This window comes from Astatotilapia calliptera, chromosome 5 (assembly GCF_964374335.1).
Source record: "Astatotilapia calliptera chromosome 5, fAstCal68.1, whole genome shotgun sequence".
Taxonomy (NCBI): Eukaryota; Metazoa; Chordata; class Actinopteri; order Cichliformes; family Cichlidae; genus Astatotilapia; species Astatotilapia calliptera.
This window is the reverse complement of record NC_137426.1, coordinates 20,702,369-20,768,073: the sequence shown is the minus strand read 5'-3', so window position 1 is coordinate 20,768,073 and position 65,705 is coordinate 20,702,369. Positions and strand designations below refer to the sequence as shown.

The window sequence follows — 65,705 nt, the reverse complement described above, 5'->3', positions numbered from 1 at the left end:
GAGTCTACAGTAGAAACTGAGCCTTGTGTTTATGATTTTTACATTGAGAAATGTCCGACAGGCTGCTGCTCCTTAGACATTATGCAGAACCTTTGAACTGGGGAGTCTGTGGGGAAATCATGATCAGCGTTTCTTCAGCGAAGTGTAGCATTTTAATGTGGATTCAAACAAGCGCCACTCATAAGAAATTTGTTAAGGATGCTAGCTGGGCTTCCACATTCACGATTATATGTAGCTTTGTGGTGGCCTGTCCGTATACTTTCACTGAAATCCATTTCACTAGATGAGATTGTGCCGCTCCAGAGACTGAAAATATATATTCTGTTTTTTAAACAGCTACCCATTAAGCAAGCTCCAACAAACACATCATGAATCACTGCTGCATGCTGTTTTATTTTCTTATGTGCAGAGAAAAGAATCTCATATAAAACTAAATCCAGTCATTGTGTTTTACCTGAAAAGTACCTGTTAAATTAAAATAGTTATGTTACAAACTCTAAGATAAACTACAGCTCTTTTTTGTGGTTATTTCTCAATTTCATATTTTTATTTTTTATTTTTTTATTTTTTTTTTTACCTCACATCATTTTAAAAATTGGTTATTAGATAATAGTAACAGTACCTCTTTCGCCTTATAATATTGTTTGGCAACAAGTGGATTTTCAAGCAGGATACCAGGAAGCAGTTTTAGGGTTTTATTGGAAACAAGTGTTTGAGAGAAAGGTGGCTGGGATGGAGTCCAGGGCTGGCTGGAGACAGGGCTTTGGAGAGACGAGGCACTGAGTTTGCCAGGGGAGAGTGGGTTGGCAGGAGAGCACCAGGTAATAGATGAGCAGGGTTGCTAGCAGGCACACACAAGTGATCCAAGCACACAGAAGGAACTGTTTAGCATGAAGGAAAGTATAAGGCAACAAACTACCAGCACAGCAGACAGAATTATTGGGTGAAGAGTGGCTGGAGAAGTTAGAGATGAGATGATGAGGTGCAGGCAGGTGAGAAAGCCAGACAAAGGAGGGGAAGGGAGGAAGCGACACCCAGAGATGCAGACAGACAACATTAAATGTGCGGGCAGACACACACACGGATACACACATGGACACACAGACACACGCAGCTTTTTGAGCTGGCAGACACCCTTGTCAGTCTACACTTGTGAAACATCCATGCCATTTAGTTCAGTTGAAATTTTATATTGCTGCAATGGAAAATTGCTTTAGCTCATTTGAAACTGTTTATTTCACTTTACCCAAAATTAAGAATCCCATGTGGAAAAATCAACAAATACTTTGTCCTTAAGTTAATATGTACTTCAAGTGTATTTCAGTGACCTGACGGCGAGCACTGGGAGGGTCATGTTTTTTTTTTTACTTTTCCAGTGCATTCAAAACCATCAGGCCGACCCTTTTGGGTGATAAGCTAACAGCAATGCAGGTGGATGCTTCTCTTGTGTCCTGGATAGCTGACTAACTGACAGGAAGACCACAATATGTGCGTTGTCAACATCTGACAAGGTGATCAGCAACACAGGGGCACCACAAGCGACCGTCCTCTCCCCTTTCCTCTTCACCCTCCACACCACAGACTTCAGCCACAGCACAAAGACCTGCCATCCTCAGGTTTATCTGATTACTCTGCGGTGGTTGGATGCATCAGTGAGGGTGATGAGATGGAGTACGGGGCTGTGGTCGACTCCTTTGTCACGTGGTGTGCACAGAATCATCTGCAGCTCAACGTAACAAAGACCAAAGATTTGATTGTGGACTTTAGGAGGACCAGGAAACCAGTGATCCCCGTTTTAATCCAAGGAGTTGGTTTGGACATTGCGGAGGACATTGCAGGGAACTGTACACATAGATAATTAACTGGACTGTGCTAAAAACACCACTGCACTCTACAGGATGGGCAAGAGTCGTCTCTATTTCCTAAGGCAGCTGAAGTCTTTTAACATCTGTTGGAAAATGCTCAAGAATGTCTATGAGTCTGTTGTAGCAAGTGCCATCCTCTATGCTGTTGTATGCTGTCGCAGATGCTAACAGACTCAATAAACTGATCCACAATCACAGTAATGTTGTGGGGATGGATGTGGAAACCCTTAAGGTGGTTTAGGAGTGGCGGATGTTGTCCAAGATAAGGACATTTCTGGACAATACCTTCTACCTACTCCATGATGTGCTGGCCACTCACAGGAGCACGTTCAGGCAGGGGCTGAGATTACCCAAATGCAACACCGAATGACACATGAAATCATTCCTGCCTGTGACTATCCCCTCCTGCATATAAAGCACAGTGCAATAGTGACATCCTTTTGCACACCCTCTACAGTGACAATAACAAATAAAAAGTTTTATAGTTTACGGTTTAGAGTAAAATGTCAAACATACATATTTAATCTCTGTAATATTCTGGATATTTATAATTGAGCCATTTGTATATATTAGAGCTATTTCTTTTATTTTTTAACTTATACATAATATACTGTATTATTTAATTTAGTTCAGTCTGTTACTGCTCTTATTGTTTTGGAGCAACTGTAACCACATAATTTCCTCAGGGATTAATAAATGATTCTGATTCTGAAGTCAAAGGTGATTGTGTCACATGACCATGTGACGTCACTCACATGGCTCTGTGCTATTATTTCACTTAAGCAGTGAACATATTTGGTTCTGGACTGATCTACACTGTCAGCTCGAGCTATCCCAGAGAGCTCAAACACAACAAATTGTTCATGGAGATTTCATGGAGAAAGAGACATGTGGACACTGCATTGTTTTGTTTGTCTTTTAGAGCTAATTTGTATTCAGATACACTTCAGGGAAAGTCTAAGGAATTTCTGTGAGTTTATATTAGGAAGGAACAGACTCAAATTTAGGAGAAATTAGAACTACAGTGTGTTTTCACAGTGATAGAAATGTTAATGAATACATTAGCAATATCACTTTTTAGGGGAATCGTTTTGCTTAATTTTGTCTGATGTTCTTTTTTTTCTCTTTAGCAACTGTTGTGTAAATAGCACTGATAACTTCAGTACTTTATTTTTTAATTTCTATTGATTTTTTTGTACATAAAACGCAGCCTTTGTTTAAAAAACACTCTATAATAAATTTGGTCCTTGAAAGGAGAATGTATCTTTGTTTCTAGCAAGCTGATTGCGACAAAATTTTGGTTTTACCTTTAAAAAAAATCTGCTTTTTTAAGCAGATTTTTTAAAGGTAAAATTTGAGCAATTTTTTAAAGTTGGTTTAGAGAAACATTTTTTTCAGTGTATATCGATAGCCCAGATACCTGAGTTTCTATAGTATTTTTTTGTAGTCTGACATGTGGTTTACAACCAGTGATTTAACACATCTTTTTCTAAATGTAACTGCAGTTTGAGTTGCATTAGTTCATGCAGTCAACATTCAAAGAATATACAATTTCATAGACATTCAACTATTGAATGAGAGGCTCAGAGTACATTTAATACCCTTATATTAATGGTCTATTTTCCGGGAAGGTTTGCTTTAGCTCAATAAAGGAATTGATGATAAATATTAAGTACTAACAACAAATAAGATTTGAGCCCAAATATCTGCAGTGAAACATTTGGTTTGGTTTATTTTATATGAAATCTCACCATTCAAAGAGAGTCATCACAACTTTACAACAATGCAATAAAATAAATAAATACACAAATAAACAACTGTAAAATCCCAGAGCTTTCATGTCCACCTATTTGCTGTCAGGGTGTAATCAGTAATATTTATTGACCTGGTTTCATGCAAGGCATGTCATGTTTTTTTTGTTTTGCTTGACTTGTAGGAGGATGCACATAAACAATACCATTTGCAGGGCCAACATGTCTGTAGATCTTTGTCTTGAAGCTACGTTTATTATGCATGCTGTATATGCACTACCCTGCTCCACTCCTGCATTTCAAAGATACAGGCATAGCTAGAAATGTCACTGAATTTGGAGGTGTTGAAATCTACTATAGCCATGCAAGTCTGCTGATTGAGTTGTTGTTGGAAATAAAATGTTTCCATTTCTAATTGAGGTCAGAACTTGTTTTTTTTTTAATAAAGAGGAATCACTAAAATAAATTTAACAATTGGCATACAGTGTAAAATATTATGTATTTGAGGCATCTCCTCTGCACTCTCATTTTTATCCAACAGACTGAAAAGCTATGAAAAATAATAAAGCCTGATGTTCTCATCTTTCCACAGAAGTGTCTTTCTTGCCAAATCTAATTTCAATCTGTTCTAGGCTCTCTCTCAACTAAAACATCTCTGATTCAGTCCCTTTCATATTCATGTACAGTGCCAAAGTACTATGGAGAAGAACTACTTACTCACTCACTCTGTGTGATTTTAGTTTACTGTAATGTGCTGTAGTGCATTGTAATTCTGTAATGACATTTGTGGGGGAAAAGAAAGACTTCATAGCACTCTGTGCAGTCATGTGAAAACAACACACATTGTGATTCGATACCTTCTATATCAAATTTCAGCAGCAATCATTTTCTGTATGACTCTGTGAGTCTCTCAGATCACTGAAGGAATTTTGACCCACTCTTTTTTACAGCAGTGCTTCAGTTAATTGAGGACAGTAGGGATTTGTTTTGTGCACAGGTATCTTAAGATCCTGGCACAGTATTTCAATCAGGGCGAGGTCTGGACTTGGTCATTGTAAATTTACTGCTCTGCTTGGGATCATTGTCCTGTCACATGACCCAAAGTGGGACAAGCTTTAGCAGTAACCTTTGTTGGACAGATGGCCACATACAGAGGTTTACAAGGTAGACTGAATGACTGCAAGTTGCCCAGGTCCTATGGCTGCAAAACAAGCCCTAACTATCATCCGTCCACCACCGTGTGCCACAGTTGATATGCTATGTTTGGTTTTTGCCAAGCATAGTGCTGTGAATTATGGCTAAAGATCTCCACTTTGGTCTGGTATGTCCAAAGGAAGTTGTTCCTGGAGTCTTGTGGTTTTTTTCTTCAGGTGCAACTTTCCAACGCTAAGTTTTGATACCATGTTCTTTTCTAGGGAGAAGAGGCTTCCTCTTGACAACCCTTCCAAACAAGCCATGCTTGTTCAGTCTTTTTTCTTATCGTATTGCTAAAGGAGGAGACCTGCAGTCTGAGACAGTTTCTCCAAGCATGGCCTGACCTTTGGCTGAATTTTCCGAGATTCCCACTCCTGAGAAGATGACATTGCATTAATACACACCTGAATGTGTCAAACCTGCAAACTGCCAAAACCTCTGCTTTTACTGAGGCACTCACAAATTTGATCAGCATCACCTGACTGCTATTTACCATCTTAACTTCTCTGAAAACAGTAAAGATGTACTTAATATTTCACAGGACTGCTTAGAGTCCTGTGAAACCTTCTTTCCTTCACATGACTGTAGGCTGAAATAAAAAATAAAAAAATCAAACCAGGTGGTGCGTTCCAGTTTTTCAGGTCTCTGCTTTGGTTAATGTAAATTAATTTTCTGACATCATCTCTTTGCGCATGACGAAAAGTACATATTGCTTATTTTACAGCTATAAAAGAATCCACATGGAAATGTTGAATGAAATTAAAACTGGCTTTATTATTAGCATGAATGTTCTATGGCTCTTTACTGGTCCTCGGATGCTTTTAACTAAAGAGCGTGACTACTTCACCATTAATCATTATGATCTAGCTAAAATGAAAACAGTGAAGGTGAAAGAAGTTATGATAATTTTGTTCTGGTGTGACTTTCACAATGAGATTATTTGTTGCTGGAGCATTTTCTGTAATTTGTGCATTAATTATAATGGAAGACGAGCCAAGCTGTGCCACGGGAGAGGCTTACGCAACTTATTTTTCAAACGTGCTGCAGCATCTGTTCTTGTTGATACCTAGCGCATTGTAGAGATAAAAGCGTTCCTATAACAGAGGAAGCAAGTGTAGATTTTTATTGCCAGTTAATTTTTCGTAGTCTTTCATTTCTAAGTAACGTGAATAATTTATGAGATCATTAGCATAATTAATTCTAGCAAACAAATGCACATTTTTTACTTTTACGGCCCTCTTTTTTTACTGGGCCTAGCTGGGATGTGTGCTGTGGTGCTCACTACATCATCAAACAAAGGAATTAAAGATTGAGTTCAACTAAATTAATATGATTTTCATTATTCTGTTACTGAATTTGGAGTCAAAAAAAGCTTTTGTTATCTATGAATATTTGACGGGGCTTTAACGCAGGAAGATCTCCAGCTGATCTTATCCCTCATACATAACCACAATTTAAATATATCCTCAAGAAATCGTTGATTTGTTAGTAAGAAGTAATTCTAATGAAAAATGTGAACACAGTTGCTTGTTTGACATGTTCTTGTTGAACAGGGTTTTCTCAGGTGGAACAAATTAAATTTTGGTTATGCTCTGTCAGTGGAAGCTGCCCGTGAAACACTCTCTGACCAAAGGACTAGAAAGTCAATTTCAACGGGAGATGCGATCATATAATTCATGCAAAAATGTGTTCCTCTCACTTAGTTAAAGAATAATCGACAAATTGCTGACTGCTTACTTAACATGTAAAGCTTATGACACTTTCTGTGCGGCAGAGTCTCCATCGCGTGGCCATTGAATGAACTACGAAATCTGGTTAACGGGCGGCATCATTTTTTAATTTTACATAAACCCCCTGCATTGCTGTTGAACTGTGAAAACAAAGATCATCCATCTGCAGTATTTGTCATCTGTCCCTCATTCATGGAGAACAGATGTGATTAGAGTTCAGGGAGCTTTTATATATAAATGGGTGACAGGAGGGTTGTGTTCTAATGTTTCTGGCATGGCAGAGGTTCACTTGTCTCTAGAAAGAACGATCACCGTCTGGTGATTCAAATCATCACTTTGATTATTTAATTACGCATTTCAATCCTGATGGGTGTGGTCTCATCCACAATCACAATGCCCCAAACCCTGGAGTATTACAGATCTTCTAACAGTCTGAGTAAATCACAAAAATTAGATAATTACATGCAATGACTTTCACAGTCACGAGAGATTTTGGACCGACATGTTTTTAAGAGTTCTCCAATGCACTCATCAAAACACCAAATGCTGGAATATGTTTTGGGAGAATGGTGTTCATACCTCCAGCAGAGTTTCAGAAACAAGCTGGCCTAACATGTTGCTAAAATACTTTTTTGTTTACTTTAATTTATCATGCTTTTGTGATGTGATGTTTGTGTAAAGTTGGTCAGAAGGTCAGAAGGTTGCTTTGTAAGTGCGCATGCGCCATTAGCGTGCTGCCTGCTGTAACCCTAATTTCCTTCGGGATTAATAAAGTATTCTGATTCTGATGATTTTGCAGAATTAATAATAATAATAATAACAATAAAACATTCTTCACTGTGCACACACGGCAATCAAAATTGTACTTGATAAAAATACCTAAGCAGTGTCTCTAAACATAATGATTTTACTTTAACATGCCGTAGTACAGTTCCATGCTGTCCATTATATACTCAGTGCCACACCATTAGTTATATCCTGTTATGACAGGGTAGGACCCCTGTTCTCCTTCAGATCTGCTTTTATTATTTGTGGTGCACATTTAACGAGGTCCTAGAAACTTTTCTCAAAGATTTTGGTTCATATTGACATGATAGCATTACAGAGTTGATGCCATCTGACATCAACAAGACATTTTTTTATCAGGTGAAGTGATGCTTACTGGATATTTTCTCCTTTTCGGCACATTCTCTGTAAACCCTATAGATGGTTGTGTGGGAAAATCCCAGCAGATCATCAGTTTCCTACTTACTCAGACCAGCTCATCTAGCACCAACAACCACACCGTGTTCAAATCTGCTTTCTCCCCTATTCTGATGCTCAGTTTGAACTTCAGCAGGTCATCTGGACTCTATATGTTTAAATGCACTGATTTGCTGCCATGTGATTGGCTGATTAGACATCTGTGCTGTAAACTTAAACAGGTGTGCCGAAAAAAACCCCATGGTTTATGCATACTGTAACATTGTGGCTCCGAATTGAATAGAAACTTCAAGCTGGAGGTCGTTTTTTTTTTTTTTTTAAATTGCTGAATAGTTTAATGTGTAACACTAGATCATATTTTCTGAGTTTTTTTGAGAAGTTGTATGTACCTCAATATTACACTTACAGTAATGTTTAGCCTTGACAAGGTTTCCCATTAAAGATGTATGGCTATTTCAAGACAGAAGACAAACATCTCTCTGATTACGTTCTTTGTTTTGTTTTGTTTTTCTTTTCAAGCATCAAAACCAGTGACTCAGAAAGTCTGGATGACAGAGCAATAATGGTTTTTATTTGGATGCAGGAGTTTTCAACATCCAGTCAGTGGCATGATGTACGTTACATCACAGGTTTCAACCCACCAGACACTCACCAACAAACAGCATCACCAGACAAACAATTAAAGAGAAAGTAAACAGCGTGACAGCAACTCACACTCCGGTCCTCCGATGAGGCCATATTCTGTTCTCATACTGGGATTTTCTTCTTGATTAATAGCTTGCTGTCTTCTCTTGTCACCAGACTATCAGTGTAACCCATTTAAGCACACATTCCAGAAAAGAAAATGGCACTGTAACATCACATGTAGGGACTGATGAGAGTGCACCAAGTGCCTTTATAACCTCTCATGTAGAGGGTCCATATGAGTCCATCTGGCAGCGATGTTTTTTTGAAAGGGAAGGAGCAAAATGGCAAGAATTAAAGGCTCAACCACAGCACAGGCAGTTCACAGGGAAACCCCCAAAAAGTAAAGGAGATGATTCTACCGAGCTCTGCCAGTAAATTACGTATACAGTAGTTCTTATAGCTCCTGATCTTCAGGTCTCACCCAAGCACAGACGAGCAGTTCAATGATTTTATACACAATATAACACTTATGTTGGCCTGACTACTGAGTAGCAAGAGAAAATAAAGATTAAAAGAAGGCAACATCAGTTTATAATAAACATGACAACTAACCACATATCACAGTTAAAAAAGTAAAAAAGTAAAAGTCCAATAAAAATTGATGTTGTGCACAAAAGGCACTCAAATCTTCTGCTCCACTTATATTCTATAAATAAAAACAAAACAAAAAATAATAATCTACCTAAATGTAATTTATTTCCCCCCTTTTAAATTGAATTGTGTGCTTTCTTCATATTTTAATAACAGAAGCGTTTTGTAACATTAACTTCATATACTGTAGATCAACTGGTGCAAAACTAATAACCAGGTTAATAAGATGTTAAAACTAGAAGGATTCATTAAACCATTGCGATGATTCTGGATCATAATGCCCATCGAGAGCAATAGCCTCCGCTTGCTTATGCAATACCAGCAGGAACCAGCAGAGGGGGTGACAGCACTGTGTACGTTTAAATGCTATATCAACTTTATTCTGGCTGTACTAGCTCTCTGTTCTTACTAATCCTTCCACCCTGTACTTTTGTATATAGGTAAATAATTTGATAGTCGAAAAGCAAACAATACACCAACAACAAGCGAGTATTTTCATTTTACATCAGGTGTCTGCATTTGACAGGGAAACTGTGATTTCCATGCGAATAATTTTTGTTAGATTCGATGCATTTTTGTTATTTTGCTTTTGTTCAATCAGGCGTTGTTAGTTCTTGTTCACTTCTGATCTAGCAACAGTTATGAGTATCTTAATTCATCACTCTCAACCCACGTAAATACTAAGGGCAGTTACTTAGTCCAATTTTTAATTAAGTTGTGCGTTTCACCAAGCCAAGGCACCACATACCGTCGAGTCCCACATTACAGCGCAAGACATGCAGAACAGAGCAGGCTCTTTGGGATGCGGATTACAGGGTCTTTAGATTACAGCTGTCAGGATGACAAGAGGTACAGTAGATATAAATACTTAAATGTTCTTCTTTAGATTTCTTCCAACTAAGAGTACGAGTCTACAATCTGAGTGTATCGGTAACCATAGACAATCTATCATGTAAAAGGCAGAAAGAAGGAGGCCGTTCTGATGACTGCACGTTAACACATCTAGTTCTCCAGCTTTTCTGGGTGAGCACAGCATTTTCAGTGTGAAAGAGGAACCATCAGAAGTTTCACTGTTTCTTTCATAATACTAAAAATCACCCAAATATGACTTGAACCTGAAAACCTTTTGCGAACTGAGAAGAGACTGAAAGATATGTCAAAAACATACTTTGTGTTGTTTCCAGCAGCAATTAGTGGTCTATAGTTCACATGAGTACCATTTGAACAGTACTATGGTGAATGATGATCTGAACTCTTTGTTTTCTTTTCTTTTTTTTCAGTCAAAATGTTTGAACTTTACCGGAAATGATAAAAAGGTGGTTCAGAATCCTTACAAGTGCCATTCATATCAACCCTTTACGACATTTCATATTAACCTGTACACAAATAACACTTACAAATTACTAGCTATATATTATGTACAAGTTTACCACAGGATTCCTACATTAGTTGGTGCATTATTCTTCTGCATTCCATACACAGCAACTAGAAAAACAAAATAAAATATGGAAACAGCCGTGTTACGTCTGTCCGCTGTTCAACCATGCGTGATGGTAGAGGCTGACTTATTTTACTCTAGTACTGATTAGTAATTTCTAAGACTTCACAGATCATCTTCATGCCAAGATGCTCCATCTTTTGCAGCGAAACCCACACGAAAAGTCAATGTATGGTGGCAAGGCATTATTATTTTTTAATATGTGGGCATCTGAATCCTGATTTTAGTTTTTCATTCTTGTGGATCAGAGTTTAAAGTCATATGGATTTCTTAGAATTAGCAAGCTTGTTCACAGATCATTTCATTGCAAGTCTCCTTTCAGTGATGCAACTTTCCCTTATTTTCCCCAATCTGTGCATGCAGGAATAAATTTCACTGTTATGTTGCTGAAGATCCAATGTATTATAATACAAACAGAAAGGATGTTTATTTCAAGTAACTTTGTATTTACAGCCATAAGGCCTTTGCCCAAAATGGACAAACGGACATATTTTTACGCCTGAACAACTGCCGACGTGAGGCGTTTTCACATAAGAGGAGGGACTGAAAGATTGGCTGGACTGGATATGTGATGGGCAGAAAACCAAATTTCACACAAGTATTGCTTTACTTGCATTCATTGCATCTCTGAAACAAGAACATGGCCACAGACTTTTGTTAAAACTGAGGTATAACTGAAATACACGTATTCCTATACACATTTAGTCTAGTTAAATCAAGTTTCAAAGAGAGCTGAGCTTTATCACACCTCTACAGCTTCTGCCACTGCTTTATTACCATGGTAACATACTTTAGAAGCTTTAGTGGCATCCTTTATATACGAATTAAGTCAAGCAAAAAACAGACAGGAGTATATCCGTATCTGGTTTGCACACATCAACATCTGTTTCCATAAGCTTTTCTCCCACTTGGAAAGCTTCACAGGCCTCTTGCCTACAAGCTTCCACCTTTGCTACATGGTACCAGACTTATCTCCGCCATCACCGGAAATATTCACATTGGAACCCGCAGATGCATTGTTACTCGGAAACATCTTCTCAGTGGGAGTCACAGCTGGACTGCCGACCCCTGAAGAGCTGGAGCTGCTTGAGCGGTGCTGCGTTGGAGGAGGTCGGACTGGTCTCATGGGCGGGGGGCGTAACTGTGCTCCAGCCAGCCGGGCAGAGAGAGCCGGTTTAAAGGTGGTCATCATCTCAGATGTTGAGCTGCTACTGCGCCGCATGGCAGCATCTGGATCACGGATCATAATGGTGTGCAGTGGACTCCCGGGCTCTGAGCTAACCGGATTCTTCATTGGCTCCAGTGTGTCCAAGACAACATCGGGAGCCTGTTTAACGGTGTTTTGGCGCTCCAGCTCCCGCAGCTCATGAAGTGCCGTATTCATAGTCTTCTCTATGTCCTGAAGAAACGAAAAAAGCAGAGAAATCAGAAATAAAAGCCAGGACTCCACTGCGTTACCTAAAAAAGTTTTGTTTAACACGGTTTACAAAAAGCTTAGTTATCATGTCGAATATATTTATATTTCCATAAAATGGCTTAAACATACCACTGTTATTGTCCTGTTTATATTCATACTGTGTAGAAAAAAAACTCAAGATGGTGGCGCGTGCATCATGCGAGGCCCAGCATCTCTTCGGATTTTGCAAATTAGCTGTGTTGTATATACGTAGCACATCTGTATATTTGTTCACAGTACATCTGTATATCTGCCCCTCTGTATAGCAATACAGATCATCTGTATATTGGTACATGTATATACATCAGCACATCTGTACATTTGCCCATAGACCCTAATACTAATCCTAACTTTATTAGTTATTCCAAACCCTTTGAAAAACTGACCCTTCCTGAATTCTAAAGCAAGCTTATTTATGCACTGGTTAGCAAATGAAGAGAACCTGGATCAAGGCCAGCAGTGTGCTCTAGCTTCGGTTTCAGAGATACAGGTCTACCTGAGTGCAACAATATCAAACATGGATGTTGGCTACAGTGATGTCATCCATTGTGAAGTATCAGTACCTATCAGGAAGTATCAAGCTTTTCCGCCGTCGCCATCTTGCTAGCAAAAACTAGATATGATGAGGATTAGTGGGTCTGACTGTGAAACCGCATGCTAGTTGGCTAACAACTTGTGATTAACAACTCCTTAGCCAATGAGCTTGTGGTTTCATACCACAAATAATCCTCCATTTGGAAAGATGGCATAATGAAGATTTTTTTCCCAACATGAGCCAAAGTGAGTGACTGAACTCGTAAATTCAGAAGAAAAGTGTTCACATAGGTTAGGACAGAAAGCCTTTTTCTTGTAGACTTCTATAATAGCAAACGTCTTTTTGCAATCTAAGCTATCGCCATCTGGTGGCTGTCAGACAGACACAGGTTTAATGCACTTTGGCATTGGCTTCATTTTTTCTAACCAGGTAGTTACGTCCATGTTTTATACTCTATACAGTCACATCTCCTGCTCTCAGACAAGCTTCCCTGTCAACTGTTCTCACTTGTACCCTATTAATGTTTGAGACAAGAGACATACTCTGTGAATTAAAATTTAAAACTGTTTATTTTAGTCTTACCTCTGCCAGAGCCTCAGTGTCTAGTGATTTGTGGTCCCCCAGGCTGCTGTGGCGAGTGGTCCCTGGCACTGGCCTTAGTGGGTGGCCCTCAGGATAGCCCTTCCTATCTGGATAGTTTATGCTTCCTGCACTGCCAAAGGTACCAAGGCGCCTTTTTTCTGGGCTCTCCATGCGGCCTTTGCTGATGGATACCTTGTGAGGGCTGCTAGGACAGGCTGCAGCCCGTGGTGGAGTGTCAGGCACTCTTGTTGGGCTCTGGGTGTCTGTTCGGCGACGTGGGATTGCTGCTCCATCAGATCGCAACCTGACCCTGCAGACATGGATCAGATCATATCAACTGTCAAGAAAATGTCTCAACATTACAAACACTTGAAAAATGAAAGGTGTTTATTTTTAAATGTACCTCCCCATGACTCCTCCAAAGTTGTAATCCGGTGATTGCTCGCATGGTGATGGGACATCGTTTTTGGATGAACCCTTATCTTCCAGCAACGGTCCACTGCTGGCTTCACTATCTGCTTTCTGGCTGAGGTTATCTGAGAACGCATCATCTCTGAAAGAGCAGATTCAGGTGCACTAAGAATAAGCTATGGATGCAGACTACAACAAATACAAAGGGCTTACAGTACTTAACACAAGATAAAGAACTACTAAAGCTCAGTCTGTTGGCACGTACAGGTCTTGTACTACGATGTACTGATGAGGGATGAGGCCATCCACGCCATTGTGACGGCCTTCCCACCAGTCTTCAGATGCTCTGTGATACAGAAGCAGGGAGGCTCCCTTCTTGAAGGACAGCTCCCTGGGACTGCGTCCCACATAGTCAAATTTGGCAATGGCCTCAATCTGTTCCACTTCTGAAAGAAACAAACAAGAAAGTAAGCATGAAAAAACGAATCAAAGTGGACACAGCATGATTAGTCATACCATGAGACAGACAGCACTGTGTAAGCTGTATCTCATAGCTCTTTTTTCTGTGGCAAATCCCTCAAACAGGCACGTTTCCTTTATATCAACTTTATTACTTGTGTATGTGGGCTGTAAAAATACAAACTGAAGCACATATTATGTTTTCTAACATTTCTTGGTTGCTTCAATAGTAATTGAACTGGAGAGTTTGATTTGATTTGAAAGGTGGATTTCAAAAGGCCAGTAGGGTCAGTCAGAGTTCACTGTGTGTTGAACAGGAATCATCTATGAGCCAGAAAACCTGCAAGTGTACTTTTATTTTGAAAACCCATTAGAGGTGTGTCTGAGTGTTACAGAAGAGAGCACAAGACAAAGTTGAAAAGCAGCTTTGTTCATGTTTTATTTCAACTATAAGGACACTGTCATTGCAGCGCGTGTAAGAACTATATTTTAATTTCTTAAATTAAACCTGACGCATTGCCACAGGAGACAAACTGCAAAAACACAGCACTTCACTCCCAATACTAAGGCCAGCAGGAGAATAACTTGCATCAGGAAACCAGCCTTTGGTCTTACCAAGTAAGAAAAGCACCAAAAGAGCCAACAACACAGATGAATGTCACAGATAGTTGTTGTCACCGAGAGGAGATATGATTCTCTGTTTTACCTGCGTTTTGGCTTACGTGCCTGCCCTGATTATGGATTCAAAGCTAAGAGTGGGAAATACTACACAAAGGAGAAAGTCTCAGGAGAGTTGCTGACTAATGCTGAACAAAGAACAAGCATGAGAGCAGGGGGTGGGGTGGCCAGACACACACATACGCACACACAAATAGATCAAAGAGGCAGTGCTGCATGCCAATACTCTTTACTCAACTTGCCTTCAGCTTCAAACATCACTTAACCTGTTGTGATCAGAAGCCGCTGCAGCTCAAGCCTCGCTCACCTCTCAGTCAAAAGCACTAATAAAAAAGGTCAGGCTATATTTAAGACTTTCTGATCCACAAACAATTCTAAAATCCCACATATATATTCTTATATGTCTTGTGTGAAATCCTTGTTATACACATGTTTAAAATGTGAATTGCTTAGCAAACGACCAGTATATCTGTTTTTAAAAATAGTTGTCTCTGGAGCAATAGAATAATAGTTAACCACAACAAGTCTAAAACTACCATCTACCACAATGTGAGAGAATGATAACGTTATGCTGAAGTTCTGAATTTAACTACAGACACAAGACCACAGTTCAGATGGCCACTAACATCAGAGCTAAATGAAAATAACAGCTCTGCCATTTATAGGTAGGTTTATACGCTGTATAGGCATAGAGGTAGCCTGACTGCTTACAGCGGTTTGCAAGTCTTCACTGGCCCTTATTTCTTTGCTTTGCTACAAAAATGGAAAAAAGGTGCAGCGATTTATTGAAAAATGCAAACATGCATGGAGATATAGTGTATAAAGCAAGAACAGAGCTTAAAGGTCAATATTTGATTTGACCACCTTTACTCTTCAGCACAGCCTGAACTCTCTTATTGTAAATTCTCTTTAGGTAATTTTCAGGAATAGTTCTCCGGGGTTCTTGATGGACATACAAAGCTCTTCTTTGGATTTTGGCTGTCTTTTGTTCTGTTCTCTGTCATGATGATCCCACAATGCTTCAATAATGTGAAGGTCCAGGCTCTGGGGAGGCCAATCTGTGACTGATGGCGTTCCACTGGTGTTTTTCTATCCAGATAGGTTTGTACTGCATTGGCAGTGTGTTTGGGATCATAACCATGCTGAAAAATTAAGCTGTTGCCAATCAGACTTTTTCCAGATGGTATTGCACGGTGGATCAAAATCTGATGGTACTTTCTAGTTTTCATAATCCCCCAACACCATCAGGTAGCCTCAAATCATGACAGAGCCTCCACCGTGTTTTACATACGGCTATAGACACTGTTGTACCTCTCTATACTGATGACAGTCTTTCTTTTTAAATGATTTTTTTGTGGATTTATCATTCCTTAAGACCCTTTGCCATTGATTTTTAGTCCAGTTCTTGTGTAATGTGGCATAGCTCAGCTTTTTCTCCGTCTTCCTTCCTTAAGAATGGCTTCTTGATAGCCTCTCTCTCACAACAATAATGCAGATGTTCAGCAGGAGGATAATTTTTTATGTTCAACACCTTAGTTTGGTATGTTGGCACACAGCAGTAAACAAAAGGCTGAAAAGGCTGATGGGTATTCTCTTAGTTATAAAGGTATTAGGTCCTAAAGCCTTTTATAGTAATTCAAGTGGTGGCCTGTTACTGTTGGTCAGTGGGAGAAAAATTATTACGAGGCCTTTAATAAAAAAAGGAAGCGACTAACCCTCATCGCTGGTGTGTGGTTCTGTCCCATTATCAGCCTCATCAATGGTTCCTGGTTCACTGTGTGGACTGTCACTAGAGAAACAAAAACAGACCAGAAAGACATTAATATGTAGATAAAAAAATATGAAAAAATCATGTTTGTACAGTGAATTTGTTAATTTACTGTCACAATTCAGCCTTAAAATCAATGCAAAACAGAGCTGAACACACTATAGTATCACATACGTATTACACTGTACCACAATACCTACCAATACTCTTCGCCCCCTGTCATGCACTTCTCATAGACTGGGCCATCCAGCTCTCGTTGACTTGGAAAGATGACTTCATTGTGGCTAATTATAGTCTTGATGACTTCGTTAACATGAGCTTGACATGCTACAGGATCCTGGCCATCTGGGATGGGCATCAGAGTTGGACCAAAGCAGATAGCTAAATTGTATGGATCCATCATGTTCTCGTCACTGTACTGTGAAAGACTGACGGACGGCACAGGACAGAAGTCACAATTTTTTGTTATGTATGCAAACTGTACATCTATTTAGCTAAAACCTTATTGATAACCAAACAACATAAATATGTGCTAATCTGATTATTAAGATTCATCAGTTCATTTAGAAACGATTCAATTTCTCTTTCTATTTTGTCTATTTTGACAGAATTTGCAGTAGCAGATACGTCTCTTAGGGCGTCACTGGCTTCACCTGATTTCAGTCCTTATGTACAGTCATCACTGCAGCTTACTTGAAAAACATTTTGATCAGTCAACCTCTCCAAGGAATCAACTTACACCGCACAGCCCACTCTTAATAACGAAGTCATCGAGTCATCAAAAGGAAATCATCAAGAGGAAGCCATAATAAATGTCTACTTGAACATTGTACTTAAGCTGAGGTTGAGCAGCATCATTGCAGTTCATATGGCTCCAACAAATTTGACAATTAAATCAGCTAAATTCAGTAAAAGGAGCACAGAAAACATCTATTATCAGAAGAAAGGTTTCTTATTCCAATATGGAAACCTATAAATAACTTCTAAAACACTGATATAGTAATAAATACCATGTCTTATTTTAAATACACTTTTGTTTTGTCTATACTTTTTTCCATATTGTATGCCTATTCTGTAATTTTCATATTAGTAAAGGTGTAAGATTCAGTGTCATATCCTGGTGCTTAAGCAACCGCCGAACTCATCTTTTTACACTGTTTTGGGAGACCCAAAGCAGTGAAATGTGTGACTCACTGGTTAAGGAAAGCAAAAAGATATCTCATGACGATTATGATGGTCCGAGGAAGAGTGACAATAATCTGCTGGATGTGGTGTGCTCTCTCAGCTTCAGACTCCAGCTCTGAAAGACAGAAACAGAGACGTTTAAAGATGCTGCACTGAAAAAAAAGAGAGACACGAACTGCAGCTACAGTGCCAAGGCAAAAAGTGGTGGAGATTCTGAAAATGGTTTTTGACAATTTAATATGCCGCCTCATGCATTTCACCAGCCCAAAGCCACAGTGAGTGATCACATTATTTGAAACAGTGGAGAAATTATCCTGTGGTGAACTTGCACGTGGCACAGTTATGTGGCCTGCACCCCAAAGCAGAAAGCACTGGTGTTACTGTTAGACTGCTTCCACGTGCAGCACGGCATGACTTTCTCTAGTCCAATAAAGCTAAACATCTACCTATCACTGTGTTTTCTCTTTTCTGTGAAGGTGAGTGAAAAACGCTTGAAGCAAGGTCTGTTAACTCACTGATAGTAGAGATGAAATCCAGGAAACGCTCCTTTGGGAAGAGCGGGTTCTCGAGTCCTCTGAAGTACAGCTTCAGGACGCCTGCCACTGAGTTTATATCATGCTCATTCTGATCATCAATCAAGGGATCCTCACCTAATTAAGAAACACACGAGTGCTTTCAGCGGCAGCATTTGTTGAACTGAAAAACGTATCAAGGTAGTTCATCCCACAGATCATGTTGAAATATTGACTAACCTCTCTCAAATGAGTTTTTAATATCATTGACCTCCACCTGCGATCCTGGCACACGAAATATGCCTTGCTGCTGCAAACCTGAAAGAAATACAACCCAGAATTTACTGAATTAGAGTTACGCTAGCTGCCATTATCTCCAAAACCACTGCCAGCTTCTTTGAAAGCCCACTGGAAACACATAACACAGAGCAGGAAATGTAATCTAGTCATAAAGGGAGATGCATATTTTTCCAGCAGAGGGCCCCTCAGTGAGTCTGCACCATATGGTTCCAGTTAGAGGGTTCTAATCAGTTTTCTGTAGTTTCATTAGGTCCAGATCCAGGGGAAAGGCCTGCAGGCTAAACCAACGAGCTGAAGACAGATGTGAAAGGTAGACAGGGAGGAGTTATGGGCGGTGGGGGTGAGTTGGCTGAACTTACTAAACAAAGACCAATGGGACTTTCAAAACTCTCAGTGTGTGACCTATTGTTATGAGCCTGCGAAATCACTGGTAAGCAGCTGAGTGCTGCGGTGGCGAGCAGAGCAAGCTTCTACCAGCATCTATTTGTGAAAATAGACTGCTGATGTCTCTTCTTGTAAGTCTAAAGAAGTTTTCAAAGGACTTTACTTTACAGTTCACTCTCGTTATTTTTGCCCCATCACGCAGAAGGGCTTGATGAAAGACTTACCATATAGATTGATGTATCTGATACAGCTTTCAACAACAAGTGGAATTGGTTGACCTGAATCCTGAAAAGAAAAGAAATAAATACATTATGAATTTTTGCTTTTATACGGATCTAATAAGTGATATCTATCTATCTATCTATCTATCTATCTATCTATCTATCTATCACATAGTATAATAACAAAAAAGCAAAACATGACAAGACAGAAGTAGTCTAATACCAAAAACTGCACAAACAGTTGTGAAGACTTATAGCATGCAGGTAGAGCAGAAGCAGCAGCAAATGAATGGCTACTATTAGTTCGGAAGTTTTAGTTTGTCATGTTCCCTCACTATGGCAGTACCTGAATGCGGGCGCGGGCATTCCTTCTTCCTCTGGGACAGAAAGCAGCAAAGCACAGAAGAAGAAGAGGAAGAAGGGTCAACAAAAAGGTTAGAAAAGCTCAACTGAGTCCTTTGCAAGTTAAAAGCAAATTACAGGGACTGGTCATAACACAGCCTTAGAAATGCAGTAAGGATTGGGTGCAGTGAGGGACAAAGCAGACATACTGCTGACTCCTGCCTCAGTCCAACAAAAAAAAAGAAAGAAAGAAAAAAAGCCAGAGATGGTAAATTGTTCTGGAAGGAAATAAAGAGACAGCTGACTGACGCTCTGTCTGTCTGCACCAGCAGAACCGTGGAAGGAAGGAAACGGATTAGAGGTTAAACAGAGGCGTTATATCATGATCAAGGGCAGCTGGAAGAGGGAGGAACAGAAGGCTAAAGAGGAAGAGAACGAGAGCGAAGGCTCTAGCTGCCTTTCCCTCCTGCTCCACAGGGACCGCTCGGTCATACACCACCACCAGAGGGTACCTTGATGAATGCCTCCATATTGCCGTTAAACAGCTTATGGTTATACACGGAGCGTGGCCTAGGCTTCCGCATTTTCTGTGGTTTAGGGGGAAGGGTGGGGGGCCTGGAAATGACGGACAAAAGGAGAAAAACAAACAAAACAAAAGACCACATTGTGTGAAACTATAGAAAAAATATGGTTCAAAAGCAGGTATTAAAAATCTGGCTCTAAAACAGAGCTTTATCATCTGTTTGTTTGTGGTAATACAAACCAAGCGGTAGAGTAAAAAAAGGGCTTGAATGCAATTTCCATTTCATTGCTAACAGTGGATTTGGAAGACCAAGACTGGAGTATAATTTTTTTTAAATGCTTAAGTGCAAGTAAGAGAGAAGTAATTAAGTTTCCACAGTTTATAGTTAATAAAAATACAGACCTAGAAAACCAAATGTGACATGTGATTATACAACCAACTGAATGCCTTTTGCATCATCTTTAATATTATGTGAACACTAATGAAAATGACACAAATTGTTTTTGATGTCATTTTATTTAAGAACATACTAGGACAAACTAAAGGAAAATCCTGAGGCCTCAATTCCCCGAAGTGGTGAGGGATCTTTTCCTCTTGTAGGGAAGGATCACTGCAAATCAGCACAAAGCTGTTTTTGTCCTGATGGTCTCTTCCGATATTAAAGTGCCCCATTCATGGGGCACGAGGGGTCACAGAAGTGTGATGAGTGTAAAAGTACAAAAGCGAGCTTCACAGTATGCAAAACCTTAACACCAATGCATCCTCTTCAAAGCACAAAATGAGGGAATATGTTTTAGCAGAGTGGTATTCTCTCTGTTGGAGTTACTGAGTGGCTGTTTAGATATTGGATTTTCCTTAAATTTCTCATCTGTCATTAAAAAAATCATCAAAATGCAAAATCTGTTATATCCATTCACATACATAACAAAATCATATATGGCCACAATATACCCACAGAAAGATGGAAACAACCTTTTGGGTAAGTTCAGCAAGATGCAAAGAAATATCCTTTTAATATTTATAACAATAAACAATATGTTTTAAAAAAAGCAACTTGTACCTTTTTTGCAAATGTTAAATACTTTCATGACTACATAATACACGCAAACATGTCATTTATTTTTCCGGTAGGAATTCTTTAAAAACATTTTCTTTTCCTTTCTTTTCTAAAGATGAATTAAATATCTTGAATTCTGAAAAGAGTGGAATAAGCAGGTGTTTTGTGGCAGAGAGTCAGAGATTAGAAGCAGCTCGCTTCAAGTGCAAGCTTACCTTGTTGTTCCGCACTCAGCTCTTTCCCCTGCGAAGGAAAAAGACACACACACACACACACACACACACGCACACACGAGGGAGATGTTATATACTGGTTTCTTTCTGGTACACATTATACAGACTCCAGTCAGTGTCCAGCCTCACTAAAGGGATTCATGACAAACAACATCGCCATTGAGGGCTGGGTGAATAAAATGGTGCTAACACCATTCACTGAAAAAGCTCCTGAGCAGTCGTAGCTAAAGCCTCAGGGGAGCCAGAGGGCCCTAAAGGGTTACAGAGCAGAGAAATGAGGGTGGCAGCTGCAGTGTTTGTATGGTGGGTAGGGAGGGGTCCTTCAGTATTGAGACTGAACAATGTCTTTGCTGGCTCACTGAGCCTTTTGTTATAGGTTTTTAACCACACATGCGTATGCTTATCCTTGCATTCTGATAAACCTAAGAACAGGAGATATCATGTAAAGAATTATTTAAAAAGAGAAGGATAACAATGGCATCAATGAGAGCATTATTTATTTATTCTATATTTACTCTGACTAACAAAGGAAGAAAGAGTGAAGGCTAACTCATTGCTAGCAGGTCTTTGGAGCATTAAAGTGAGGAACCAACAGTTAGCCTGGTATGAAATCATTCCACTGAGTGATAGACCTCGCTACCTTTGAGCAACCTTGGAATTACAGAGCAAGCATTCCTCATTCAAGCATGAGCGAGAAACTCTAAATTGATTTTTGATTCCTCTGTGACATATCTATTCTAAAAAATAAAAAAAAAGTGACAAGAACAAATCATATTTTACAGAATAAGGAAATTGGTGAGTCTTTATCTGGAAAAGAAGGGCTGGCAGATGCCCCAGCACAATCTTGTCTAGTGCCAACACTTGACATTATGTTTTTATTAATACATGCAGCAAGATGTAAACGCCATGTGGCACTCACCGGTCTCATCTCGTTCCCCTCTGTCATGCTCCCACGCAAGCGCGCGTACACAAACATACACAAACGCCCAAGTCTTGGGTGTGAAGCAACGAGCTAATGAGCACGACTCGGCCCTGATTGATCACCTGAATAATTAAACATGGGTGGTACCTGGAGGCGCCATATGCTCTGCTCATACATTCTCTCAGCTGCGACACCACGGACATTGAATGATAATGTGATTGTTTATGGGTATAAGAGTGTGCAGATGATTGCTTGCCACATGACTTGAATGTAATCACAGGAACAATCTCAGGTCCTGAAAATATAATAAATGCTTAAATAATGAATATAACCTGAATATAAGTGTGAAAATCTATGCATGGACGACTCAAGGCCTCAGCTGGCTGCACCTTGTGTCCTTTCCTATTAGTTGAACCCCTGGTGCAGGAGCAGCTGCAGATATGGGCCTCAGTTTGGTCCTGCTGATTGATTGGGCATAAACTGTTCACAGCCGAGGTGACAAGGGGACCCTTGGGGAAGAGGGGGAGCCAAGAAAACCTCTCTCTTGCAGCCTGGAAATAGAAACCCCCCCTGCGGCTACACCATACAGAGACTAACTGGATAATATTTTAACCACTGGAGATAAATAGAAGGTGGAATGAATACCTCAAAGTGGATATGGTCTGCTCTTTCGGGTGGTACTTTTCTATCTGAATATCAGCTCTTACTCCCTCTGCTATCTTTAAAAAAAGTGTCTGGTGTCTTTGTGGACTCTGATACCTCGCTTCCTGATAGCTGCACCACTATAACCCCGAAATCAACAGTTTTCTGTGGGTCATTACTCAGCAAAACACTAGTTCATGCACATGCCATTACCAGACGCCAAAGAGAAATCAAGAGAAAGGGATTCTTACCTTCCCCCAGTGTCTGCTTCAGCAAGTCATGCTTGGCCTGCAGCTTAATGATGAGGTTACTACCATTCAGGTACTCTTTGAATTTCTAGATGGAGATGTGAAGAAACATTTCAGTACCATTGAAATCAGCTTAAATGCTTTTTCCTCTGCTCAGCTGATAACTGATGGCTTTATTTTGAAAAGGTGCTCAGAGGCCATGACTTTGGACCGAGAGATGAACTCACTGAAAAGTAGAACATTTCTGTCTCCTGCTGATTCGCTCTCCTCTTGGCTATATTGAGCTTGCTCATGTACGTCTCAGAGGCCACAGATTTGATGGATTCAGTGGAACGGCTGTGTTGAAAGGCATCTGACACGTCAAAGTCCTCCACTGTCAGCATGTCCTGCAGTGTTTGCATGGTGGCATCCAAAGTCTTCCTCACCTGGAGAGATAGCAGGGTCACCCATAAAGCATTACATCGTAACCTGTGCTGCCCATGTATTTTGTTTTGCATCAGAATATGAGTTGAGAGCAGGCTACAGGTCAAGCATACATCAGGCCTAGTCATGAAAATGAGGAGTGTCTGGCACAGATACAAACTGTTCATGAAATTATTGAGAGAGGCTTTTTGTTTAGAATTGAGATTGATAAAGCCCATTTCCCCTAATGGCATTCATTATCTTCCAGAACACAATTCACTGGGAGACAGGGAAGAAACAGAGCTGTTGGCGCTTGCAATTTAAACAGTCCCTGGTTATTATCGCTTCCATTTCCACCTTTCTGTCGGCGTTTCTTAATGAGAAAGGTCTCTTTTCATCTTTTCATCATATATAACTTCATAGAAAACACAACATTGGCAGTGTGACAATCTAAATATATTCCCAGCCCCTGCAGAGAGAGGGGTCATCGGAGAGTAATTGCAATGAGAACAGATGGTGATGTGGCCATCCTGCTCCGATGGTATGATGGCCTTGGGGAAAATGAGAGAGGGCTTTTTGTTTAAGAGGGGGAGGAGAGGGCTACTGGTGCTGGACAGACACAGCTCATAGGCCCTCACCTCCTCATTTTCAATTTTTAGTGTTGCTAAGCGAGACTGCAGTTGATGGTAGCGCATCAGAAGTTCGGTCTGAACCGGCTGCTGGGCGCTCACTTGGCACACCTGAGGGTGGAGAAAAAACAGGTTAGAAAGGAATAAAAAAAAAATAATTAAACTGCAATATTTTCTAGCATCTCACCTCATCTCCCATGTGTGGCAGGTATTCAAAGCGCATTGGAGGACAGAACACCTGGTTATGCATATCCATGATCTTGTGCTTGTCACTGCGGGAGTCCAAGTTGTCCACTGCATTCTCCAGGATGTCCAGTCCCTCGTGGCGTGATGTCTCCAAGTTGTACTCCGCAGACAAATAGGTCCTTAGGGTGCGTGCCAAGCTAGCATGGTAGCCCAAGTCACAGCACTGCAGAGACACAATACTAGATTAATAACTTAGAAATAAACTGTAGTTGTTAGCAAAATGGTAAAAACAAAAAATTTGTGGAAAAAAGGAACCACTGCATGTGGTCTGTAACTACAACTGAGTTTTCACAGTAATGCTAAGTGAAAAGTTCCCGTCTGAAATTGGATGTAGTTAAAAGTCTGCTAACAATCACAGGCAACACCAATGCCATGATATACTGAACATGATATACTATTTAATTGTGCTATAAATTAATACGCCAATATATGTGAAAGAATAAGAATGTAAAAGTGAAACATTCAAGTCTAATTATATTCAGTATTTTTTCAGTTATTTATTTAATGGACTAAATTCCAAATTATAACCTGATACAATAAAAAAAAAAAAGTACAGTTCATAGAATTACAGCAGCTAGCACAGTAGGACATCAGGGATAATTAAAGAGCCTTATCACACAGAGCTGTAAGAAGTAACCTAATTAAGAAGAGAATAGTAGAGCAGAGGTTTAGAGGGAGCTTGAGGCAACTGACAGCTCTGTAAATCACTAAGTAGACGCTCTTTAGCACTCTTTAGTACTGAGGAAGTAGTCTCTTCAGTTTGTGTGCTTCATTGCACCACTCAGTCAAACTGGCTCAGTAGACCAAACACTCGAGGGAGTGAATTAGCTTCTTTTTAACTAAGCAAACAGAGTGAGAACACATTCACTCATATCCTTACATCCATATAAAATCTAAATAAAATGCTACAAGTACTATTAACTCCCAGTTGCACCGCACTATAATCATAGGAAGAGTACAAAGTTTCTTATGTGGTGGGCTGTGACTCTCATATGACAAACTAAGCCTTTTTTCCTCTCACTTGATTGCAGCAGACAAACCAGTGGAGCTCATGATCCCACTCCTTTTAGCCCAGCAGGATTAAGGATGACATGGACTTTTCATTTTCTAGACACTGAGTACGCAAGAGCTGCCCAGCAAAAAGGCAGCCACAGCCACAAATCGGGTTCCCAGCATGCCAAAGTACCACCATTGAGCTGCATATAGCCCAACAAAGGTTAAGCCACAAGTCATGTGTGTAATATTACAGAAATGCCACTGAAATCATGTCTTATCACAACCGTCCAGGAAAATGTGCATCCATCACCGTGGCTAATGTAGCTCCGTATGGTGAGCTGGCCTCAGGCAAAAATGTAACAAACAGGCCAGGAGCTCAGAGACACGAGGAAAACACAATGTGACCTTCAGATTTAGAATTTATATATTATATATTTATTTTTCATATATTTCAAATGTTGTTGGTCAAAAATGGTGATTAAAAGCTTCTTCATCTGCTTTCTGAGCCATAATGGGTAGCAGGTCACCCGAGGTTGAGAGGCTTGTGCCAGCCACATTAATTGTATTCATGCCTGCATAAACAGAGCCTCTGCTTTCACCAGCTGACTTTCACTGACTTCCAACCAACAGTGGTTTGTTAAACAAAGTCATCCTTTTAAATAAAGATAGTGAGACTGTCCAGCAAGGGTTTTGATTAACAATGTGAATAACTTTTAGCTTGAATTGTCAAAAACAACCACAGAAATCACATTTCGCATACTGCAGATGAGGAGAGATGGGTTTTTTATCAGTGAAAATTGAGTTTTCATTTGTAATAAGTAAAGTGCAGCTGCTTAAGCTTCAGAAAGCCTGTGTTCTACATTATGATTCATGAAAGAAAAGCCCACAGATACCAGAAGAAAATGTGCCTCTGTGTGTATGTGTCTTTGTCCTGGGCCATGTTTTTTTTCCTGGGCGACAGTTAGAGGCAGACAGTTACAAGGACATGCTGTGCTTGTCCCAGCAAAGCTCCCAAAAGCAGCATCAACAAAAACAAATGAACCACAAAAAGACTGAGGAAGAGGAGAGCAAGCAGACTGAGCAGAAATAATTCTGTCAACACTGATGGAGCCCATTGAAATCATCAGTCAAAAATGTCCTTCTGCGCTGAAGTGCAGAACATTGCTAAACTAGATTTAATGTCAACAGTTAGTCAGTAGCATATCAGTGTTAGGTTTGTTATTAATAATCCCCCCCCCCCCTCCCCCCCAAAAAAGGTGCTAAGTAGACTTTACTCGGGCCAACAGAGCAGCTTGAAAACAAGCAGCTTACAAGCTAAGAGCAAATGAGACACGCGAACAGATGGAGAGAAAAGTGACAGTGCTACGGTGTTAAATCGACATCAGAAATCCCAGCTGACAGAGGTAAACAAACACATGTGCTTAGTGCATACTTACATCAATCATATCAGAGACGTCATGGATGTAATATTTTGCAACCACAGCATTTGTTGCTGCCAGGTTCAACAAATAGTCATTCCGAGCTTTTGTGCATTTCAGCTTATTCTCTGAATACTTGGCCTGCCTCTGGGGAGATAAGAGGAGAGAGCAGACAAAGGGGAAAAAAACACATCAGTGCTGTAGGGAGGATCATGAGACAGGTAGAGATGGAAGAGAAAGTTTGGAGAAACAGGCTCTAGAGAAGCTAATAATAATAATATGTATTAAGTGGCACAGCCAGGCTCACATCTAGTTATTATGGCTGTGTGCTGCAGCCAGTTTGCCTAGCTCTGCATCAAGACCAAAAAACAGCAAAAACCCGGGGCTGGAAATTTAGGCCAATGTGAAAGTAGCTTAAATGGACCTTTAGGGGTTGTTACAAAAGTGAGTCCCTCTGCACAGACTAATGTTAAAATAACAACATTTATGATACAAACAATCATATTTACATCCTGATACAAAATTATAGATTTCTTTTTTTGAAATTCACCTTTTGTAATGGTTTTAAGTCTATGGATACATATTGCTAACCAAGCATGCTAGCATTAACTAATAGCTTTACACTCCAAACATTTTCTGGCCACCACAAAAAAAAAAGGTATGGCTATATAAGACTAAGGCAAAGGCTTCACAAAAAACTAAACAAAAAACTAAAGGGTGATGCTACAATGATTGCATAAATTTTATAAATCTTATAGAATCTCTAATATACAGTTTATTGTTATTATTGCGAAACAATACTAGCTTGTCTATGTAAAGGGAACAAAACTACTCATTTCTACCTCAACAAAGCACCAGTTATGATATTATTAAACCATTTCTCTATAAAAACAGACATTTTAAGATGTTAGGTATGAATATTTGTTTATATAATTGATAGCCACAAATACACGTGTTGCTTCTACCTGTTTACCATGTATACATCAAACAAACCAAACAGGTATTTTCAAATTTAGCTGACATGGTTTGCCTTTCTGTCGGCCTGTATTCCAGTGAAAATTTAAATAAATACCTGCAGTTGCACTCAGCACTTAAATAGGAGGAAAAGAAATGACACAGTGACATAATGTTCTGAAAACAGTGTTTTGTGTTTTTTCTGTTACATTATGCCGAAAATGCTGCAAAAACTTGTCTCACACCAGTAAACCAGTGATTCAGGCTCAACCCAGAAAACCACTGCTGCTGTTTGAAATGCAACAAAAGATTCACAATTATATTCTTTTTTTGTACTTTGCAGGGGCATTTTAGTTCTGATTTCACTAAGCCACTGTGATGCAAATTTTAGCAGGAAAAGACTTTAACTTTGCATTCCTTCGTCTTCCTCTTCCAAGTGTTTGCCGGTAGAATAATGAGACAAAAGTGTGGAAACCATTCACAGGAAAAAAACATAAATTCACCGCCACGTTGTGTTATAAATAGTCTGTGGCTTCCAAGCTAAGCAGCATCTCTGAGGATACCAGCCTGAGGATGGAGAAACACTGCCGTACTGACAGCCTTTTGATTTTCTGCACCTGAGAGATGATGGAAATTTCATTTGCATGAAGAAATCTGAGACGAAGATGCAGAATAAAAAATGCATAGGGGTATCTAAAGTTCAGCATGCTCCGGAGAGCCCAACATGGAGTGGAGAAGACTTTTCACAAGCTAGAAATCTGAATAAGATGGAAAGGGAGTGGGGTTATTGGCCGAAAGTACTCATCTGGCTGCAGACCTACAGTATGCTCCTGAGACTTTCTGTCTAGCTGCTGGTCTACTCATCTCTCGATATTTCCAAGTACACCTGACAAAGAAAGCTGGCTTACCATTAACTGCTTAAAGGTTTTTCCTAACCTAAATGTAAAACTGATGATTCAGGATTTAACAGCACAAACAGATCTGAATTTATGTAAACATATATATATATATATATACCTTCTCCTTCATCTTCTCGATTTTCCTGACGGAGCTGCGTCTCGGCTGGCGGTCTTCATGCCGGAGGAGGTTGACGTTGAGATCTCCCGACTTGCTGAACTGTTTCTCTTCCTGCTTCTCAGCGTCTTTCAGCTTGCTCTCTGCACTGATGCTCTCAGTGTGGTACATGTGATATGTTTTCATCACCTGCAAGAAGAGTATAACAGATGATTTTATGTGGCTGAACATCACAGCCTTTTACAGTATTAGTTACGAGCTAAACGTACAGAGGTTTGTGGGTAACAAATACCTGACGATACTTTGGTTTTATGTTCCAGAGTACCCTGTATTTTCCTCTTGCAGCTGTTTTTTAAATTCACAGTGTAAACATTATTTATTACTGAGATCTGCACCACTCTCAATATTACTTTTTACTCTTCTTGAACCTCATTTTTGCTGTTTATTTTCTTCGTTTTTTGCATTCACAGTATAAGACCTTCACCATGTGCTTGTGGCACTTTTACATTAACAATGCTTTTTTTTTTTTTTAAATTGTATTCTGTACTATTTTTATTCTTTATCATGTTCCTGTAACACAGTAATTTCCCTTGTGAGATCAATAAATCTTATCAGTGAAGGGCGGGTACACTGTGGACGGCTAACTGATCTATCGCAGGGTTAACAGAAAGAGAATGACAAACATCCACACGCACATTTACACTTATGGCCAATTTCAAATTGCTAATTAAACCTAACCTGTCTTTGGACTGTGGGAGGGTGCTGGGGTACTCAGACAGAAGCACAGGGAGAACATGCTGAGCTGTCCAGTGGATTCAAACTCTGGACCTTGTTGCTGAGAGGCAACAGTGCTGGCTACTGGTGCCATGTTATTAAACAGAGCAAATAACTCTCAGTATGAGCTATTTACCATTTAACATTAATTAATGATACAGTATTAAAATGTTAATTAACACCCTAGATAAAATAATACAGCGTGAGTAGTAATAGTATGTATTCATCTGTATTTTTAATCACATGGTAAATGGACTGGTATTTATATAGTACTTTCTGCTCCATCTGTGCCTAAGTACTTTTACCGAATTTTCACACTCACACGGATGAATCAGGGCAAACTTGGGGTTCAGCACCTTACTTCAACGCACAGTTTGGGGGAGTCAGTAAAGAAAATCTTCACTGTCTCTTTACAAAATCTGGTCTGATTTGAGCCTTTTCGTGGTGGCCAGGAGGATCAGTTTGGGTCATCAGTACAGAAGTAACACAGATGTTACTACATGTGGAATATTTTAAGTGGATCCAGAGCCCCAAAGTTGTCTGTGGTTTAGACTTGGCTGTCAAATCTCCAACTTGCCCCCTCTTCCCCTCCTCCCCTCCTCGCTGTAGCTTTCCTGGCCTGTTTCCTACAGTAATTCCTCATTACCTCATCCTTCTACATTTTCAACTCTTTGGAGAAGCAGAATGACATTTTATTCTGTCTTCCCTGGAATTAGTGTATCTCTTCACTTTGATCTCTACTTAGACACTTAAACTTTTACACCCCTCTCCCCTTGTTCAGCATGATGGGGATACGACCGCAGTGGCAGAAAACCCTCATTAGACAACGCAGGAGCACCGCTTGTCCCTCTTAACTCAACACAGATGCTTGCTGAGAGTCTCTCGGAGGCCCATTCCTAATTCTCTTAATGAAACATCCATATGCCAATTGCAGCTTCAAACATTTCACCCATTAATGATTTCCTATGAACACCACAGGATGTGAAGCAGTCAGCATAAACAGTTATTTATTTGTTTCCTGCAATCAAGCAGCTCGATGCTGTGCTTAAACAGTGGGGTTCTTCTTTTCTGCGTGAGAACTGCACATCAAAAGCACATGTTTGCTGTTGGGTCACTTACAACTATAATCTTTCACTGACCTCAAATGATACTAATGTGACTAGAGAGCAGTCTGTCCATTGGAAAATTGAAAATGTAAACTTGTAAACTTATATAGTGCATTTCTATGCTAATTGAGCAAAGTCCTTTCTTACTACAAGTCTTAACAAACACAATTGCTGTTTTTTCTATGCCTGAGTCTAGCACTGACACACTCACACGTCGACGGATGTATTGAGAAGACTGGTTTTTGAGTATTGTGTTTGCTATAGGTGTTTCAACATTTATGTTGTCGTTTAAGTAAGATTATTACTAATAGTTATTAAATATTATGAGCTCAAGCATGAAAAAGTAAGTCATTTTGCAGAAATCTGCAACATCCCTAGCACAAAGAGAGACCCACACAGGCACAGGAAGAAGACACAAACTCCACTTTGTTCTGTCAACTTCCTGCAGTGGCAGTACTATGCACTGCTCCACCACCACCACCACCACCATCATATTGCTTATATTAATGCATTAATGTGTAGGCACCATTTTACCACAGAAGTTGCTTATGGTAATATTATTTAATAATTTATTTAAATAGCACCGAGTGGTGAAGAGCTGTAAGGCAAACACCTAAGAAAAAATAATCCTACACTATTTTTGGAGTGTCACAGCTAGGTGTTAATTTAGATACTCACAGACAACAGAAATTAGGTTAACACTCCGTTCTTTCATATGCTGCCAAAACTATTTTCTGAACATGTGCCGCATTTCAAATTTACTTTGAAGCATCTGACTACAAGACCCACAGCCAAAAACGCAGAGTCATTTGCAGGAAGACCAAGCTTCAGCTGTGCCTACAGGAGGTGTGTGCATTGTTGAGTCGTCTGACAACAACCTAGGGCTACTTAGCTTCAGAACCTCAGAGTCTCTGAGCTGGTGAAAGACACAGTCAGAGGATGACTGGAGTTTTTCATAATGAATGCAAGGCAAACCTCTGCAATGCCCAAATATTAACATCCACAATGATGTGAAAGACTGAGAAAATGAGGTGGTTCATTATGGGATGTGCAGTGTGTCTTTGAAGACACTGCTTCAGCTGCATTTTAACATAGGTTTTGTCAAATACATAATGGCACAGTGCAATATGTCTTCTGCTGTTATTCATCTGTAGTTGTTATCTAATTTAAAGACCTGGTTTTTCCCCTATGTCTATATGTTAAAACATAGAATGGGCAAGCATACTTTCTTATAAATAGAGGAATGAAAACTAGATCCAAACCATCACCTGTGACAGAACCTCAGAACCACTGTTGTTATATTGTCAGCAACAGAATAACTGTGTGAAACTAAGGAGCAGACATCAGGCACAAGGATCAGAAAGATAAGATACACTATAGCTCTATTTATCCCCTTGGGGATATTAAGCTCGTATACCAGGAAATTAACACAGGTACAAGCAAACAAAAGTAAATTTTACAGGGCCGAGCTGCTGAAAGCAATATCAGGAAGTGCACGACTCTTTAGGACAATCAGGCCCTTTTCAACATTTTTTATTTTAGGGTTTGTTTTAATGATAAATTGCAGACAACAGGATCTTCGAGTGCTTTTTTTTTACTCCCATTTCAGCATCGCACTATATTTGAAAAACAATATTTTGAACAACAGCTTCAGCCCACAGTCATACCTCTCCTCCCCTTACCTCTCACCAAGCTGCCAGAGATCCAAATGGGATTTCACAGTTTTGTTTTAGCAAAATTCGTTTTGTTGGCAACCAGCAAAAGTGTTGGAAAATACCACGAGGTAACCACCATGTGGCAACGCTATTGATTTAGCTATTTTGAACAATGAAGTAACAAAGGTCTAGTCTAAAATAGAACAAAATACTGCTGCCTGTGGATCATCAAGATGGGAAAGAGACTGCTCTGTCAGTCTTGTAACCTTTAAACTGCCTTGAAAGTGTTTGCTACAGGTTGTGGTGATAAGGAGAAACCATTTCTAACACACCACTTTTCAGCTCTGAAATAAAATTGTTCTTTTAAATAAATGGTGGCAATGCAGAATGAAAACATAGACTGTATACAATGATGGTCATGGGCTTCAAGTCCAAAAAGTGAAGCCAGTAAGAAAATGACTTTAATCTGAATCTTTTTTTAATGGCTAGCACGTCCATGATGAGAATCTCCTGTTCCACCACCTCTCAAGGGTGCTCTGTTAATTGAAATCATGTGACCGTCGAAGCCTTTTGAGTACAGTGAACTCTTTGCCATGTTCAAGAAACTAGTTTGAGATGATTTGAGCTTCGTGACATGGAAACATTTATCAGAAGATCAGTACACTGTAGCCATAAAGGGATGGACACCGCATTAATACTCAGGTTGCCTTTGCTATTTAAACGATGCTCAGTTGGGCCCAAAGTGTGTAAACTGTTACTGTTGTCTTCCTTTTATCTCAAAGCACTCTAACCATTCTCCTTTGGCATATATACCAATTCTCTTTAAAACTTGTAAACTTTAGAGTTGGCTGCATGGGAAAAACCATCTGGCACCAACAACCATGACACGTTCAAAGGAATTTAAATCACCTTTCTTCCCCATTCTGATGCTCAGTTTTAACTTCAGCAGGTTGTCTCAACCACGTCTACATGTACACATGTCTACATGTCTAAATGCGCGGAGTTGCTGCCATGCGATTGGCTGATTAGATAATTGCGATAACGAGTAATTGACCTATCAAAGGTAATACCAAAATAAAAAAGATTCATACCACCAACAAACATTTTCCTGTTGAGTTTCTGTACTTAGTCACTAGCCTCATAAATTAATTTCAGCGATTTCTAAACTATGGTCCCATGTTGTTCCTAGAGTATTTAAAAGTAGAATGGGAGGGAGAGCCTTCAGTTTTCAGGCCCCACTTCTGTGGAACCAGCTTCCAGTTTGGATTCAGGAGACAGACACTATCTCTACTTTCAAGATTAGGCTTAAAACTTTCCTTTTTGCTAAAGCATATAGTTAGGGCTGGACCAGGTGACCCTGAATCCTCCCTTAGTTATGCTGCAATAGACATAGGCTGCCGGGGGATTCCCATGATGCATTGAGTTTTTCCTTTCCAGTCACCTTTCTCACTCACTATGTATTAACAGACCTCTCTGCATTGAATCATATCTGTTATTAACCTCTGTCTCTCTTCCACAGCATGTCTTTTATCCTGTCTTCCTTCTCTCACCCCAACCGGTCGCAGCAGATGGCCGCCCCTCCCTGAGCCTGGTTCTGCCGGAGGTTTCTTCCTGTTAAAAGGGAGTTTTTCCTTCCCACTGTCGCCAAAGTGCTTGCTCATAGGGGGTCATATGATTGTTGGGTTTTTCTCTGTATCTATGAAGCGCCTTGAGGCGACTTTTGTTGTGATTTGGCGCTATATAAATAAAATTGAATTGAATTTACAGTAAATTCAATGATAAATCAGTGTTTTTGACTTCTTAGTGGGATTCACAAAGCTAAAAATATTTAAATTAAAGGTTTTAAAATGGGGAGCTCATAGCTCGACTTATTACAAACAATAATAACAGGATAATGCCTAATAAGCAGAGAATGAGAAAAAAAAACAATGTAATTAAAAGAAAACTTGACCTATAGCAGAAAGAGAGAACAGCCTTTGAGAAAATTATTATTATTTTGCTCAAAAAAATGTGCCAAAGTATGACTTTTGAGACATATTTGTGTTGCTCCAGCATTTCATTTATTTACCACCTAAGCTGTGAAATTTCACACAACTCCCACAACCTCTCTCTCGTATGTAGAAAGAATGAGGCTATACGTCAGCATCTGAGTTCTTAGCTTTCAGCCAGACTGTAGCTGAGGCCAAGTGCAGCATGAGAAGACGGATCATCTGAGTCTTATTATGCAGCCAGAAAGAGTGAGTGGGTAAAACAAATACATAGTAAAACATCTGCCACAGTGAACCTGAAGTGCACTGACACTTCGAACCAAACTGTAAATGTCTGGGAGGCAATTGCTTTTGAAAAGGGAGAATCATTTTATTTATTCAGACACAGATGACCACTTGTGCAGAAAATAGTAGTTTTGGTCTGTTTTTTAAAACATTTGACCAACAACACGGTCCTTCTGAAATTTGCATGCATGTAATTTATACATATGAACTTGTCATTACCTCACATGCGAACCCGAACACTGTGTGCTGTGTCCAAATCTACAGATAGCTTAAATAATGATGGTCGCCAGCACTGCCTTTGGGGTTTTGACTTTCATCACACTGCACATATGAATAAGTCATTTAAGGCAGCTCTGCCATCTCTTCTGTTTCACCTCAGGGTGCAGAAGAAGCTGAAGTTGCTTGGTGCTTGTCCAGTTTGGTGGACTGAATCCCTCAATAAGCGCTCAAATTAGACTAACAGCGCAGCACCAGTACCATTTGTTGCTATCCCAGACATACGTTAATCTATCAACACGGTCTCTTGCAGAAAATCCTGCCATAAGCAAAGCAGTTCGTAAGCTATTGCTAATGACTGTACAGTGAAGACAGTACAACTGCAAATGGTTGGAGAAATATTGCAGAGGAAAGTTATGATAAATCTGCCAATACACTGCAGTTAATTAGAAACATTAATCATAATATATGTAAAATGATATAGCCCATGTCTTTTATTGTTACAGCAATGCGGCATGCGTGACACCCAGGCTTTGTAGACATGCTGTTTAATTAATATCGAGATCTTATTATACTGAACTGATTTCTGACAATCAAAGTTCTCTAGAGTTGACATTTCATAGCTGAAATGAAATATTAATAATATTGGACCTTTTGAGGACAAAACTTTCAAACTATAGTTACAATTCATATCACAAAGCATCCATCAATATGACATTTCACCATTAACCTGTTTTAAATTAAAACATATGGGAAGCAGATGCAGGATATGAGAAAGCTGCTTGGTATGAAGTTAAAATGTGGTTGAACAGAAGCGAAGGGTAAAAAAAAGGAAAAAAAAAAAACAGCTTTTTCGAGAAAAATGGGGTAAACAACGGGCTACGGTCAAAATGAAGCAAAATGAGTGTTTCTACAAAGACAAAAATAAATAAATAAATAAGAGGCGCACTGTACCAGCAGAGAAACTGCTCATTAGAATTGCTGCATATATACAAAGTGTTGGTATCAAGCACAACAAAGCAACTGAGCTAGAATAGGTGACCCTAAACTTAATGAGCACCTCTACTCTCTGACAGATTTATGCAAACACATTTCATTAAAATGGCACACTTATGTGTCAGCAGGCAATTATTTCACAGCTCTTCACAGATGCAGTCAGTGATGTGAACCCTGAAATCAACCAGATATGTTAGTAATTTGAGCCCTGAAACGGTAAACCTTGGGGAAAAATGAAATTTTCTTTTTCTTCATTCATACCTACCACAAACGTTAATCTTGAATATTCAAACAAGTATATACAGTAAACAGAGTGCAATGAACACTCAGGGAAGACACTGACATTGACCATTTAACAATACAAGAAAAGATAAACAAAGCTTATAAGAACATAAACTGGTTTCTTTTGATTCAGTACAACTCTAAAAGTTTCATTGATCCTGTCCAAGGCTAAAGGCAGTCCCATAATAAGGAGTGCAAAAAACTGAATCCATAAATCTGAAGGGAGAAAGGCAATTTCTCTTTTTAATAAGGAAGACAGAATGAAAGATAAAGGCTGCAAGGTCACTATAACCCTTCCATGATCACTAAAAGGAACCAATATGTTTTCAGGAACACACAAAGAAAGTAAAGACCGAAAGATGAGATCCATGCACGTGTTAATAAGAGTTTCTACTATGGTGCAGCAAAGGGAATAGAGACGAGCCATGACTGAAAGCTATTTAACTCAAAGGAATACAGAAGAACATGAAAAAACATCAGGAAGACAGTGAGGAGAAAGAACTTTGGGAGAGCTCAGTGAAGAGATGAGGTGTGAGAGATCGATCTGCAGGAGACACAGTCTATTACTTACAGTGTAGAGTTCATTCGTCACCTTCACAAGCTCCTCGTGCATCTGGATACCAATGTCCTTGCTCTGAAAACGGCAAGAAGACAGAACAGGGGTAAGAAAACAAATACTGTCTGAGCAATCAGCAGTGACCCGATGTTTCAAACTCCAGTTGTTATGCTGGCGCTGTGACTTTGGTGAGTCACAGAGAAACAACTCAAGAAATATTAGATGGATGACCACAAAGACTGGTGCAGAGGGTGTCTTTTCTCATTGAACCCCGCATACAAGTGAGAATTGGCACAACTGCAAAAAAATATATTTCAAAATGTGCAAGCAGCGGAGTGTTTTGGAATGGGTAATTGTACTTATTACAAACAAATTTTGAGAATACAGTAACATATAAGCATTTCCACCTTTCTAGGACACCCACAACCTCTGTTGTCAGTCAACAGTGACCAAATGTAACTGCAGGAAATGCAATACTCTAATTTCCTGCAGTTAATGCACACTACACTACATATTCAGATCAATTCTATGTCCTCAACAATGCAACAGCTTGTAAAATATCTCAGTTAATTCTTCTTACAGCTTTTAATACTCTTACAACTTCAATTGACAGAACAGAACATGCCTTTTAATAGAAGGAGAAATAAATAACAGTCGATGCATTGACACCTGTTTGTGTGGTGGGGGAACAAGACTTAATATGAAGACTCTGAGGTGAGAATACAACAACAGGATATCTCAGTTTGATGGTCTCACACATTCAAAAACAGAGGCAACACCTTCCTAGCCTAACAAAGTGACGTGAAAATGTTATGTCTGAAAAAGAATGACACAGATAAACATCAGTACAACCCGAAATATAAAACTGTTTAAACTTCCTGATAATTTTACTTCAATTGGCTTTTCATTATAATAACTCTTGTTGTCCTTTTATGTCACAAAACCCGGAGTTCTATTTTCAAAGATTGTGCTTTTTCGGGTTGCATAGGTATTTTTTTAGTTGACATTCAGGGTAGGTGTTGAATGAAAACGTAGATTTTCTTAGCCTAGAACCAGTTTTGTTCTCAATCCATTCATTTTGTTAACCCTTACCCAGTCAGGGTCACAGGGGTCTGGAGCGTATACCACTGGTAATAGCATGAGAAGCAGTGAGAAAGATCCTCATGCCCAGTTCCACGCCTACTGCCATTATATGCCGAACAATCGTGTCTTTGGACTATGGGATCAGAGCTACAAACCACAGGAAGAACAAGCAACAACATATTGAAAGGCTGAAGACAACTAGGTGTTTCAAACTAAGAACATTCTTGCTATGAGATAACTCACTGCACCACCGCCGGCAGAATTTGTGGGCATTTTGAGTAAGGAAGCTAAAACTCAGTAACCCATGATTCAAACAGGAACGATCACTACATGGATGTTTTAATGTCTCTAGAATAAACAGCCAAAATGAAATATGTTACCTGACCATCAAATCAAATTCAGCTACTTGTGAATTATAACAGAGGTTTTAGGGCTAAGCTCTGAGAAGTAAACTAAGCTTGAAGTTGCTGAAGGCTGAATCCTACTGTCAAAATGGAGTGGTGAAAAACAAGAGGTACATGAAGTCCCAAGGTTCCTCAGTAGAGCTGGTGTGCAAACGAGACCCAAAACAGTTCCCAGAACCTTTAAGCTGTGATACTGTGTTGTTTGACACTTGTTTTGTGTGTTGCCTGGAAGGTGTCACCTTAGCCATTAACACTGGGAACATTTCAGCTAAAAACTGCAACACAATAACATACTAATAAGCAAACATGATGTTATGATGATGATTGCTAATGAACAAAACAAGTGGTTTGCCAAATACGGCAATGACTTTGAGCAGAACAGATTATGCATCTCCTCATGTGCACAACTTTTCTTAGACACATTTTTTAACAGTGAAAACAGCTGACTCATTTTTCTCTGGTGTATGGAAGATAATGACTCAGCAACAGTCATTTCATATTTGAACAAAGCAGATCAATAACGGATGTATTTTGCTATAATGAAACCTTGCTGCACCAATGACAAAGCATAGCTGAACGCAAAAACACACAAACACACACAGTATTTTCATCACTTCAGACAGCAAGACACTGACTTACTTTCATTGTCTTATGGGGACCTGCTCCTGCCCTTCTCTTCTGGAGACTTACTGTTACCCTTGGCATAATTACTGCTTGCTTAACTCTAAGCCTGAATCTAGACATAACTTTAACACATTTTGTTTGCCGGAGTTTATTTTTAGCTTATTTTCATACTGGGACTCCACAATATGCAATGTCCCCACAACATAGGTAAAAGAAGTACAAACACTCAACTTGAACCACATCCACCCACAGATCAGAGGCGTTCATTGATATATGAAAGGTAACCTTTTTTTGTCCACACTCTGGTCTGCTATGGTAACTGTGCTTGAAAAAACTTGCAACCCATGAGTCACAAACTAACCTAATTATAATTATAAAAGAATCTCAAAAGAAAATGTTTCTGTAACAGAAACTTGATTATAAAGTACGCTCAGAAGAGGAAAATAAACACAGCCTTGGTAATAAAGAAGGGATTTGATGTTGCAGCTTTGTTTTTATCTGGATCACAAGCAATAAGTTCTTCTCAAACAATCATTGAACTGAATGTAATGAACTGGATACACCCTGAGAGGGCTCCAGCAGCTGGTGAACGGCATCTGTATGCATCAGTGGCTCTGAGGTGAGACAGACTGCAGCGTGTACTGCAGAGGCTTGGGGGATGAGGAAGGTTTCATTGAGTGAGTAAAAACTGTGATGCAATACACTGTAAGAGCTGTGGCGCTTACAGAGCCCTTTATAGTGAATGTACATTTTTAAAATCTTCCCTCAATAAAAGGCACGAAAAAGAAGATTATTAATGTATTCTGTTTGAAATTAAAAGTGATGTAGAACAGAGAAGACAACAGGAAAATATCGCACTCTGTACATTCATACTTGCCACACCTTTTGTAATTATATTACCACTGACTATTAGCACATTCATCAGAACACACCCTTCTAACTCTGATCAGCCCATCAACAGTAGCATAACAAACTAATATTCATATAATATCAGAGATATTACCTGTAACAAAATTCCTATTTTATTTACTACTTGAAAAACTATTTGTAAAGTTTTTACAGATTACATTTTGTCTTTGTTTGCCCCGTCTCACATTTAACCAAAGCTCATTTATTTTAGTATAAACATTCATGATTTCCTGCAGAAAACACACACACACACACACACACACACACACACACACACACACACACACACACACACACACACACACACACACACACACACACAGCATCAGAATCAAACCTCATAAGCAGAGTTAAGTTCACTACAGGAAAGCCTGCAAGGTGAAAACAACCTTCTGGTGTTTGGATAGGGCCTCAGTCATTTCTAAAATGTGCTGACAGAGAGCCAGGTGTTGCTCACACTAGTACGAGCTGTAGATTCTTAGACCAGGGAGTCTCTGCTTGTCCCCCAAGCTGCTTTTACTGCTCCGTAGGCCGTGCAAAACCTAGACATCTTACGAACTCCATGTGCACTTAATGCACTTAATCAGCAAAATGAAAGCTTAAAGGCAGAGCAGAGGTTTGGCTGCATATTGAAATCTTTTCATTGGTAACAAAGTAGGAAAAAAAGGAAGGAGATTGATGGTCTTACCTTTTTGAACAGGCGAATTACATCCTCGCTGATCTGGGCCAGGCGGACAATAACATTGTTGGTGTAGATGTCACTGAGGGTGGCATGGTCACGGCTCTCACGCCTCGTCTGGTTCAGCAACAGATACCAGCAGTTTACGGATGACAGCAAGTGCTGATCTTTCCTGGGACAATAAGAGACATAGAGGACTGTTAAAGAGCTTTTCAGAACAGAATCAGGTCTCACACAGGTGGTAACTATAAACTAAAAAAAAAAAGTTTTGCTTCAAATGTTCAGATTTATTTAGTAAAATTATAGTTTAGACACACTAAGAACAGACACTTGTACCTAAAGCTATCCACAACTCAGAGCTAGCTATGGCTTATAATAAACTATTAAGTTCAATATAGACAACATGTTTATGGTTAGCTGGGGCCTCTCTGTGTAGAGTTTGCATGTTGTTGTGCAACTAAAACTGATGGGAATTTCACCAGCCAGATACAACAAAGTTTGGCTAAAGATTAACACAAAATTATTGTTAGGATAAAAAAATAATAATAATAAAGATTTTACCTAACTGAATGTGTTAATCCCTCTCACTATCACGTCCTTTTTGCTTTCCAAGACACTCCAAGCAATGCTATAGCTAGCAAGGCACCAAGTGGTTAAATTCATAATGCTCGTGACCATAGCGATCGAGAGAGTCACAGGCCCTGATTGCTGCATAATCAGTTTAAACTGTCTTGGCCTCGGGTGCTTTTAAACCAAGTCACATAGACACTGAACAACTGCACACACACACGCACAATCCCTTCAAACCCATACCCTTGTCTGGATTCAATCTGAGCATTAATCAATCAAGCAACCCTGAGGAAGAGACAAAGGGGGCGGGGAGGGGGGTAAGAGCATAGAAGGGAGAGAACCAGAGCACAGCAGAGGATTGGGTTTCACTGTTGAGGGGAAGAAAAAGACGAGCAGCACCAACATCAAAGACATCCCCTTCAGAGAGCTTCCATAATGCTAATCGCATCTAATGAAGCTGATATCTTGCTACTCCAGAGTTCCTCCACCATTATTTCTTTACTTAACTCTGCCTCTAAACACACTTACAAGAGGCTGACAGGATACAAACAGCAGCACATCATCTTCATAACATCCTTGTGGAGCAGAAAATAGGATAGCATTTGAAGTAAACTTGATCTGTCCATTTACTGTGCACCCTGCCTCTTCATGTTAAACTGAACATAGTGTATCCATGCCCGTTATCCAAAAGGTAGGTCAGTTCATTTAAGACCACAAAAACTGAGTAGTAAAGATCCGATATAAGCCAAGTGTTAATCAAACGTCACATTTCAGTCTTGATTGTGACAACTGAAAAGCAATAATACAATTATTCAGCAATTAACTAACTCTATTATAGTGATATGAACTCATTTGTAAGACTGTGTAAAGGACAAGTGGGACATAGCAAAACCCAACATTAGTAGGTCTAATAAAGACCAGATTCTCTGTCATTCCTCTGGGATGACCTACTTTGACTGTCTCACCATCCCTCATTTTGTACCAGTTCTTCTTGACTGACCTATCTTCCCATAAGAGAAGCAGGTCCTTGGTGTATAATTGCTGTTTGTGGTTGAGAGATTTAGGGAACAGGCACCTCTACTCACTGTTAATCCCTGAAAGTGGCCAGAGATGCTTCATCTCATCCCTAAGCACAACCAAGCTCCAATTTTAGTTCTTTTTATCCACCTCAGCTTTCCACCCAAGCCCCGAACACTTCCTACAGGCATAAATCCCAGGCCCGCCTATGATGATTTAAAGCGGTAGTGGACCTGTGGTCTATAAGTATGGTTACTTTTTCCTTTAATATCTGTTTAACTTGACTGGAGCACCAGATTCGTGCCACACTGAAATAAATAGCAATTTGCAGTTTACTCAACAGACTTTAAGCACACAGCTTATAAAAAACAACAACCAAAAAGCTGTTTTCTCGCTGTATAAACTCTGCAGAATATCGATAGACCCATGTTTTCTCACAGTTTGAACCAAAACTTTCAAGTTGGATTAATCACTTCGTAAAATCACAAGACCTGTTAATTTTCAGTACAATTCTTGTGTAATCTGGCAGATTACTCCCAATTTGCCTTTCTTAAGAATGGCTTCTGCAGGGCCTCAACATTATTGAAGCACCTTGTCAGAAAACAGAACAAAAAGCAGCCAACATCCAAAGAAGAGCTTTGATTGCTTTTCAAGAACCCTAGAGAACTATTCCTGAAGACTACTTAAAGAAATTACAAGAAAACTGTCTAAGAGAGATCAAAATATCTAGCTGGTCGTACCAAATAGACTTTAAAGCTTGTCCCAATTCTTAAAACTCAGTTTTTTTGCTTTATGTAACATCACTGCACCCAGTTCCAATGTCCTTCATTCACTGAGTTTTTTAAAAAATGTAGAAGGATGTTTTTTGGTGTGTGAGTGCATGAAAATGGAAGGGCACAGATTTTTAATGTTGTGGCATAAAACCTTGGCAACAAGAAAAAGAAAGCGATAACGGACACAAGATCTCCTTGTTTTATCACTGGTGCCCTATTTTCACAGAAATTAGGAGCATAAGGTCAGTAATTAGGCCTGTGTGGGAGCAGAGCCTGTTAACTCTGTACTAAATGTAGCTCCTCCACTTTTTACAGTACTGAGACACAACCTTGTTCTGTACTGGTTCTACAGAGATATATCAGTCATAAAAGATATTCATTCCTCAATCTCTACGTTTTACCCACTTCTTGCCAATTTCCTGTAGAAGGATGAATATCAAGTGAGAACTTGCAGGTCAATTAATCTTGAAGGCTTCAAAAGGTTTGATTTTGAATGGCTTCATGCCCTCTGTATTTATACAAGGAATATCATTAACATGCAGAAGAAGGCAAATGATGAGCCCTGACAGTCTCTAGAGAAACAAAGAGGAAGAGGAGGAGGAGGACGAGTGCAGCTTTCTGGCATCCTGTTATATTCGTCTCATTCAGCAAAGCCCCGTCTGCCTGTCTGCATAGTTTTAGACTCTGCTCCCCGTGTAATGCAGGTACATACACTGAGCATGATCTGTGAACAATTCAAAGAGAATGAAGAAGAAGATGAGACACAGTGTCAGTGGAAGTGAATGGAGAAACAAAAAAAGAGAGCGTGTTTGGAGAGTATAGCAATAATCCTCTGATTCAAGGATAAAATGATGGCAGGCTGTCTCCTTAATATACATACTCTGAACAAGTGAGTATTGTATAGAAGAGTGGCCGTGCTTTAGTCACGGTTGCTCTGAATGCCACCATCTAATCACCAAGAGCCTCTGATGTGTCTGAGCCAGGATTTCCAGAAGGAAGTGTGTATTTATCAAACCAGGACTCAGCTTTATAAAGGCCTTTAATCCGCTCCACACTGCTTGCCTGCTGCTTATCAATGAAACAGCCAAGGAAAAGAAGAAAGTGCCAAACAGCTTCAAAAGACAAGGGACACGTGGGCACATGCAGCTTGCTTTGCCATTTAAATTTTCTTTTGCCCCCATTTTCCAGCACAGCTTAAATATGCTACATCGCTGATTTGCACACCATTTACTTTGGGGTTTTTTTTTCGAGGAGACACACTGCCAGCACTTGATAACGCACAGCTGTACAGACAGATGGGGCAGAGCAGGGCAGAGCATGGGGCAGTGCCTGCGAAGAGGACACGGGGCTTTGACAAGATCTGAAACGCAAACTGCAAAACAGCTACTCTATTGATCCGCACACCGTGATTTGCAAAAGCGTCACACCAACTGCTGTGCACTGACTACAAGAGATACAACTCAACCTTTTACTCTTTGAACCTCAGACCACCAGAGTAGCCATACTTATAAAAACCAATGGAACTAAAGTCATTGCTCTAGGCTGATGCTTGTCTGCCAAGCCTGCAAAGCACAATTAAAAAGGTCGTTGCATTCCTAAAATGAGACGAATCATAACCGAAGAGCATTATCATGTTTCGAGGCTTCTCAAAGAAAAGCTTGTTACGAGCACAGGCTGGATCAAAATGTGTAATGCTGAAACATGACAATATCCAGCTATACAGTTTCAAGTTGTGACATCTGAACCGTGACGTCCTTTGAATGAACAAAGGTCATTACTAAAAGGAAAGCCTGATATACACAAAGATCTCAATAAAGACATCAGACTTTTTTCCCCAGATTCCTCTCAAACCTAATGAGCATACACACAAACTTAGACGGCGCTATAACCCCAGCTTCATCTCCACAGCAAGGTTGTTATCCATATTAGTGCTGCATGATTTGCCATCCTATCTATATCACGGACATACAATATCAATCCATCCTAATTTGATGGGTTACTTTATAAAACCTGCTCATAATTTACTCGTAAACATTTGTCCAATAAATAAAATCAAGTCAGCTGTTGTCTCTAAGGATCCAATAAGCAGGGTTTTTCCTGGCTCGAAATAAAATAGGCGGTGACTCCGTACGGCACTAAGCATGATCACTTTGTACAGAAAAGGCATTAAAAGCGTTGCCCAATTTGACATCTATGCAGTTCTCTAGCATCTCGGAGTATTTCGTAAACAAAAATGCACATTGCACATGGTAAATAGAGTCCAAACACTTTAATAACAACACTGGAGGATGTGGGAGCACCCTGGTGTGAGAAAGAAAAGCACTTGCACCGTAACTGTAGCACAGAACACCTAAGTAACCTCTCAGTGTGTCTTTTCACTGAGGCAAATAGGGTAAAACGCCAGAGCAAAATAATTCTCGGTTGGGTTGCTGCAGTGTAGCCTTAGCTGCAGTAGCTGTAAATCACAGTGGCATTCAGCTTGCTAATGAATCTGCACTGGAAGGGTTCAGCCAGCAGCTGTAGGCAGGGATCCAGGACATATGGAAGTCTGTCCTGGTCAGAATGACGCCATTTTACCGCTGTGTGGTGATGTCCACTAAGCTGCTTATGAAGCACCCCTTAGCAGTACAGCACAAGGTTTCCTGAGCATGGCTTCCTTTGCGATGAAAGATGGTCATCTAAGCGAGAGTGAAAACATTTTTTTTCCAAAAAAAAGTATAAGTGAAAGGCATAATGTACATTTCTGTGACTTTGATGTTGAATACTGCATAATTTGTGCCACCAAAGTGGGGTTTTTTTTGTCTTTTTTAAAGAAAAACACAAGTGCTCTTCTTGCCCATTTGGTGTTTTAGTGGCTCCTCATTAACTTAACTACACTAAAGTAGTAGGAAAGGCTGACTGAAGGGTGTGTCACGGCTGATTACCAGGATTTGTGGTTGCCCGCCTGCAGACTGGGAGTTCAAGGAAGAAGGCGCGGTAATGTTATAAACCTTTTTGTGTCATTATCAAAAGCTTATGAACTCACTTTGGTTGATGAATGGGACAGTTTGAATTTATTGTGGCCTGATGTGTTTCTGTCTAACACACACAAAAGTGTGTGTGGCCTGAGTGAACCTTACATCCTCCCCACCCACACTTCCTCCGTTAGTGGTTTGTGAGCGCATCAGTTCTTTCAGACAGAGTCCAGAGTATTCTCTAGCAGTTAGTCTAATAAGCTTTTAAAATGTCACGTCTGCTTAAATATCATTTTACTCTAGACCTGTTTATGTCTGTGCAGGAGATCTCTGCCCAGACACTGCACTGAAACACCTGTCGGCTCACCACAAGCAGAAAGCATAAGTAGACTGGATATCTCAGGATTATTCTTCTAACACTTGTCCATCACTGCATGGATCAGCTGTGGAGTCAAAAGGTTAAGCCACTGTCTCGAACTAGCAGTGCTGGTTTTTGTGAGGCTGTCTTCAGAGTAACATACACCCATTCATACACTCATACAGCTCAATTATGCAGCCAAATCCTCATCTGCTTTAGAAACACTGTTCAATACTGCTAAAAAAAGAACGCACACACTACACGGCCTTGTGTACACAGAGTTACACAAGTCTTCTGAAAATTAAAAACACTGGTTTTCTGGTTAAAAATTAAAAGTGGAAGTCAAGGCACGAACTTAATCATCTATCTGCAAATCTGAAGCGAGATTAATATATGTATTACTGTGTATTACATGTGACCCAATACATTGACTTTTTTTTCAAACTTTCACACTTTCAGAGGGTTAAAAAACAGGAAATCATGTACTTTTTGCACAACTACATTTTGGCTACCAAGACCAGTTATACTATCAAAACTGCTGCTTACATTTTAATGCATCAGCAACAAACAATAAATAATACATCACTAGCATAACCCTAACAGTTTTCACTTTATATAATCTGTTTAAACTTTAATTAGTGATTCTGCTATTAATTATAGACTTTTGCACTTAGTATGTCAAATACAGGATGTTTACACAATTCTCTCAAACAAGGTTTTCACATAAAAACAAAAAAATGTTTTTTTGTTAGGCATCATAATTAAAATCAGAGGTGGAGGGTTAGAATATATACTGCGTATGTTGGTGCAGATTTATGCATCACATCTGCTGGGTTAGTGCTCCCACTACCAAACTGAACAAAGCAAGATTAATATAAATATATTATTAGTAACCCACTGAGCTGACTTGTCACCTTTTTGCACTCACACTTTCAGAGGATAAAAAAAGCAAAACAGGAAATAGTTTTAGTGCAACTACATTGCAGCTACCAAGACCAGTTATATTATTCAATTGCTGCTTACACAGTAATGCATCAATGACATGCAATAAATAATACATCAAAGCATAACCCTACCAGTATTAACTCTGTGAAATCAGTACTTTACCTACTGATTCTGTTATTACTAACAGCCTGCTGCACTTAATGTGTCAAATGCAGGATATTTACACACCTCTCTCGAAAAGGTTTTGACACCTGAACAAAATAATCAGTTTTATTTTTAAGAATCAGGCAAAACACTAATATTTCTTTATCAACTTTTGAGAATTAAACAGACCTTCTTATGGAAATATTGGAAATCCATTTGTGTTGTTCCCATTTGCAAGAATCAGAAGCTAGAATTTGACTACATACTGCGTATGTTGGTGCAGATTTATGTCTGAGATCTGCTGCCAGATCACAGCTGGGTTAGTGCTCCCATTACCAAACTGAACTAAGCTTGCCTGCTCGCCTGAGGTGCTTGATTTTGGGAGCGGCAGAACTCAATTTCATGCCCTGCGTGAGTCATGCACCAATGTGTTGTGGTAATCTCTGGCCAGACGATTCCTTATTTCCTCACTGGCATCCATTTCAGTATTTTCAGAACTTCAAATCTAAATAGGTCAAAGCTGCATGAGGTCTGATTTTGATCTGATGACATTTAGCAATATTTGCCTTTTTTGCTTTTGTACTTGGCTACAGGATTTATAATGTTCCCTCCTGTGACCCGTCTTTAAAAAACACTGGCAGTCACCAGTGCCTCCACTCCTAGTAGATGCATCTATGGTATTGATTTGAAAATCCTAGGTGACTTTTAAAAAAGTTAACCTCTGATCTTGAAGTCATGGTCACTGGGATTCAAACTCATAGATGGTATGGTGATATCAATTTAAAACTCCTACATCGCCTTGTTCTCATATTATCACATTCACAAACTCTGGTGTCCGCCTGCCCACCCAGCCAATGGGGTAACAACAATACACAATCAGGGTAAAAATGTAATGGCTTTTAATTTATTGCTACTCAGCACATTTATGCACATTTAATTTACATTTTCGATAAAAAGTTAGAAAGCTAAGTTCTCAATTATAGTGGCAAAAGTGAACTGCGTGTAGTATGTCCAACATTCAAGAGTTGAAACCTCTAATGAACTGAGCAGTCATTGTGAAGCTAGAATAATCTGACCTTTGAAGCTGTCATAAAGGCGAAGACTGTAATAAGAGACATTCCCTGACAGCACGTAAACAAATGGGAGCATTCTGTTATATAATGCTGCAATGTGATTAGCATCAAGGAAGGAAGTGTTTAGTGAGGAGAAAAAGTGACTTGACCTTCATATGATAAAGGAAATAAAGCAAGTAGGTCATGAAATGCCATTTAAATTCAAATCTAACAAGAAGCCAAAAACTTAGACAACATTAAGGAAAGAAAATATGATAGTGCACCTGCTTCCAATCAACAACACACAAAGACTCCAATGCACAGAAGAATATATATTAAACAGTACCAGCTATAAATGCTTCAACTCACTTAAACTGTTGGTGTTCTCTGGAGCTGCGGATCTTCGAGGAGAACCTCTCAGCCAGTTTCTCCAAGCTGCGGGAGTATTCCAGTTCAATCTCTGCTTTGCGACGGAAGAACTCCTGCAGATCCTGCAGGAGCTGGATACGTGATTCAGACTGTTGCTCCAGGCATTTAAACTGCTCCACCAGCTGGTTACGGATCTCTGTACAAGAAAACACCAAACAAAAAGGAGTTTGATTGACTTTTTACACACAAAATTAAGGCACAGTAATGTGAAAAATAAGATGTTCATATGACTCTAGGCAGTACTGTAAAAAACTAAGTGAACCATTACTGCTTCCATAGGAATTAATAGAGTAAGTAAACGATGCTGTTTAACTGATTATCAGCAGGAGTAACCACCTCTATAAATAATACGTTTTGGCAGTTTGTTGGTCTGGAGCATTGAGGTGTGAGTTAACACAATCTTCCCCAGAGTGGGTGTGCCAAGAAATTCACCCTAATGTCAGACAGTGCAGTGCTCAAAGAAACTGAGGAAACTAAGCGCTATATCTCATACTCTACAGACCTCAGTTAGCATGCTAAATGTTAGCATGCTAACATTTCCTGACAATACCTTTGGAGGAAGATTAATGAGAAACGCTTCACTCCCCCACTTGGACTAAGTAGCAACATTTCGCCTCAAGAGGAACACGATGTTAGCGGCCAGACTACAGACCCTTCATGGGAGCCACAAGCAAAACTCAATTCCCCTTTGTAGTGCTGTCATCAGCAACAATGACGCCTCAGCTCAGGAACAGAAAAATGCCTATTCTGTAGAATAAAATTATACTGTTAAGGAAGGAGCGCAAGTAAACAGGATGAATCTCACTTGAAAAGAGGAAGAAAACACCACGAACCCATGTGAAACCTTTACTAGAAATCCCAGTTTTGTTGATGCGTCTATATTTTCAATTAACTTTATTTTTCCCTCAGTGTGATTCAAGAAGTGAGTATCAAAACATGATGAAATGACAGCTACCAGTACTGCTGCCACAGATTTTTAAGCTTTCAAGGTTTCTCTTGTGAATACTTCATCCTAACCTATAATGACTAAATAAAGCCAAGAGCCACATTGTGCTAACTTTTGGCAATTAAGATTTTCCACCAATCAAAAGGATCTTTTATTTTTTCTGCATGAAAATGTGCTAAAAGAAGAAGAAGAAGAAGAAGCAGAAGAAGAAGAAGAAGAACTTCCTAATGCAAGGCATGTCATGTTGCAACATCTCTTATTTACAATATGAGTCACTGCAAGTTATAACCTTTAAAATGAAGGCAGGATGAATCGCACACGTACAGTATCAAAGCCGTGTCAGTGACACTCTGCAGGCAGACGAACTGCCAGCTGAATGGTGAAACCACAGCAGTGACACAGACTGTGTTTTCATGCTGCTGAGGGTGTAATTTGGACAGCAAAGCCCTCATCATGGATATATGTTGGCTCTGACTGCTGGGGAAACCGTAACACTGTGCACAGGGAGCCTTTGCTCTCCCTGTGATGTCGTGCCGCCTGGCTTCAGCCTCAAGCGGCATGCTTCACTCTGTGGTTAACCATTGTCCCAGCCCTCCCCTTTATCCAGGGGGCCTCCCTCTCTCTCTCTCAGCAGGGCTTAAAGCTCTGTTTTTAGTGGGAACTGAATCAGAGCTCAGGGATATACAGTATTTTACTACTTCACTTCTGTCAGGAATGCTTTGCCAAACATTCAGTTATGTTTTTATATATATATATTACTTTCAGAAGACAGAAACAATGCAGAAGAATTCAAGGCAAGAAAAAAGAAGCCAGAGGAAAATGTGACAGCAATGTGCGTGAGTGACATGGAGGACTTTTAAAAACATTCTTTTACAGAAAGGGAACCACCAGCTGCAGCCTTGCTTTTGACAGATGAGATTGGAAAAATAGGTCACACCAGAAGTGTGCCTTTCCCTCTGAGAAACCATGAGCAATTGAAGAATTATTCCCTAAGTATTTCCAGCACACTGAGTATGGCTTGATTTGCTGTGGTTTCTTCAAAGAGAAGGACCCTTCTTTAGTTCGCTTCCGTCTGTGAGGTTGGCAAAATGCTGTGAATATGTGTGTGCAGTAAATTTAAAGATGCCTCCTTACAGTTTTAAAGACAACGCATTAATATTTTTGCTAGATAGATACATTTCTGTAATATCTGATATCCTTTGTCTTTCTACCATGTAATTGTTGAAAGACTATGGATTGCCCAGATGAAATACTCTGTGACTAGTATGGCACACAAACCCTAATGCTTTCAAGAACATTTATATACTCGAACTGTGATGGCCCTCCTGGCTTGGCTGAACCTGAGGGCTACACCATGAAGGAAGTTCAACACAACCAGACTGTGTCAGCGTTAGCTGGCTTGACAGAGTTCAAATGCTAGTTGGAGATAACAGGGATCAGATGGTGGTTCTCAGAAGTCTCTGTTAAGCCGGGCTTTCTGCTTCAGGCTCTGTGTGCTCACTCATCATGTGACTCTTCCAAACTAAATGACCCCTTCGAGTGTCACATCAGCTGAAATGTTATCAATGATGATAAAACAGTGAGAACATAAAAATATCTTTAAAGAACATTTAACCCATTCACTGCTTCACTGAGTGAATGGGTTAAATGCAGAGAGGAATTTCCCCACGAGGATCAATAAAGTTTACATTATTATTATTCTCATCATTATTAAAACTGCAGCACTGTTGCAAATAAGACAAGAGATAAATGCTGCAGAAAATCACAAATCTGGCGATCTATCCCGCAGACCTATAGTTTATTTGTAATGTGGCAGCTGCTAATTAGAACTGTGAAAAACTAAACTGGATAAATTTAAATATTAAAGGTTACTAGCCAAAAGGCAGATCAATGTGAAATGAATTTTATTGATTGAACAGATGTTCCTGGTGTGTGTTCTACCACTTCCAGCAGTGTGGAACAGACGTAGCAGCAGGTTAGAATTAAGAATAAAAACATTTACACTTTTTTTTTGTTTTTTGGATTGCCAGCTGCATTTATGCAAATTTCAGTGATGATGGGATACACAGTTTGCACTGCTGTAACTTTAGAGCTGGGTTTCAGTTGTGATAAAACATGCTGTAAATAAAGGAATTTGAGAAACTGTGGCTCTTCTTGCAAAATAAACCTCTGAACATTAACCTGCTCCTTACCAGATTATTTGTATCATAAGTTACCATGGTGATTTAGCCAGGTAAGAGGAGAGAAACGTTTGTGACATGTTTAAGTCTGACTTTAAGTTCAACATAGATCACTAACCCATTAATCTCACTTCACAGTACACCCAGTTGCCCTGTGTTCTTCCCCATTTCTCCTTCTGTGTTGTCTTGCAAGTTCCCAGTAGGTGGAGTTAATCAGTTCAAATGGGAGTGCATGGCCGGTTTCTCTGGCACATTTAAGAGCTGGTTATTTCAGACTTTGCTCATCCCATCAGCCTCCACCATGCTATTTGTTTGGCTGGCTTCACCCTGGTTACTTTAGCTTTTGTCACGGTTCATGAGTTGGACCACAACGAAACTGTCAATAAATCAAATACTTCTACAGTTGTAAAACGATTCAACAGCCACTGACTGTTATTCAGTGGCTATGAATACTATACAGCTGGGGAGTAGCTGCAGTCTGGGACTTGTTTACCTGGATATATGAGCATGTACCAAGATCCATTCATACCATAGTTGGTGTGACAAAATACAAATCCATTTTAGGTGTCCAATTATACAGTTATTTGATAGCACAGTAACAATGTATAGGAGCTAGAGATGTAACATATTTGCTGGCGCAAAATGGCAAAATAGCACTAGCTAGCTTAGCTCCGTGCCATCCACAGATTCGGTCACACATCCATGAATAGTGATAATATGACTAAAATAGCACACAAATTTCCAACTCCTTGAAACATTTTTAGTACAGTTAACTACACATCAAGTCAGGTTATTACAGATAATTTCATAAAAATGCTCCAAAAGGCACCAACACTACAAACAGTTGAGAGAGCCACTTCAATGATTCAAATGAGCTGAAGTGAAGTTAACAGATAGCTGGCTGTGTCAGCATCCACCTGTCATTAAAAATTCCTGCATGCATAAATTCACGTCTTTGCACATTTTTAGATGTTTGACATACAAAAAAATTCACCCCCGTGAAAGTTGATTCTAAAAAAAATGTTGAATTCTGCTTCGGAATTAGAGATTTAACACAGGACTAAGTTACCTTTTGTAGCAGCTTCTAGCAGTCATTTGAGCAATTGTTTTGTATTTCCTAAAGTTGCTACTTGCACATAGAAGCAACAGATACTTTATGTTCCTGACTTCATGATTTTAAGTTCAGGTCCTTCAGAATAGCACCTGCTCGACACTGAAACTTGTTATACACCGTTTAGGGAAGGGAACTGAAGCACAGTGAACACTCAACTCTTCACAGAACAGGAAATCTTCAAAAAACAATAGTAGGATGTTGGAGATCCCTGAACTTTGGCCCGTTACAGACAAAATCCTGTGCCGGCAGCTATGCAACAACACAGTAAGGGCATCTTTCTAGTAATCACTCTTAGCCGCACAGAAAAAATGAATCCCAAACTGACCGTCTATGAACAGAATTGTGGCATGTCTGTAAAAAGTTTGGTTCAAATAAAATGTGTATGAAATGATCTGCACCTTTCAAGCTTTTATGTCCACCGGCTTGTGCTATGGCTATATTACACAAATTTGATTTGTGACTATTTTGGGTGGCGTTTAAAGGTTCTGGTGACATAGTTCTGAGCATGACATGTATTTAAAGCCCAGATTTACATATATTTTTAATAACATCTGCATTAGAGACATCCTCTAGTTGACCCACTTGACTTCCTGTTGACTCCCTGCACACAGATTACAAAAAATCTATTCAAAGACAGCAATATGACACTTTTAAAATCACCGGCTTAGCTCTATAAAGATTCCAGTTTCTGATTTGTAGTACTCAGAAGTAAAGTAATCAATAAGGAATAATGATTTTTTTTTCCAATGATTCAATAATGGGCAAATCTTGACACATAACCTGGTCACTGACTGCGGCCAGTTTATCCACATTGACTGCACATCAGTTCCAATGTGTTGTTCCAGCAGGCTTAGTTAGCCAAAACAACTGGCTGCACTGTCAAAGATTTACATTTTTATCCACAAAGTCCCTCTGATCAGAAATCATGGTTTCTGATGCAACTTAAATATGTCTGTCACCAAAACACAACTCAGTGCAAAACAATGACAAAAATGTCCTAAACATATGCATGAGTGTAAAGCTGATCCACATTTAATGGACTTTGACATTTCTTTTAAGGCATCATTCCCTCTGTATGTTAAGCTGAGAACAAGACATCACCCTTTTCCACATAAAATGAATCAATCAATAAAACCTGCATCTCTTCCCAGAACCAGTACAGGACATCAGGGGTGATGCATTGGCAGAGCATTTTACTGCAAGTCTGCCGTTTGGGAGGGCCACGTGACGCCTTGACGCAATGAAGCGGAGATAAAATAGGAGTGCAGTGAATGAGAGGGATTTTCTGCAGAGCATCCTGAGGGCAGCAGGGAAGGCTGGGCTCCACAGGGCAGCCAAGTGACTGAGGAGAAGCAGGAAAGACTGGTCATTTCCCTAAAGAGTAACATAACAACTAAAACGTAATCCCACATATAAAAAGTTTGAAAGTGAACATGTTCTATTTGTCGTTAATTACAGGCGAGTACATGAGGCAGTGGTAAAATGTCTGAGGATGCAAGAACTATGAGTCTCCTAACGTAATTTGGATAAATTATAGATTTTAATGAGCCTCAGAAGCTATTAAACGCTTTGAAAATAATGTCCCTGGGTGTTCAGATCACCATGCAGTAAAACACACACAAAAATGAGACACACACACATAGACATCACACAAAGGCAACTCTGAGCCAAATTTCTCTAATCCCCAACTCAGCGCCGCAGTATCTGGGCTCTACACAGCAGAGACAAATTTGTGTGAAAAGAACAGACAAATGCAACCCTTATACAGACCTTATTTCACTCTATCTGTCCCACACACAGAGTCTCATAATACAAGTTCCAGTCGTTGAACTAATCCCCCTTTTTTCTGTTCTGTTTTAATCCTCTAATGATTAACACAATTTTGGATTCACAAGGGCATGCTCCCAGTGTCAGCACAGGTTCTTCTCTGTATGTCTCTATCTCGTCTGATTCGTCTCCGGCACAGACAAGCTGCAGCACATGTCCACAAAGATAAGACAACAGGAGCTGAGTCCAATCAATGGCTGAGGAACTGATGGTGTATCCTACAGCAAGATGTCACTTGTCAGTCATCCTTCCTGATTATCTGCTGGTTTATAGTATTTTCCACCGGATGTTTTGTCTAGTAAACTAAAAATCAATCCAGCTCTAAAGAAAAAGAATCTATCAAATTACCTCGTGTCGTGCATTTTTTTCCCACTACATTGCATTATTACAGTCAAATGCTCCACTGTGGAAATCAACATTTTCTATGCAACAATTACTAGATATAATAACTTTGTATTTGAATGGGCAGAATGTCTTTTTTAACCCTTCTGAAACTGAAGAGAACACACGATAACAATTAAAAAAAAAAGACTATAACTGTTGCTTTATAAAAAGAGCAAAGAAAACCATCCCTGGCTTCCTGATCGCTCTAAAGACTTCTGGAAATCATTTAAGACTTCAGGGAAACTGAAAGCTTGAGACACACGCCCTCTCAGAGTCGAGCTGTCTATCATCTGCTGTATCCGTGATCCAGCTCTGCAGGACCAGGCTGAGAGGTGTCGCCATGGCAACATGGGCGTGTTCCATTCCCTGGGGAGACGCTTATTGGAGGAAAGGTGGGATTTGATGGGTGTGAATAGGTGGCAGCATTGAATGAAGAGACACGTGTGCACTGACAAGTAGAGAAAATCTGAAAATGAAGTTGATGAGGCAATTTCAAAGAGTATTTCTAAATACAGTTGAGACAATGGGCAACTTAACTGATTGGAATCTTCCAACATTACCGAGCTTTCGTTGGATGGTGTGGGCTTCTGAGGCAAACACATGAGTGTATTGCATTTCTTTACTGGCTGAAACTGAGAGTGGAAGACAAAAAAAAAAAGGCAGAACTTGAGAGGAGATGTGTCATCTAGTTTGGCCTTTAACTAGACTCTCTGGTGAGCCACAACCAAATAAGTCCCTTGTTTTTTTTGCAACTTTCAGGTCAAAGTTCTTGAGTTATTTTGGTGTTTCACTGTCAAGACATCAAACACGCTACAATCACAGAAAAACATCAAGCAATACCTGCATTTTTATTTTTTTGCTCTCTATTTGTCTAAAGTGACACAGCAAATAACAAAACCATCTTAAGACAGTTCCTGGAATAATCACACAATTTAATCACTTGATTTGAGTTCAGCACATGAATTTTCCTTGTGTTCATTATGTGTATGCATGTGAAGAAGAGCTGTCACACACTGATCAAAGCTGTAAAAGTTTCTGGTACTATCGGCGGTGAATCACCATAATTCAAATTGCAATCTGCAGCAATGTATGACTTTTTACCCTATAAATGATTATTTTCACTTTCTGTTGCGGTTTGGTTAGGTTTAGGCAACAAGAATAAGTTATCAGAATCATCTGTATTTGGCCAAGTTTGCACACACATACAAGGAATTTGACTCTGGTTCACTTTGCGGTTCTAAATACCCATATATACACAAGGAGCACATAAATATGAGGAGAAGACAAGAAATAAGAAAAATATAAGTTACAGAGAGGCCTAAGGAACTGTACAAACTATAACAAACTACAACTGGGCATGGATGACAGATTAAAACACAGAAATAATATTATATTTGCTTTAAAAATAAATTTCCAAGGTGGTCTGGGGGACTAGTCCCCTCTCAGAGGTCTCGAAACATTCATTTCATGAGAACTGAAACACATGAGTTTCATTGTCTTGCTGGCTATCTTGAAAAAAATATCAATATGTGCTCATGACCTACTAAGAAATAGGTTGAAATTAGTAAGGGTCTGCACATAAAACCAAGCTCTAAACTTAATGTCTGAGTTTGGGACTGGTGGTCAAACAAAACAAACTATTTAAAGATAGTTTAGTTTAATTATACTTTAGGTTACCAGGATAATTAGTACTGGAAAAATATAATACCAGTAGTTGCAGCCACAGTTTTGTGCTTCTATTAGCACGTGAAACTGTGCCACTTATGCTGCTACAATCTGTTAGCTGGAAATAGGTGCGCTGTTTAATTATCTCAAGTCTGCTGTGGGACATGTGCTTCACCAATATGGAATAAAGTTATCTAACAGGTCCCAAACCTGCAGTGGCAAGAACCGAACTAATTACTTCATTAGTGACTTTTTCAAACTTGTTATTTTTACACAAACTTGTTTCTGCCTGTTTCTAAGGTTACTGTCTCTTGGCAGGAAGTGCATGTTGAAATTTTTCTTGTAAAGACTACTGCTATCAGCAATAACTCACCTCTGGAACAGCAATGCGAGTTTACAAAGTGACCCAAACACACTCAGTCTCAGCATTCACACCTTTCTGACTGCCTGAGTTAGACATGTGGGAATTTTTAAAATAGAAAAATAAGAGCATTGAAATTCTGCACGCAATCGTCAAAGATCTCTAAGACATGTTTGTGCCTTTCTGAAAATAGAGGACAAACTGCAACTACAGTATGCTTTTATCTCCCAAAAGCAACAGTTGTGCATTGCTGGACTCGTAATACAGTGTTAACTGAGAAATACTTCTCAGAGCTGAATCAATTGAGAAATTAAATCATGCACTGACTGGCATCACATTAACAAGGAAATTAAACCTTTTTCATGTTTAAATGGACCTTTGTCTGGTTCATCAACACCATCGTGAACTGAAAAACTGTGGGACAGCAGTGAATGATAATCTTTGCTCAGGACGTTAGGCATTTTATGAAAGGATGATTATGTCTTCTGTGAAACGGACAGAGCAAACTCTCAGCTAAACGAGTGGCAGCTGCATTCATCATACTGAGCTTATAGAGACGAGAGAAGAGTCAACAAAGAGGAAGCTCTATAGCAAAACTCTGGTGACAGCGAGTACGATAAAACTTCATTATGACATGATTATACTGTTCACTGAACGCAACACAAGTGGACAGTTTGTGCTGAATATTGTACTTCTTACTTATGGACACAAATAGAGTGAACAACCAAAATTATGCACTGATTCAAATTCACAGGGTTATATACAATTACTGACTTCAACAATCTGTCATTACAAACAGTAGACTTTTGCATTATTCTTAGTGTTGTTTGAGGTGCATATACCATCCAACACACGTATGACTGCACAGCAACTGAAATACAATGCCCGGGGTTAGAGTTCAACTGCTACAATAGCGTGTTTTTTTTCCATTATGTAAAACAGTTATTGTTTTACATTCTCACTTTCTATATTGTTTTGACACCCACAATGTGCAATAGAATCTCACAACACATAATAATCACATGCCTAACTTCATGCATTTTGCCATGATACAAATGATACTTAAATGTTACTAGCGTCATTGTCATAAGTAATGCAAAAAATAAAGAAAATCTCAGCTTTCTTTTCAGGTTTATTCAATAAAATGTTGAAAGGATAAAACACATTTCAGTCAGACGCACTATTTACAAATGATTTTGTTTCCATCTGCAGCAATTTATATATGTGGCAGCGTGGCTTTGTTCTTCCACGAGCACATGTGAAGTAGTAGGTGGATGTGGGTTGCAAAGCAGCTTGCAGGTGCACAGCAAAAGCAGCTTAAAGAGAGCGCCTTTAATGAGATAGCTCATTTAGCTAACATGGCCTGTCACTGAGATTAGCTGATTCTATAATTATGGCTAAGATTGGCTTGGTGGCCTGCCATAAAAGGATGTTGGAAGATTAGTTTAAGGAGTAGTGCAGTGTTTTGGAAATCTGTGCAGTAATTAGCACCACGCTAACTTCTCTTAGCTAAACTGTCCTCCCAAAGAATATCTGATGTGTTAATTAATGAGTAGTGACACAAGTGTGTATATTTTGTTAGTTTTGAACAGAACCAAGCTGTTTCCAGTTTATGTGCTAATCTAAACTAGCTTTATACATAGAAATAGAGAAGAGGGTACTTTCAGGTGCTCCCTCATTTCCCAAAGGGTCACCACATCACAGAGCATGGACCTGCATGTTTGATTTGGCAGACTTCCTCACATAACCTGCCCATTAAGCCAGGCTTGTGACCCACACTAGGAGCTTGTGACCTCCCTGAAGCTGGGTTTGTGATCTCCTGTTGGTCTGGGGATCTTAACACTACACCAGCATACACAGAGTTGTACAAACCATCTTATCTAACTCTAAACAAGAAAGCGAATGAGCTGTGTGTTTGACTATTCACTGCCACTCCATGAAAACAAACCAACCCTGAATGAAGTCCAAGATTTATTGGACCACACAACAAACAAGCTGTCCCACACAAATTTTATTCAGCCTTAATATCTAGTGGATGTTTTTTGCTCTGCAAATGCTCAGCAGGTTTGCCAAACAAGTGGGCAGCTGGAGGATCCTCAGCCAGTGACTCAGTGAGACCATTTCTTCATCTCCCTACATGTGTGTTTCCACCCTGCCACACTCATGCTACTCAGCAGGGTGCTGAGAGGTAACTAACCAAATCTAAGCATGATGACAATACACTCTGATCTTCAGACTGACAAAAACAATACACAAATGCAACAAATTCAGCTACAGCAACCAGAACAGTGATTTGTATCTCACTCAGCAGAGAGCTGTCTGTGGCCTGGGGCAATAACAAAAAGAGACACACCTAGTGTCTCACAGAATTCTCATCAGCGTTTAACCAAAGCAACACTTCGGGGTTCATTAGAAGGTGCTTCATAACACATGGCATACTGAAGTCTTATTTCCACACAAGCAGTGAAAACTGTTTTGTAACAGCACATGTGTTAATCTGGAAGCTAATTGTTGACCTTAAACTGCCAATAATATATCATAACACCTCACAATTACACACATATAGGTGTGTGATTACCTTGCCGTATACTGCAATGCAGTGCTTGATCTGTAAATGAGGCACACAGGTTTGTGCTCTGCAAAAAACACAGAAAAATATTTCATAACACATTGTGTAACAAACGATGTAGCGAATGTTGGTCAAATTCTTTTCAGGTATTCATTAGGTTCTGCTTGGGAGTCTAAACTTGACTGTGTTCAGTCAGGTAGAATGAAACTAGCAGAGGCTAGCAACAAACGGCAAAGAGAAACTTGAAGCGAGAGGTGGTAAACCATGCTTCCTTTTCAGAATCACCTGAAACGTACCGCATGAACATGAGCTGTCATACCTTGTGTACATCTGTAGACCACTAAAATTTTCCATGAGACCATGCTTGCATTAATTCCTCTGTTCATGACAAGGGAAACTAAACAACTAGAACCAAATGGTACCAGTTCCAATCTTTGGTAAGCTCCATCACATTCAAACTCTACTTCCTCTCAATAACACTTCACCATCTCAGCATTGGTGAGTGTGTCACTGTCTAAATGCCCGTTCGGTGTGTGGATGTATTGTCAGTAATGAATCGGATGCTTGTGTAAGAGCAAGGCATTAGTTACTTCTTGGAAGTGACTACCATCATACCATTAAAAGGTTAAATATGACGCTTTGGATATAAGCTACCAGACTAAGAAATCAAATGAAACTAGAATTAAAGCATCACGTTTCTTTGCCTCCGCAAACCAGTCAGGTTTCAGTTTACATTCATGCCCGTCCAGACTAACACAGCATATAAGAGAAGACACTGAAAGAACCTCATTAAAGGCAGTAAGTGAATTCATGTTTGCTCAGTGAGGCTGAAGATGGCAGAATACAAAGTTGTAGCCCCATATTACTCAACGTGCAAGTGAATCTTTTTGATAATTAATTCTTTCTCAGGTTATGACCAAAAAGGTCAAACCACCAAACTACAAATCAGTTAATCCTCGAGTGCATGAGAATATTAACCAAATTTGAAGAAAGTCCTTTAAACCATTTCAGAGACATTGTGTTCAAAACTATTTGATGGATGGATGGGCCGACCAAAAAAAAACGAACAAAAAACAATACTGTCACCATTGCAGACATTCAGAGACTGTCCATGCATGAGTTTAAGCTGTTAAATACAAGAAGACAGCATTATTTAAATGCACAGTTTGACAAATAAAGGCAACACGGTAAAATGCACTGCGAGACATCCAATTAGTGATTTATTACAGAGCTGGATTTTGGGAGACACAGGACCTGCTACAAGTCAAAGCACACACAAAAAGAAAGAGGGAGAGAGAGAGGGAGAGAGAGAGAGAGTGTGTGTAAACACCAGACTAGTTAAATAAAAATGAGTCACGGTGAAAACAGTGCTCAGCTGTTGACTTTCAATTTTTGGCTTCAAAGCTATTTCATCACCACCAGCTAATTAACTCATGATTGTCATGACTGCAAAGCTTTTAAAACATACATGTATATAAAATAACGGTGGCTCAAAAGTGTAGTTGTTCACATGTTTGCTTAACAAGCAAAAGATCCCAGTTTCATCTTGGAAGGAGACACAAACTCTTTGGGGGTTGCCTTGGGAAGGGCGTAAAAAAAAAAAAAAAAAAAAAAGCTGCCAAATCAAAGGTGCAGAGCTATCCGCTGCAGCGACCCATTGTGAATAACGGAGCAGCCAAAAGTAGCCTTTATGTGTACATAATAACAGACGAGCATGGGTTTATCCCTAAAGCTGCCATTGTAAATGTCAAGACAGCTGCTGGTGATTTAGCCCACTTCACAAACTGCCTATAAAACTGGCAAACAGGAGGAAGAATAGCTGCAGTCCAGTAACCACACGGCAGTTAGTTACAAAAGTCCAAACTCCTCAGTAAATGCAGTGTATGAACCGTCTCTATTGACATGCTAATGCAAGATCTACCAGCTGAACAGCTTGAACAAAGTGAACCCCGTCTCACAGAGGTCCTTCAGAGGCCTCAGCTTTGGCAGCCGGCCTCAAGGGTTGTCAAGAATTCATTAATAGCAGGAGTTAAGATTTTAGCAAAGTAGTTTGTTGCACTCTAACAGATTAACTTTTGATACGACATGCCAGCTCCCTGCACCGGTCACATTTAAGCAACCCCAGTACTGAGCCACAGTGAACCTACTGATGGGGTTTCTTCTTTGTTTCTGAAGCCAAATGATCTTTTTGTCACCCATCTATAAGCCCTCATACATAATAAAGCAACCCCGCCATCGTGTTATTAACCCATCACTGACACTCTGATGATCTGGCCCCTTCTGCCATGTACACATTAGCCATTAAGCAATAACTCAGAGTAAGACAGGAGCGATTTTCAATCTGAATTTCATTACCGTGCGCTCACTGCCAGGTTCAGCTCATAACATTACCATTGTTGTGAGGCGGTGTATGTCAAGAGCAGAGCCCTCTCTGTCTGCAGGCTATGATACACACCAGCTGTGAATGAGAAACAAGCAGCATTCATCATAAATTAACATCCTTCCTTCTCACGCAGCTGAAAGGCCCCGTCTAATTCAAAGAGGCAGCAGACAGGGCCTGGATCTAAGAAACGGCAGCAATTCTGTCACAGTACTAAACTGACGCCTGAATTATCAGAAAATGTCTTGGGTAAAGAGGAAAGCAAGAGAATCAGATAAGTGCTCAGTTGTGTACAAGCAGTTTTTTTTTTCAATGATCAGCCAAGGCCACAAGACAAAAGAATAAAAAACATAATAACAGTAAAAAAAGAGTTAGAAAATGGTTGAAAGTAACAAAACAAATAAATGAATCCGCTGATCCACTTTCAACACCATGTGACAAGTGTAGATTCTCACACTTAGCATCCAGTGGTCCAGACAGGTACACGACTGAAAGGGTGATCATCAGACATTTAGCACCAGTGGAACCACAGAGAGTGAGAGTGCCAGCAGTGAGCCTACGGCCTTGAAACTGAACCCCAGAGTCAATCATGGTCAGCACCCTATGCTTGTGTGTTCAATTGATGTCTTCATTCCTCAGCTATTTGCCCTGGTTATCCTCTGATTTTTTCTTTTAAATTATTAAATCAGGATTAAATGGTACAGAACCACTCCAAAACCAGCAGAGTCCATCTGAGCCTAGGTGTCACACAGTGAGAGAAACACTGCACTGCAAATGCTAATACGCTCGTGTTATAGTGCCGGATGAGTTTTAGATAAAGGCTGGCATGCAATCAAAGAGCGTGTGTTACCCATGTTGTCAGGTGAAAGCAGTGAGTCAAACCACAGGCACCATCAAGGAATCAAAGGCAAAGCATGGGGAGGGTGAGCAGGTACTTATGTGCATTCAGTCTAAGCCACCATGTCATCATATGAGATTAGCCTATAACACACCGAATATGGATTTATAATATATAACCTACTATTCCTAAATATTAGTCTATCATCCAACCACAAACCACAACAAGCCAAACACAGGCTTCCCCCTCAAGAATCAGAAAGAATGAGGTGCAATAATAAAAGCAGTCCAACCTCCATCCTTTGCACAGGGATCATTTTACCCAGCAACAACAAAGCGTGCAGAATCTGGACCCTAACCACATGATGACAAATTAACATTCAGTTTACAGACATCCCACTGGCTGATGGTGAATTAATGACAGAAGCCTTTGCACACGGGAGAGAAGACTATAGTCTGCTGCTCTTGTCATTTACTTGACTGTCACGGTTTGCTTGTTATCTTGAGGGAGAAGTCAATCTGTGCTATAAGGTTTGCAATATAAAGGATATTGCTTTGAATTTTTTCTATTTTAAAAATACAAATAAAGGAGGAAAGGGGTGCAGGGCTCGAGCCAATTAAAACGGGCTCGAGGAGAGAACAGACAATCCGCACTGAGCGGACACAGGCATCAGATTCACACCGCACCTTTCACTTGGGTCTCATATTCCGCTATGATCTCCTTGTCCTTTCTGAATCTCGTGGATGACATGGTTCCTCGGGTTATGGGGTTGAGCCCCTGTCCGTCGACGACTTTTGGGGGGGTCTCTGCAGTTGATCTCCGACTTGCAACGTTGCAACGCGATCCTCCGTTTTTTTTTCTCCTTTGTTTTCTAGTGACCATGCATCGGTAAGGGGGAAAAACAGTAATAATGAGGCTCAGTGCTATTGTATCCCGCAGTTGTATTCCTTCAGCTTTTTAATCACCCTATCGCAGAAATGACAGTTGAGCAGCAGTCCGGTGTTGCATTCTTCTCTCTGACTGCTTTCTCTGCTGCCAGGAGTCCTCCTCCTCCTCCTGCTCAAAAACTCAAAGCCTTCAGCAGGGTGAGGGAATTAAAACACACACACAAACGGACTGAAAACTATAATAACAACATGATGAAGGGGACAAGGAGACGCCTGAAGGTTTCCAGCAGGAAAGTCCTAGTACCTCCTGTGTCCAAAATAAGCAGGCATGCGTACCAAGAGCGAAGCAGCCACACACAATTCAGACTGACAAATTGCGCTGCAGGGAAACAGGAATTTAAAAGCTTGTCACGTGAGCCCCCTTCATATTATCATCCATCCCTCCTTCCTCTTCCACCCGCCCCCTCTCTCTCGCTCTCTCTCTCTCTCACACACACACGTTTATCCACGACTTCAGGGGACACACATTGGCACACATTAATGTTCGGAAAACAAAAACTATAGTTTTAACCATTACTTATTTGCTTTAAACCATGTCTTCTCCTTAAGAAGAATGGAGCTACCCCCATAATGTGACTGTGTAGTACTGACCATAATATCAGTAATACGTGGAGCTGTGCACACACACACACACACACACACACACACACACACACACACACACACACACACACACACACACACACACACACACACACACACGCACAAAGCAACGTTTCCATAAATTCAAATCTTTATTTCCTGGAGACCTCACTATAACTACTTCTGCCTACTTCCAACCCTGCAACCACACAATGGTTTATATCCTCAGAGCATGAGCAGCCTCATTCAACCACATTTGTAATCCACGCACCTTCATTTTTTTTTTATTGTTATTGTTATTGTTATTGTTGTTCTGTTCTTATTGCTCAAACATTTGCATGCACACAGAGCATCATTATCAACACGAAAGGTGTTCCACCTTCAGGCTCCTGTTTCAGTTGTTCTCACAGCTTCAGTGCTAACCTAACCAAGCAATCGCCATTGGCATGGAAACCTCTTTTTTTTTTTTTTTTTTTTTTTTATCTCTGCACTACTTTCACCATGGCTACTGTTTAAGAGATTGTGAGAGTTAATCCTTGAAATGTGAGAAGCCTGGTCCTTAAAGAGCTCAATAACACATCAGGACGGCACTGATGTGGTACCTATAAATGAACACAAGCCATTAGCTGGTGAAAGAAAAACTGTGTTGCCAGCATGCATCCTCTTGTCCATGTTAGTCACGTTTAACCTCTTCTTTCTGATAATTAAAGATAACTTTGACAATAATGTCACAACAATATATTTAGTCTCCTACAGTAAGCCTTTGAAACATCAGTAGAAGCAAGGATAAATAAAATAGGGGAGAAGAACTGTTAATTCTCTGTAAAGGAACAAACAAATATGGTCCAAATTTATTCAGTTTCTGTTTTTAAGTAAGTAGTGCTTGTACAGATCCCTGTGCCATGTCAGTGTTGCAGCCTGTTCCTTGCATTTGTGTCATGAAGATAAGCATTGTGACAGAGACTGAGTGTGTTTCTGACAGACACTGTCATTTGGATCTGTCACTGTCTTTAACAGTTCTGGGAACTCAGATTGTTGTCACCTTAGCTATTCTCAGTTCAGAAGAACCAGGCTGCGTGACTCACATTGAAATGGCATAAAATCGGCATACTGACACACTATACACCTCTGCATTTTATTTCCATCTGCAGTTCACAGGCATCAGTATCATGAGCTGACACTTGACAGACTCCAGGTCTACGTTCTGCCACATTTCAAAACACAATCATTTGATTTTTAAGAAGAAAGAAAGAAAGACTTTTTTTCCCACTGAATGTGAGATTTTTAACTTCGTTATTGCAAAATGATTCAACAGCAGATGTTATTAACCGCGTGAGGTCCAATCCAAATCTTATGCTATCAGAATATATAATGTTGTTCTGTTTAAAAACAGTTCTTCAAAGTCTTAGCAATCAGGGGAAAATAATTCTCACTGATACAGATCAAAAATATTTATTTTTCATCAAAAAACAGCTTT

The 65,705-nt window shown here is 39.8% G+C and overlaps 1 protein-coding gene across 2 annotated transcripts; it reads right to left on the bottom strand.

The window, feature by feature from the left end:
* Positions 1-10,921: 10,921 nt before the first annotated feature.
* srgap3 (SLIT-ROBO Rho GTPase activating protein 3) lies at positions 10,922-63,957 on the bottom strand. Of its 2 annotated transcripts, none has more exons than XM_026167964.2 (22): positions 63,386-63,957; positions 48,376-48,571; positions 40,203-40,365; positions 36,510-36,572; positions 28,640-28,825; positions 26,687-26,815; positions 24,196-24,417; positions 24,018-24,119; positions 23,205-23,402; positions 22,981-23,065; positions 21,148-21,175; positions 19,865-19,967; positions 19,014-19,074; positions 18,346-18,423; positions 18,109-18,243; positions 17,603-17,708; positions 16,609-16,836; positions 16,356-16,429; positions 13,769-13,949; positions 13,496-13,645; positions 13,093-13,402; positions 10,922-11,918 (listed from the first exon to the last, which is right to left on the bottom strand). In XM_026167964.2, exons 1-22 carry the CDS (start codon positions 63,579-63,581, stop codon positions 11,472-11,474), a joined length of 3,441 nt encoding a protein of 1,146 aa, XP_026023749.1. In that variant the 5' UTR covers positions 63,582-63,957; the 3' UTR covers positions 10,922-11,471. The 2 variants fall into 2 exon arrangements, with proteins under 2 accessions (XP_026023749.1, XP_026023750.1); XM_026167965.2 differs by lacking the exon at positions 19,865-19,967 and adding an exon at positions 19,357-19,387.
* Between the last annotated feature and the right edge of the window lie 1,748 nt (positions 63,958-65,705).

Excerpts from the sequence above, each read along its gene's own strand:
- srgap3 (XM_026167964.2), bottom strand. The coding sequence starts at position 63,581 with ATGGTCACTAGAAAACAAAGGAGAAAAAAAAACGGAGGATCGCGTTGC. Across the intron at positions 24,120-24,195 it reads TGCCACACATGGGAGATGAG|GTGTGCCAAGTGAGCGCCCA; the intron begins GTGAGATGCTAG and ends CTCCACCCTCAG. Across the intron at positions 11,919-13,092 it reads ACACTGAGGCTCTGGCAGAG|GACATAGAGAAGACTATGAA; the intron begins GTAAGACTAAAA and ends TCGTTTCTTCAG.